The sequence below is a fragment of the Poecilia mexicana genome, unplaced genomic scaffold (assembly GCF_051168715.1).
Source record: "Poecilia mexicana isolate PSO_F unplaced genomic scaffold, ASM5116871v1 scaffold_14, whole genome shotgun sequence".
NCBI lineage: Eukaryota > Metazoa > Chordata > Actinopteri > Cyprinodontiformes > Poeciliidae > Poecilia > Poecilia mexicana.
Window position 1 is genome coordinate 22,226,813 of NW_028263383.1, and position 72,089 is coordinate 22,298,901.

At 39.0% G+C, this 72,089-nt stretch overlaps 2 protein-coding genes, 3 long non-coding RNA genes and 2 pseudogenes across 6 annotated transcripts; 4 read left to right on the forward strand and 3 right to left on the reverse strand.

The window, feature by feature from the left end:
• Window positions 1–2,337: 2,337 nt before the first annotated feature.
• LOC106909544 (uncharacterized) lies at window positions 2,338–9,575 on the reverse strand. 2 transcript variants are annotated; one of them, XM_088012357.1, is made up of 9 exons: window positions 9,426–9,575; window positions 6,793–6,894; window positions 6,521–6,688; window positions 6,289–6,405; window positions 5,870–6,151; window positions 5,579–5,680; window positions 5,304–5,471; window positions 3,677–3,793; window positions 2,338–3,413 (listed from the first exon to the last, which is right to left on the reverse strand). In XM_088012357.1, exons 1-9 carry the CDS (start codon window positions 9,472–9,474, stop codon window positions 3,406–3,408), a joined length of 1,113 nt encoding a protein of 370 aa, XP_087868483.1. In that variant the 5' UTR covers window positions 9,475–9,575; the 3' UTR covers window positions 2,338–3,405. The 2 variants fall into 2 exon arrangements, with proteins under 2 accessions (XP_087868483.1, XP_014831417.2); XM_014975931.2 differs by lacking the exon at window positions 5,579–5,680.
• A 16,021-nt stretch (window positions 9,576–25,596) lies between these two features.
• Window positions 25,597–29,161, reverse strand: LOC148155541 (uncharacterized). Its single transcript, XM_088012358.1, has 5 exons — window positions 29,072–29,161; window positions 27,847–27,948; window positions 27,575–27,742; window positions 27,339–27,455; window positions 25,597–27,201 (listed from the first exon to the last, which is right to left on the reverse strand). Exons 1-5 carry the CDS (start codon window positions 29,118–29,120, stop codon window positions 26,696–26,698), a joined length of 942 nt encoding a protein of 313 aa, XP_087868484.1. The 5' UTR covers window positions 29,121–29,161; the 3' UTR covers window positions 25,597–26,695.
• A 6,726-nt stretch (window positions 29,162–35,887) lies between these two features.
• Window positions 35,888–36,824, reverse strand: LOC106911524 (uncharacterized). The gene is made up of 4 exons (XR_015765218.1): window positions 36,686–36,824; window positions 36,383–36,513; window positions 36,169–36,274; window positions 35,888–36,079 (listed from the first exon to the last, which is right to left on the reverse strand). It is a non-coding gene; the product is annotated as an uncharacterized LOC106911524 (long non-coding RNA).
• Window positions 36,825–37,883: 1,059 nt separating this feature from the next.
• LOC148155542 (E3 SUMO-protein ligase ZBED1-like) lies at window positions 37,884–39,491 on the forward strand (annotated as a pseudogene).
• A 5-nt stretch (window positions 39,492–39,496) lies between these two features.
• Window positions 39,497–40,181, forward strand: LOC148155543 (zinc finger BED domain-containing protein 4-like; annotated as a pseudogene).
• A 7,973-nt stretch (window positions 40,182–48,154) lies between these two features.
• LOC148155544 (uncharacterized) lies at window positions 48,155–49,621 on the forward strand. The gene is made up of 2 exons (XR_015765221.1): window positions 48,155–48,226; window positions 48,568–49,621. It is a non-coding gene; the product is annotated as an uncharacterized LOC148155544 (long non-coding RNA).
• Window positions 49,622–51,525: 1,904 nt separating this feature from the next.
• Window positions 51,526–57,056, forward strand: LOC148155545 (uncharacterized). Its single transcript, XR_015765219.1, has 3 exons — window positions 51,526–55,829; window positions 55,899–55,970; window positions 56,544–57,056. It is a non-coding gene; the product is annotated as an uncharacterized LOC148155545 (long non-coding RNA).
• The last annotated feature ends 15,033 nt before the right edge of the window (window positions 57,057–72,089 follow it).

Sequence of the window (72,089 nt, forward strand, 5' to 3'; positions counted from 1 at the left end):
TTCAATTGAAGGGATGAGAAAACTGTCCAAAATGTCAATGTAAACATGCATTGATAGAAGAATTAATCACAGTCAATGGTCTTTTATTTAGGTGTGTTGTGTGTGTGTGTGTATTTATTTTGAGGTTTTTCTGTGTATTAGTCTGTTCCCCAGTGCCTTTGGCTGACATGCAGCCCCATATCATCAAGAACTGTGGAAATTTGGTTGTTTTCTTCAGGCAGGCCTCTTCATAAATCTCACTGGAACAGCACCAAACAAAAGTTCCAGCATCATCACCTTGTCCAATGCAGATTCTTGACTCATCACTGAAGATAACTTTCATCCAGTCATCCACAGTCCATAATTGCCTCTCCTTAGCCTATTGCAGTCTTGTTCTTTTATGTTTAGGTGTCAATGCTAGTTTTCATTTAGCTTTCCTGTATTGAAATCCCATATCCTTTAGGCGATGTTTTACGGTTCAGTCACATACATTGGCTCCAGCTTCCTCCCATTTATGCTTAATATGTTGTAATTTTTCGGTTTTCAAGACACATGGCCTCAAGTTGTTTGTTTTGACGCTTTGATGTCTTTCTTGGTCTACCAGTACGCTTGGCTTTAAGCCAATACATGCTGTTTGTATTTGGTCCATATCTTGGATACAGCTGACTGTGAACAGCCCATATCTTTAGCAACCATGTGTGAAGGGCTACCTTCTTCAAGAAGTTTCACAATCTTCTCTTTTGTTTCAAAGGACATTTCTCTTGTTGGAGCCATGGTTCTTGCCTCTCCACTTCATCCAGCAGCCCTCCAAGGTGTCATGACTGCAGGTGTTTTTAACTGCAGACTAACGGGCACATCTAATCTGGGGCAGGTGTCCATTTAGGGAAAGGAAATAGACTGGGTGTGTCCTTATTTTCTACCTCCAATTTGAGTGATTCCAAACTTTTTCCCTCAGAATTGAGTGACTCCATATTTATTTCCCTGTGCTTGGTCAATAAAAGTATCATTCATTGACTTCCACAATGTTTTCTCATTTCTTTGAGTGTTCCTAAATGCCAACAAGTTGGACTTTGGAATGACCTTATTGTTGTATCATGTTTTTGATCTGAGTTTGTTTTACAGCATGTCTGAATGAGTGCTCATTCAAGACTGGGGATTCCTTACCTTTTGCCAGGGGTTGTAGGATGGTTAGTGAAATAATAAACCTGGATATAAATATGCTATTCTTCAGCAAGAATGCTTTTATTAATTTGATTGATATTTTATATTGATTGGAAAATAGATTATCTCCTACCAAACTCATGTAAAACATGACTTGATCAAAGACATTAACTGATAACTGTAGTACATCTGTTTTGGTCACTACTTACACGTAACAGCTGGTTAGCTGGAGCTTCAGTTCCTTGGACTTTTTTGAAACGCACATCGTTACAAAATATACCAAGTATTTGAAAATATATTTACATTTCAATGAAAATATAGCTTTAACAGTTATATTAAAGAAATCCATGATTAGTTGTAAAAATAGACTTTGAGAAATATTTATTTTAGATGTAAAAACAAAACAGTAATACTCTACGCTGTTTAGTTTATCCAAATATAAAATATTGTCACACGAACATTGCCATGTTGTTCACACTGCAATGCGTTCTGGGTAAATTAGGTCTACTTGGTCCGACTGCACTAGTGCCATCCAGCCAAAACAGCGATGACTAACATCTTTAAACTTTTTTAAATTGAACCATTAAAATTGACGGGAACGTAGAAATCATTAGACATAATGAAAACGAGGAGAACCAAACAGAGGAAGAGGACAGACTTGGCTGAAGGAGGTTGCGTTTTGCTGCTGCTGCCACCTTCATAAAGGAAACAATGAATAACACATCTCTGGTTGGACTTTGTGATCCGGTAAGTACTTCTATAACTCTGTGTTCGATTCGGCAACAGCTGCAGAGCTCCATTAGCATTTAAAAGAGTTTGCACCGTTGTCTGTCTGATGTTTCTTCCACTCTGTCTGGTCCGATTACAGCTGTTTAGGGTCCAGTCTCGATCTAAGAAGTAAATGGGGTAGCAGTAGTGCTACTGGCACTCTCTGATGTTTCTCCCAGTGTTTTTCTCTCTCTAGCCAGTGGCAATCAGGTTTAGGTACTTTGTGGTTAAAAACTGTCAGCACAGCATTTGTTTTTTGTTTGTGAAGTTAGTAATCACCTGTTAGAGCCTGTCAGTTTTGCTCGTGACTTAAAGTCTTCTGGAGAAAAATGTTGATGGCACAATGTAGGTCCTTCAAAAGTTGTGTTCAGCTCCGGTTCTCTCCCACTGCACTCTTTTTTTCCATTTGGGAAGCAATCCAGACTCGCCTCACTGTTTTTTTTATTTTTTTTATTACAGTCAACAGTGATGCAGTGTGGCATTATCTAAAATTACACCAGTCAAGCACAATTTGATAAACAACTCAGGTACACTTAGTCTTCTTGTGGCTATGCTGAAGATTCCAGTACAGAACACACCCATCAACCCACAGGTGAAAATATGGTGACCTCCATGAGTGAAAAAAGCAACAAGAGCTATACATGTTTTTGAAGAAATTGACTTTTGGGATATCACAAACAGCAATTTTTAATTAATTACATTACAACATATTTAGGCAAACATGTTTAATTAATCTTGGATCCCTTTAAGATATTAGATTCACACGCTATAAAGCAACTAAAGCTCCAATTTGATCATTTCATGTTCACTAAACTTTGAGCAACAGTTTAGACTAAAAGCGTTTCTGTGCTCAGCAGCATCATAGAACATATTTGGATCTTCCACCTTTAATTAGTGAAAGGTGTTATTTAAATAAACCTTTATAGTTTAACCTCTGACAAGATGTTACAACATAAAACCATCTCAGAAACATCATATTAACAATAGTTGTCCCTAGTTCAAGTCATAAAATAAATTCTGTACTGCTTTGCATCTAACTTGACTTGAAGAAAGAGAGAGTTAAAGATTTAACTAGGCCCAAGTCAAAAACATTTATACTGGATACATTTCAACACAAGTTCCACATGGCTGATATCTGGGATATGTGTGAGTTCACCCTGGCCACACTGCCCCCGAAAAAGAAAAAAAAAAAAAAAAAAAACTCAAGTTGGTGTTTCCATTGTAGCTGAATCTGGAGTTGCATCTTTAGTTTGTGGTTGGTGCTGCTTTTGAAGCTGGAACTGTGTTTGTGGTGGTTGGTGTTGGGGTTAACTCATGCAGATCGAGACATAAATGAGTGTCATGGCAGGTTGTTTCCACTGGAAAGTTCAGCATGAAAGGTTGAGTAGCCAGGTTCACAGCAGTAGGCGTTTACAGCCAAACACCAGAGCTGCCGTTTTTTCCACCTGCTACTGTTAACGTCAAAGGATTTTTTTTGTCATTATAATTTCTCTTCTGCTATTGAGCTGTTGAACAAAAACAGAAATTTTAGAGAAAAACTTGAATATCTCTGGAATTTGAAAAGCTGAAGTGTACATTTTTAGAATTTTAACCTATTTGATTCTAGTCTTTTTTAGCAGATGCATTCAAATGTAAATTACATTTAGACATTACTGCATTTCCAATATTTAAAATTATATTTGGTACAATGTATAAAAAGTTTATTAAAATGAACATGTTTAGCATAAGTTAAAGAGGAAATGTTGAAATACTAAAGCTGGAAACTCACCAGTTATTGGCAAGCAGTTGCCCCCATCTCCTGAATATGCTGTTGGAGTGTTGCACTGAGAAGGGCTGGGGTCACAAGCAACACACTTCAGGCCATTTAGATACTCAGAACCAGGTACTGTCCATAACAGCATGATGGGACAAAACACAACAATAGCTTTTGTCATGGTTAATTAAAACCAGTCTCAAATGCAGCAGGCAAATACAACGTAAAATACAGTAGATGATTTCACAAAAATGCCAGGTAACAAAATAAAAAAAAAAAAAAACAAAGACAAAGACAACAGGTGGACTTAAATACACTAGGAGGGTAATCAGGAAACTAGACACAGCTAGGATCAATCAACAGGGAGGACAGGACAGAGACTCACAGGGAAACAGGACTAAACGCAGAAAATCTCAAAATAACTACACAGAAAAACACATCACAACAGTAGAAAGTGGAAACAATGGCTAAATGAGGTAACTGGTTGTAGGTGTGAGTTTTTGGAGCAGGAGTCAGGCTGAGGGGTGGGCAGATGGTGGAATTAGAAGCTGTGAAGATATACAGGGAAGCACAAAAGAGTGAGGGAGGAAAACTGAGTGAAGTTGCCCCCTTTCCCCACCTCCTTCAAATCAGACAAAAGTTTTTGTTTGCGCCACTGTTATTTTAAAGATATTAAGAAATGTTTCCAGAGATCATGAAAGGTCTGGTACGTTTGACACCAGAAAAACTTGGTGTTAATTGTAGCACTTTGGAGAAGTGCTACAGTTGTGCTGGTTTGTGCAACAATTTTTTTGTTTGTGCTGCTTTGGCTTTGAAGATATTAATGAAAGTTTAAAGGTAATGTTGGTTTAGTAAAGTTGGGGGGCTGGTTGATGTTTTGACCTTTAAACTTTCATTAATATTTTCAAAGCCAAAGCAGCACAAACATAAAATTTTGCTGCCAGCACAAACGTATTCGAGTTGCTAGACACTAATTTTGCCTGATTTGAAGAAGTGGGAGGGGTTTCTGGTTGACCTTTCATAACCTCTGAAAACATTTCTTAATATATTTAAAATTATAGCAGCACAAACAAAAAATGTTGCTGCAAAAATGCTTGACACCAATTTTGTCTGATTTGAAGAAGGTGGGGGGGGGGCAACTTCACTCAGGTGGGAGGAAACACAAGGGAGATGGAAATAATTCTAATATTGAAAAAACATTAAAACTAAAGAAAACATGATAAACTAGAAAGAGACAAAGACATGAAAGGGAAACAAAGAACCAAACAGAAACAAGGATGATATAAAAATAATAAGAACTAAGGAACACAGAGCTAGAATAACTAGAGGGACGAAACAAAGAAATAACTTAACTAGAATCACTAAAGAACATAGATGTAGATTCAGACATAAAAGAACACCTAAATATAGAGTAACAAGATAAGTAGAAACACTATGAGGGACTGAAATAAAAAAACATAAAAATGAGAAAGGTCTAACAAGAAATTGACAACAAATAAGAATAAATCAAAGAGTGAACTAAAACACAATTTATAAATAAAATAAACAGCAAAAACAAACCCAAAAATGTAGTCATGATACCTTAATGAAAAGAAGATTTCAGAATGTCCTTTTAATATTTTTTTTCTGTAATGAAACTTACAAGTCAGAGTCTGTGAGTTGCAGTTGTTGGTATTGCAACACTCAGCAGAGGCTACACCACTTTGGAAGCCCAGGTTCACTGAAAAAGTCTGACTGCCTGTTCTTAGACACAGAGAGGAAGCTGCACAGCCTTTGTAGATTTGTTGTTGTGTTGCTCCAGATGAATAAGCTGCAAAGTCAAAGAGCATTTGGTTCTTGTTAGAAAACAAATCAGACCTCACACCACCTGACCTGAATTTAGTTCTAAAGTAAAAGTCAACATGAAGAGAGTGACACCTAAGACAGAAGCTGTTATACACATCGTTTCTGAGCTGCATGTCACTGAAACTGTGCTTGAACATGTCGCATCTGTGCAGGTCAGACACCGCAGGGTTCTAGCTGGAATCAGAAGTAAATACTGATGTGAAAACTTACTGTTTTACATGTTTCAAGGATGCTTCAAGATGGTTGAAAGGTAAAATATCTGATTTCTGAGTTAAAATTTTAAACACAAATCATTTATAAAGTTTATTAATGCACTCTTCTTTTGTAATATGCCTTACAGTTTTCAGACTTTTAATTTGTTACCTCTTATTGTGGATGTGATGGTTGGAGATATTGTTGAAGTTGTTGCTGCAGCAGTTGTTCTGGTTGTAGTAGTTGGTGCAGGGGTAGTGGTTGTAGTAGTTGGTGCAGTTGTGGTGGTTGTTGCACTTGGAACATTGCACAAACTAGTTGTACAGCAGGTTGGTCCACTGGTGATTGAACCAACACTCTGCATGAATGGCAAACTTCCCAGACCTGAAGCAGCTGTACAGGTGTTTGGTGATGCACAACCCAGTGCAGGAATTGTGTTTGTTCCATTGTTCACTGTCGATGTAAAAAACAGTGTAAAGTTACATTATTTGTTTTAAATATAATATAGTTGTATTTTTCTAAGATGTAGTATTAATATAAAATTGGGATTTGTCTTCAGTTTGTCCCAGCTATTAAATATGAAAACTTACAAATTGCTGAGAAGCAGTTGATCTCATCTCCTGAACAGATTATTGGAGTGGTGCACTGAGAAGTTGTGGGGTCACAAACAAGGCATTGAAGGGATTTAGTAGGCTGAGGACTGGGGGCTGAAATAAAAAAGGATAATGGAAGAAACTGGTTAAATATTAAAGGAACAAAATGAAATCGTAAAGGAAAGTAGGATGGCCAGATTTTTTCTTTTTAACTCTTGTTGAAACCTACCAGGCAGAGTCTGTGAGTTGCAGTTGTCTGTGTTGCAGCACTGAGCAGATGCAATTGCACTTTGGGAACCCAAGTTGACTGAAAAAGTCGAGGTGCCTGTAGCCGGACACAGAGAAGACGCTGCACAGGCTTTGTAGAGCTGTGTTACTGAAATTCCAGATTGAGTAGCTGTAGAGTCAAGGAAAAGATTGGTGGTGTTAGGAAATATAGCAACCTCAATGGATGCAGTGTGTTCCATCATAAAGTAAAAGAAAACATAACCAGAACAATACCTAGGATGGTAGCTGTTATGCACATCGTCTCTGAGCCACATGTTAGTGGTATTGAGCTTGAACATGTCTGGTCTGTGCAGGTCAAACATGTCAGGGCTGCAGCTTTGCAGACAGACAGTGTTGTGTTCAAGACCACCCAACCCGAGACCAAGACAAGACCAAGACCAGAGTGTATTGAGACCGAGACAAGACCAAGACTTTTGGGGTCCGAGACCAAGTCAAGACCAAGACCGAGGGGAGTCGAGACCGAGTCAAGACCAAGACCAGCGGCCCGCGCTACATGACACAATAAAATGTAAAATATGATCGAAATTGCTTCTCAAAATAATCTGAAAGATCCATATTACCATAAAACACCTAGATATTAAATACTTAATACATTTTACCAATATTAAATATTCCATTTATGTGCTAAAAAGTGTGATGGTCTCGTGCCATCCCTAAAAACATAACGCCCTGGACATTTGCCCATATTGCTCATATAAGAAACCACCACTGTCGGCACCATTAAACATAGCAATTGAGGCAATGCGCTGATGGTAAATAACACTCAACTATGAACACTGACCAAGGAGCAACAAGCAAGAAGTAACCAAACAGAAGGCGCTCATCGTGACTGTTTTCACTCTCTATCACAGTACATGAAGCCAGGTAGTCTGACACCATGGCAGACATTACAGCTGCCACTTTGAACAAAAACAATCAAAGAGCAATGTGCATGCTCTGCGTGCTCTTTCGTTCTTGTGTTTTAGTTATTTGTTAATTTAAATATCAAGGTACATAATTAATAAAATAATTATGGAGTGTACACAGAGCATTACAAGAACAAAGAACGGGTGTTCTGTCAGGTCAGATCGTCATACGCTTAACACGAACTCACGGTGTTCTGTCACATCAGCATACGTTGTCAGATAGTCGTACGCTTAGCTCAGATATGCATACGCTGTCATTACCATATGATTTTATTTAATCAGCAACATAGAATCATGACGTAGATCATTATTAACAGTTATTAACAGTTGTATGGCATCCAGCTGCAGCCAGACCTACTTTAAATACACTTTGAAACCACGACAACGCATGTATATCTATCTAGTTATCATATTATGTCATATTATAAACAATTTAATGACTTATTTTCGTCATAACTTGTTGCATATACTGACAACTCCACTGACGGTCGGACTTAATGCGCATGCGCTGGCATGGTACTCACTGCATGTATGCTATCCTGACAGCGTATGGTAATCTGATAGAACACCGGCTATATCTGTCAGACACGTCATTACCATAAGATTTCATTTAATCAACAACATAGAATCATGACGTAGATCGTCATACATTTTGTTATTAACAGTTGTATGGCATCCTGACTTAGCGGTTAAGTGAGTTTTACACGGGCGTGTGTTGTAGCTGACTCCAGCAGCAGCCAGACCTGCTTTAAATACACTTTGAAACCATGACAACACATGTATATCTATATAGTTATCATTGACAACAATTTAATGACTTATTTTCGTCATAACTTGCTGCGTATAGTGAACTGACAACTCCTCTGACGGTCGGATTTATTAATGCTTAATGCATGTATGCTATCCTGACAGCGTATGGCTATCTGATAGAACAACGGCTCTCAGTGACACTCCAGTCCTATCTAATAAGTAAAGAGCCGTGGAGAAGAATCGACTGTTTCTGAATGTCACCTCGCTATATTGCAGACTTTTGGACATAGCGTTGTCCCATATATGCGACAAGTCAGTCAACACCTCCGCACAATAATTCAGCACAGTGAGTGATAACATTTTTCATCACAATGCTTATGTGTCTCTATACAGCTAGCTTTGCTAACATCACGTTAACGGAGCTTACCTTCTTTGAGCTACTTTTCTAAGTGACGAAAAAAGTTAGACGTTGTCTCCACCGTCTGTGAAAGCGAAGCGCTGCTGAGTTAGCTGTGGCCATTGGATTTCTTACTATTTATGCAGCGATATATTACTGACGATTAGACAAACATTTTCTGCCGCTTAGAGGAAACCACTGCGCGTGTCCTGGAGCGCCACGCACGAGTGAAAGGTGGGGAGGGGAGGGAGAGGGAAAGTAAAAGGAGGGGAGGGGGGAGTAACAGAAACACGTGGTTGCTTGGATTTTAATCGGTGCGTTTTGCATCCACTGAAAACAAAGATGTTAACAAATAAAGTGGACAGAATGCTGTACGTTTAGTGATATTTTCACAGTTGCGGTCTTGACTGGTCTTGAAATAAAATGCCGAGTCCTCAGCGCCCGAGACCGAGACAAGACCGAGACCAAATGCGGTCGAGTCCGAGACGAGACCGAGACCATCAGAAAACGGTCTTAAGACCGGTCTTAAGACCAAGACTAACTTCGAGTACCACAACACTGCAGACAGAATAAAATAAACAGCTCTATTTCTGTATGCTATAGATAATTTTTCTCTTACAAACTCAAACACACAAGAAAATGAGCAGAAGCCTTAACATCTACATATCAATCTTCAAAATTTTAACCGTTAAATATTCTCACAAATAATCTTCAACATCTCAACAGCAATTTACATTACGTAAGAAAACTGCTGAAAACTCATTTGTTGAAGAGGTGATACCTAACAGTGTTACCTGTGCTATAGAGTTCCCAGATGAGACTCAGTAAAAAGATTAGATTCATCTGGTTGATCCTGTAGATTAATTTCCTTCCCCAACTTCTAAAAAGCAGCAGTAGTACTAAAGTTTGTATTCAGTAAAGGTGATCTTGCTGGCTGGCCGTATTCACATTAAAAAGTTGCTTTATTATTTTGCTTCTGTTCTCTCACACCTAAACACACCTTTACACACCCTTGTAGGCACGTCAGCATTTGAATGGTTGGAGCAGTTCACACAAACAATAATTAAGTTATGTAATCCAAAAATGCAAAAAGAGACATCCCACAAATATCTTTCTCTTTTTGCTCTTCATTTATATCATACATTGTCGTAATTTTCTAAAGCAGTGGAGTTATACATATTTTCACTTTGGGCTACATCAAGATCAAATATAGACATATTGATAATATTAATTGTGAAAATAAAGAATAATAAATAGCTATTTCTGCATTCAATTAAATAATGAAGAAATCCTTCATTAATTAATGAAGAAATCCTACTGATGTGTATTTATGCTGCAATATTTTCATATTGAAATAATTAGGTGCAATATAAATTAAATGTATTTATTTTGATGAATAAAATAATATTTAAGCACACAGATGTGATATTAATGTTTTATGTGTCACTCTAGAGCAGGGGTCCCCAAACTTTTTCCTGCAAGGGCCACATAGCTGTTCCTTTCTCTGGTCGGGGGCCGGTCTTAGTTTTTGGAGAAAGAAACCTTAGAAAATTCTTGTCGACGGGGCGAGGGGGGGGGAGGGGGAGGGCTGTTCTATCTTTGAAACTGTCGAGGTGGGGGGGAGGGGGGCGATGACACATTCGCGCTTTTAGATAGATTTTTACCCAGAATGCAAATGGATAAAACCGTGAGTGAAACGGTGACTGGGACTGACTAGTATATATTCCATTGAGGGAAAGTTAGTTTCACATCTGCTCAAGCCACCTGGTGGTTGAAGAAAAATCCACATATAAACCCAAAAATACAATATATGAAAAAAAAAAACACTGAATGCTCTTTGGTATGAGGAGGCGGGCCAGATCCGGCATTGTTCAGGGGGCCAGACCAAATGACGTGGCAGGCCAGATCCGGCCCGCGGGCCGTAGCTTGGGGACCCCTGCTCTAGAGTCTATGGAGCCACATATATAATTATGGTGGCCCTGATTTGGTCTGTGAGCTCACCAATCCGATTCTAGTATAAACATGTTTAATAAGCAATAAATGTGTTTTAAAAGACTACTTTTTATACTGTAGCTTATGTTTCACTGCCTCTACAGTGAAACAGAAGAAGCAAACAACTTGCTAATAGCGTTTAAAGCAAGTTGTACTAACAACTGATCTGTGCATTTTAATCTTTTCCCGATTATTATCTTTGGGGGAATTTTTCTGCCATAATCCGAGAGCACACATTTTTAGTCTGGAAACAGGATTTCATGTCTTTTGTTCTCAAAACTGTTAATACTTTTGCTTACATTTTCATTTTGAAAGCCGGACTTCATGTCTTTTTGCTCAAAATTTGTAACGCTTGAACTCAAAACCTCTCCTCACACTTAGTCTCTGCTCAGACTCTGCTCGCTTTTGAAAACGCCTTTTGGCACAGTTGCCTGGCAACCTCTTAGCCAATAGAATGAAAGTGTAGTACTGGGTGCGTAAGTTGTTTGTAGTGGGTGTGCCTGTGTGGCTATTATCGATTGTAGCAACCTGAGCCACCCACTGGATGTAAGGAGTTGGTTGGGTGAACAAACTCCTGCCTAATATCAGTATCTGTTAGTGATCAAAGCACCCACTATTGGCTGATGTTTAGTGTACTACGGAGCAGAAAGCTGATGTCATTGTTTCTCTCTACATCAACGTTTTTGTGTGATAAATTACTCTATCTTCCCATTAGGCTGAATTGGAATAAATTACTTTAAATCTACACTCTAAGAAATAATCCTGTAAAGAACGGTAAACTACTGGCGTCTGTAGCTGCCAGTAGTTTACCGTTTTTTCACAGTATCTATATTGTTCTTGCTTTAACGGTAATCTTCTGTCAGAACAAATTACGGTACAGCTATTGTGCATTTACAGTAGAATACTGGCGTCTGTAGCTGCCAGTATTTTTCTGAAAATTTACATTTTCCAAACTACAGTGTCTGCACCCTTTCAAGCTTATTCTTTCAAAGGCTTGAGAAATGGCCTCGTCTAGCTGCCTAGCCTCCACCTCGACGTTATGTTGCTTAGCAACCATGATGCAACATGATTTTTACAATGTTTGTAGGCGAGAATGTAGATGTTAGAAGTCTCAAATTTCTGCTCGGTTCATCAGTACATCACATAATTGCAATATTGCTTTGACGTTTTCGGAGATGTCTGCTCCCGCTGCATTAACTCCCATCCCTAGCTGTCAGCTGGCAGGGTGGTCCAGGTTCAGTATACCGCAGGAGAACATCTGACTGATTTGGGCGTTCCCCAAATGACTGGGAGTTAAACACAGATATTAAGTCAGGTAACATCTAGTTGTACATTTTTTGGTTCACTAAAGTATTTCATTTATTCCTGAGCAAATCAGTTTGACTGATTAAAGTTAAGCCTTCAAACATAATAGTTTGATTAAGCTGTATTATCTTAGCTGAGATTCGGAGAGTATTATATTTGAAAAGGAATACTTTGCTTGCATTCCTTGTGTAAATGTGCTATACATGTTTGAACATTTTAGAATCAGACTAACAGATTTATTTTTTTTTAATATGCAACGGCCTTTATTACAAAAGGTGAAGAGTAATAGAGAAATCAGGAGTAAAATAACAAACTTTGAGTCCGTTTTTTCCCATCGCTGCTCTGTGCTTCATGTTGTCACGGTTGCTAAGCAACATAACGCTGGGGTAGAGGCTAAGCAGCTAGCTGAAAGCTACAGCTTCTCTCTTCTGGTCGTCGATATTTATGACCTTCGAAGGACCCGCCGTAGACTGGGCTGTTTCTCAAGGCCCTTGAAAGGATGCAAACCCTGATTTTGGACCCAGCTGTTCTCTGTTCGACTCCCCCTAGTGGTCTGGAGCACTTCTGTTTTCAGCATTTTTTGTTTGCATCTCTTTTTTGTTTGCTGCATTTTATTTGTGGTTGTAGTCTTTTTGTTTACATCTCTTCTTTGTTGCATTTGCTTTTCTTGTGTTTGCTGGGTATTTGTACCTGTCAGCCACTGTAAAATACAGTGTTGAAAGTAAATATACTTTCAAATACTGGCGTCTGTAGGTGCCAGTATTTTTACTGTAAATTTAGTTTTACTTCTGTATTAACTGTAACTGGACTGCAACATCTTAAAGTACAGTCTTAGTTTTACGATAGAACAGTAATACCTAACCTGTATGAGATGCCACTCAAACTCCATCAGGTTTTTGATGAGGGTGGAAACCTGCACATTCACTGTCTGCTTTTTCTTTTGAATGATCTTTCCTGTCTTTTTGGATATCATCTTCCAGTGACCATAAATGGGAAATCATAAATGGGAAAATTTTTGAGAATATAAATAGTGTAGCACTCTAAAGACAGCAGGTACAATATATAAAGCTTTCCTTACTTAATGTGGAAAAATTATCCTGTTTTTAATTATGTAAAGAGAAAACATCACCACCTTTGTCAAAAGTAATCAGAACTTGCTTTAAAACTTTAAAACCATGCCATTGTATTTTGCTCATTGTAAAAATATAGGAATGGTTTTTACCATTGAATGAACTTCAAAGTCTTGGCTGCCTCATGCTGATATTGGGGGTTGAAGATGTAGAAGATGGCAAACACTGTTGCCAGTCCTGTCTGGAATGTTGGCTGGACCCCATCAAAGACAATATGGCCTTCAATGATGACCATGCAGAAAACTGCTTGCCATAGGTACTGTAATAAACCAAGTCCTTTATTGGATGAACATAAAATGAATCCTCTTATTGATACAGTATGCATTTAAATGATCATCATAACAAAGAGTGTCCACTCTGCCAGGCAAAATAAAAGCAAGGATGTTCATATCCTCAATTGTCGTGCAAAAGTCACATCAATGTTGAAAACTGTAGGTTGGGTTAATGTACAGAAGTTGTAGAGGAATTCATGGTACTTTGCACAGAAGGTGAAGTGTGCTTTGAAAGTTCATCAAAAGCTACCATGGATGGTCTTGTGATCACTGATGAAGTGTCTTTGATGCTGCTCTTGTTTTCACCAACACGCAAGATGAAGGGCTGTCCTGGTTCCACACCAATGAGGAAGACTTCAACACTGGCTCCCATCTTTGACAAAATGCTAAGAAGACGAATAATAAAAATTATTAACTATATGTAGTACAGCTACATTCAAATAGCAAACTAAGCCAATGAGAAAGTGCTTCTACACAAATGTCAGTTCAAGCTACCTAAAATGACACTTTGACATTACAAAGAAGAATAGAGAGACAAGTGATTAGATTTTTCTCATATGAGGAGAGCAAGGGGGAGAGAACTAACAGTTAAAATCCCCCAAATCACTCTGAGGCTTCTCCGCCCGCTACACCTCTTTTATTAGAATTGGAGTTTTCCCTAGTTACAACGTTTGCAAACTGTTAAGGAAGGGACAAACACATGCTCATATATAATAAGATGCCCCCCCGCCCTCCTCTTTTCATAAGGCTTTAAGCGCTGGTCCTGCTTCTCTGGGTCACAACCTTTAGCCTTTATCTGTTTCTTCCATCAGGCATGCTCGCAGCTCACCTGCAATTCAGCTCCAAGGGTCTGGCTTCTTGTTTATTTTACCAGTGATTCTTGAGAATAGGGACAAAACAGGTCCTATGGATAAAGCACCAAATTTGAATAAAATATACACAAAATATATTTTTTCAAATATCTGACTAAACTAACCTGGGTCATGTGAGCACAACAATGTATATTTTTCTTGTATTTGCTGAATATTTTTTTATTTTAAACATTGTAGTCGGTGGATGATGCCTGTAAAATCCCTTGTCCAGGAGCAGAACTCAACACATTATAATAGTTTAAAACAAATGAAGCACTAGGCGAAAATTCAACCTGTAAGACTCTTCTGGCATCACCTATAACCACGCCTTCATCCCAGCCAATCAGGACGCACCACCTCTCTACCTCGATCCAATCAACTGGCAAGAGCCCCTTCAAAAAGGCGAAGCAACCACAGATCCACCCGCTTCAGCTGTGTTTCAACCCACCTCCTCCCCGTTTCCACCACCAGCCTCACAGACGCCTCCAGGTCCCCTCAAGACTCCTCTCTCCAAGCTCCGCTCCACCACCAGTGACTGAGTCCGGGGGAAGACCTACCTGAGCTTCATTCGAGCCGCTCATTCAAGCTCGCTGCGATTCTCAGCACGCACGTCTTCCGCCGGTGTCCGAGCGCCAAATTCTCGGTCCAATAAAATTGTCTAACTCCTGTTTCTCTCTCTGTGTGAGTCTCTACAGATTGAATTAAAGAAATACTAAATTTATATATTATGACAATTAAGTAAAAGTAGTCATATAAATAAATATAAAAGTATTGATAAATTGAATTAAAAATAATTTTTAGATATTTTTCAACTCCGTTGAAATTTGTCCCTAGCTTTTATCAACACCGTCAGACATGAAAAGAATGTAAAAAAATCAGGCATTATTGGGGGGCACCAGAACTTCTGAGGATCCCATGACGTTGTCTTTTCTCTTCCTTTGCTAAGAGAGCTAGTTAGCTCTGGTTAGCTTATGTTATTCTTCAGTTTTTTCTTCTGTTTTATTCCTAAGTTGCTTGTCACAACCATGAAGTGTCAACTCCATAACTGACAATTTTCAAAACTTTGATGAAATTTTGTGAAATAAAAGCTTAATTTTGGTATTGTTAAGGAAGAATATCTAAATTAGTTAATTTTGGAAAAAGTCTGGCTCTCTCTTCCTCTTGGATCCCAGGTCTTCCTGGCGGGCCACGTGTAGTCACTCAGAAGAAAACAGCAATGCGTGTTGACGTCACAGAATTTAATCCAATAGAAGACAACGCATAAAATTACAACAGAAACTGCAGAACAACAGAGACATACATTCATTTACCTCACAGACTTGGAAAAGAAGGAAAGAAAGCAAAGACCTGCAAAGACGTCTTTGGAGAATTGCAAGAGCAAATCTAATTTGTTACTTCTGTGTAGAAAGTTTTATAGTAAAAGACGTATTCTTATCTTTAATTTATTCAAATAAGGCGTATCTTTGCTCATCCAACCAGGAGCTATCTCTGACCCTTTATCTGAAGCCAGGAACTCCTGCCGTGTTTACGGCTTTTCACAGATGAGTGTGAAAAGCTACAACTTCTACTGTATTGTTTTCCCACACAGACAAAAGGCAGTTTAAACAATCCTAGCAAACCATCTGCTGTAACTACAGGTAACATAAAGGTCAAAAAGTCAGAATACATTACTGATTTTAAAACCACAATTAGGGTATTTGAATCAAGACATGTTAAGTTTTAAAACTAGCTTATTTTAAATTTATTTTCTTAACAGTATACTGTAAAGATTCCATGGACATGATGGGCTACAATATGGCCTCCTTCAGAATAACATCATATAAATTGAGGTAGTTTGGCTTTTTGTCAACTCCATCAGTTTTTGTGACTTTCAGTGAAATTGTTGTCAAATCTCACTTAATTGTGCAATTAATTCATTTTAATGTATTTTACATAAATTGCATTACTTCATATGTATCAAGTTTTTCATTTTACTCACTAGTTTGTCATGACCTTCAGTTCTATGTCAACTCCGTCATGCACTGTCAACTCTTTCAGATGGACTTTTTGTTGTTTTTTGTTTTCAATAATATTTATTTTGTTTCTTGGGAAGCACTTGTCTGTAAAATGAGTAAAAATATCACTAATGGGGTATTTTAAAAATCATTTTATATTTATTTTTGTCAGATGGTGATGACAAAGTTCTGGGTCAGGTCGATTAAAAATGTAATTTCTTTAAAAAATTTGCAACTGGGAGCCTGCACCTTAGCATCTTTACATTTCCTAAACATTATTTGTCATATTTTATAAGGTTGAGAAATAATAAAAAAAAAAATATGGGAAAATTAAAACCCATTTTGTCCCTATTCTCAAGAATCACTGTTACCTGTTTACGGGGACTAATACATTCCTTTCAAAGCACAAGTTAGAGGCACACAAGAAGAATGCTATAGACTTTAGACTTTAAAAACCATGACTGAATATATGTAATCCTCCTGAGAACCGAAGAAAAAAAGTGTCTTCCAATTTCTGTTTTTTTGTGATTTCCTACCTATTTAGGCCAAAATGAACACCTTAGCATTTTATTTTATATATATATATATTTATTAAAATTTTACAGCATATCCATTGTAGTGGACGTCAGGACTATTTCAGTCTAAATTATGACAGAATTTAAAAAATGGAAAAATGTACAGATTATTGTTTAATGAATCACATTAACCCAACAAGAGGTCATATTTGAAAAATACATTTAATAATCAGAAGTTATCCATTTCTGGTTGCAGTCTATTGCTTGTTACTTAAAATAAAAACCAAAAATGGCTGCAGGGTTTTTTTTTTGGGCAATAGAAAACTATTGCCCCAAAAATTAAGACTTTATTTATTTTTACTTAATTAATTGTTTTTATTTTTTTTTATTTTGAACATGATAGAAGTATAAAATTACACACATGAACAAGGACTTTCTTCAGAATATCAGTACACATGGTCTATCTTGCCTTTTCCAGAGTCAAAATCTTCTGGACTAAAAAATCAAAAGTGCCAGTTATTAGCAGGAATATGATGAGGAATAAGTTCTGCAAACTTCTCAAAGGGTCTTCCAGCAACTGGAACCAATATGATGAACCAAAGAATACCAAAGCCACACCAATTACCAGAAGATGGGAAGAAGGGAGCATCTTAGCTGACTGTCACAAAGTGGTTTGACGATAAACCTGTGGTGATGGCCTCCACCATTTATGGGAAAGATCTAAATGATATTTGCAGTCGATGGTCAAACAAAGAAAAAAACTTGTGTACATGATCTTTAGGACCAAATGTTGGTCACAGTGATCCAACATTTGGATCTTTATGACCAAATGTTGAGCTTTCATCGAATGTCGACCAGAACAAAAAAATGGACATTCCCATCACAGATGCCTGGCCTTAGACAAACATACAAATTAATCTTGGCCCACCTAGCATAGCGACTTTCCTGCTCTATATCTGGCTCTGATGGTGCATTCACACCAAACGTGTTTTGAACGTCAGGCCCATCTGGTTTACATTCAAAGTCTATGTGGAGGTGCGTTGAGGGCCATGGAGGAGTGTTCTGAGCACCTAACGTGGTGCGATTTGAACCGTTTGGACCATTTTTATGACGTTCCACATGGACTGTGAATGTAAACCAGACGCACCTGATGCTCAAAACGCTTTTGGTAGGAATGGACCAAAAGTGCACATGTGTCAAATTTGAAGTGTCAAGTGTGTTTTTGACATGTGTAACACGTTTGGTGAGAATGCACCATGAGTCTGTTTCTTCATCAGATTGTCCTGGATCTAATGAAGTTCCTTACAAGAAGCTGATATTTATTATCCTCATCTTCATCTGACAACTCCAGATCTGAATCTCCCTCTACTATCTTGTGGAGAATCCAGTTTCACATCTTTCTCCTACAACAATGTGGAGTCATTAAATACACTGAAATAGTCCTGATGTCCATTATAATTGACATTCAGAAAAGGTCTGAACAGAAATTATTAAATTGTTTTTACTGGTCAAAATATTATTATTGGTATTTAATTAACAAGAATATAAATAATTATCATGACAAAAATAAAAGAAAAAAAATATTTGACTCGTCTAACCTCTTTCCATAAAATGCGGTTTCTGGCAGGTCGGCCATTTTGATTTAGGAAAAAAAGGGACTTTCCGCTATGCAAACCTATCACATGACACATCCCTGGAAAGCCCACGATGTCCTCTAAACAGTACTGTAGGGCTAGAAAGGGTAACTCAAAGTATAAACAAAAAATAAGCTTCAACAAAATGTCCATTATAATGGACATAAGTCTATGGACCGGTTCTCAGGAGGATAATATGTAAAAATGTAAATGTATATACAAATGTAAAAAATATTATTCACAACCTAACAACAAGAAATAGGATCATTAGAATAACCATATACTGGCCCATATCTGACAACATGGGCAACAGTTTGACATGAGCTGTTTTGGATTCTTCTTGTGGCCTTAGGATATAGGAAGAAGTGCATGAACCAACAGAAGAATGCCTGGAGGAAAAACAGCAGAAACATCCATCCATTTTCTATACACCCTTGTCCCTAAGTGGGGTTGGGAGGAGCTGGTGCCTATCTCCAGCTAACGTTCTGGGCGAGAGGCGGGGTACACCCTGGACAGGTTGCCAGTCTGTCACAGGGCAACACAGAGACAGGCAGGACAAACAGCCATCCACACACACACCTAAGGATAATTTAAAGAGACCAATTAACCTGACAGTCATGTCAGGACTGTGGGAGGAAGCCAGAATGCCTGGAGAGAACCCACGCATGCACAGGGAGAACATGCAAACTCCATGCAGAAAGACCCCAGGCCAGGAATTGAACCCAGGACCTTGTTGCTGCAAGGCAACAGCTCTACCAACTGTGCCACTGTGTAGCCTGCTGAAACATTCTAATAATAAATATTTTTTTAAAAAAGTGTGAGCAAAACTAACCAGACCTACTGTGTGTGTAACTATCATATTCATTCAAATTACTCTGCCCACTCGGTTTAGCCTGGAGAGCATTTTTCACCACCTACAAGAAAAAGCATAAAAAAGTCAGAAATAATTACCATGAACACAACTCAGTCATTAAGTATCAGATAATCATTAGGTATTATAGAAATTAGTCAGCTTACAGAAACACTCTGGACAACATTTCTTCTGCCAACCTGTCAGAAGAAATGTGTTGAAGTCATCATAACAGGCATCAGTCACCAACATGACGTATTAATGAAGAAAAAAAAGGCAGCCAATATGTAATTATTTATTGTATGTATAGAGACAAAAACATTTTGGCTTAGCTTTGATCGCATAGATCAAGCCACCGGTCCAGCACAGCCACTTTCCCCATTATGCCGTCTAAAGCCAAAAACTTCAAGAAAACGACTCCACAGCTAAATAATGTTATCTCAAATGGCCTTTCTGACAGTTTTAATGTTCGGTTAACCACCTGACACCTCGTGCTACACCTGCTTTGCTTGCTTAAGCTGCTAACAAAAATAATAAACCAAGGGTGCTCACGACCAGTTCTCGAGAGCTACCGTCCTGAAACTTTTAGATGCATCTTTACTCCAACAGACCAGGATCAGCTCTGAACAGACCTGCTAACCAGCCATTCATTTGAGTCAGGTGTGTTGCAGGATGACAGCTCTCGAGGACTGGACTTGAGCACCCCTGTATTAAACAGTCATATACACCGTGATATCCAAACAAATAAACTTACATTAAGCATAAGTCAATACTCTTGAGCAAACAGAAAATTAATGCATTCATAAAAGAAAATCAAAAACATAATAATCTTAACATGGAACTTAACTTGTTATGATAAGCTCCAGACAGGACCCTATACTGCTGTCCCCGCTCCTCAGCCCAACACGTGATGTCACAGATACCTTGCATTTGTGGAAGCAACTCTGTCTGGTGCTGATTTCAAAATCAACACCAGACAGAGTTGCTAAAATTTTACTCTCCGGAATAACACCAACTCTTTAGGGAAACTAACACTCCTATCTTTGAATTAGACTAAACAAGAGTTGAATTAACACTGTATTTTTAACATACCACACCAACACTAGAAATCTAACACTTTTGATTTTGCTCTGTCGATTTCAATTCATTCCCTAAAAGATTTATTACAGAAATTATTTTTTTCTGTCCATTTAATATTGACTTTAAATGCTGATTCTCTAAGATGCAAATACAAGTAAAATGTCTGGCCAAGGAAAAATACTGTATTGTACAATTTTTTTGCGTTAGTTTACTGCCAGTCGTCAGTCTTGATTGTAACAACAGAAGAAGACATCAAATTTAACAATATTCTACCGTATTTTATAACAGTGTGAGGGACCAGACTCAAACAAGGACAAAAAATGTTCAAAGTAGAAAAAGGCTTCAATTTAATTCTTCAAAAAATCATCAACAAAGCATAAAAATTTAAAGCAAGAATAAATCAAAAGATAAATAACAAATTTGGATCCAAATTAACTGAGGTCAACTGAACTCTAACTAAACACAAACAAACTGACCTACCAAACAAAGAACAAAGGCTGCTTAAATAGGGGTGGAGTAACCCAAATCTACCACAGGAGGGATGTCTGACCAAACAAAAGAACAAATAAATACAAAATTAACTAAAGCATTCTATAAACAAATAAAGCAAAATAACTTTAACTTAGCACAAACAATAAGTGAATATTTTAAGTGACAAAATTAAATAATAATCTTGGCATCTCCCCCTTCAGTCTCAGTAGTTTGTGGATGGTTTGCCCCAGGATCCTCCACCAGCTGGTTCCTATGAGCAGCACCTCAAAACACAAATATAAATAAACCATTCAGACAGACATTAACTAAAGTGTGCACCCATTAGAATATATGTCTAAATGAAATATCTTAAACTATACTAATAAAGAAATAAATACTAACACTATGTGGTGGTGGTAAGGGCATCCACCACACACTCCCCCTCCTCTGAAGGCTCGCTGGCACAGCGGGACAAGTAGTCAGCAGTGATGTTCTGTCTGCCAGGGATGTGATGTACTTCAAACTTGTAGGGCTGCATGGCCAGGTACCAGCGGGTTATTCGGTTATTGGTGTCCTTCATCTTCTGTAGCCATTTTAAAGCTTTGTGGTCAGTTTCCAAAATGAATTGTCTCCCCAAGAGATAATAGCGGAGCGAATCCAAAGCCCACTTTATAGCCAGACATTCCTTCTCTATTGTGGAATAACGGGTTTCTCTAGGATACAGCTTACGGCTGATGAAGGCGATTGGATGCCGATCATTTGGAGAACCCTGAAGCAGCACAGCGCCAAGGCCCTTATCTGATGCATCCGTTTGTAAAATAAACTCCTGCTGGAAGTCAGGGCAATGGAGGACAGGATCTTTACTTAAGGCCTGCTGAATATCTCTGAATGCTTGCTTAGCTTCTTCAGACCACTGTAGAATATTTGGGCCCCGAAGACTGGTCATGTCTGTGAGAAGAGAAGCTCTAGCAGAGTAATTAGGGATAAATTTGTGATACCAACCAGACATACCCAAGAAGGATTTAAGCCGTTTTCTCGTCTGGGGAAGGGGGCAGGACTGGATGGCTTCAATTTTTTTAATTTGTGGCTTCACCAATCCTCCTCCGATGACAAAACCCAGGTACTCCGTTTCCTTCTTTGCTATGGCACACTTGGTTGGGTTCACTGTCAATCCTGCTTTCTGGAGACACCCAAAGACCACTTGTAGATGTTGCATGTGTTCATCCCAGGAGCTGCTGTAAACAATGATGTCATCTAGATATGCAGAGGCAAAATGAGAGAGGTCATTGAGTACCTTATCCATTAGGCGTTGAAATGTGGCAGGAGCCCCATGCAGTCCAAACGGCATCACTCTAAAGTGGTAAAGGCCCCATGGTGTTCTGAAGGCCGTCAGCTCTTTGGACCTGGGAGAGAGTGGTACTTGCCAATATCCTTTGGAAAGGTCAATGGTGGTGAGATACTTTGCCTTGCCTAGTTTTCCAATAAGATCGTCGATTCGTGGTGTTGGATAAAAATCAAACTTTGAGACTGAATTTAGATAGCGGAAATCAATGCAAAACCTTATTGTTCCATCTTTCTTAGGGACAAGAACAATTGGATTGCACCACTCGCTCTGTGATGCCTCAATGATCCCAAGGGAAAGCATTAACTCAACTTCTCTTTTTAATGGTTCAAGAAGTCTCTCAGGTATACGATAACTAAGTCGTCTTGGAACAACATCCGCTTTTAAGATAATGTCATGAGTTATCACCTCAGTATAACCTGGATTCTCCTGGAACACAGTCGACGGACAAACAGTCCTCACTTCCGACTGTTGTTTTTCTGACAGATGAGCCAAACTGGGCTTAGAGGCTGATGGAACAGGCAAATATTGCTCCTCAGATTCTTCATCATCCACGCTCCGGATGTAAAAGGAGGCAGGTTTCTCTTGGCCCCGGGACACCCATTGTTTCAGCAGGTTCACATGGAGAATGCGAGTAGAGCTCCTTTTACCTGGAACAGAGATTTTATATGTTGTTGGTCCCATTTTCTCCAGTACCTCATAAGGTCCTTGCCACTTGGCCAGTAGCTTGCTGTCCTCTGAAGGGAGCATAATCAGCACTTTCTGGCCTGGCTCGAACCCTCTCTCCCATGCTGCAGAGTCATACCAGGTCTTCTGTTTGTGCTGAGAAGTCTTCATGTGCTCCTGAGCCAGGTTGGTCATCTTCTCCAGCTTCTCCCTCATCTGGAGCACATAAGACACAACATTTAAAGGTTCTTTGTTAGTTCGTCCCCCCTCCCACAGCTCCTTTAGAACCGTCAGGGGTCCCCTCACTTCATGGCCAAACAGCTCAAAGGGAGAAAACCCAGTGGAGGCCTGGGGAACTTCTCTGTATGCAAACAGAATATATGGAAGCCATTGGTGCCAGTCAGAGCCCGTTTCACTCACAAATTTCCGTAACATTTGTTTAAGTGTTTGATTAAACCGCTCGGTGAGACCATCTGTTTGTGGATGATAAGGTGTTGTTCTCAGACCTTTAATTCCTAGCAACTGGTACACATCTTTGAGCAGCTTGGACATAAAATTGGTGCCCTGGTCAGTCAGTATTTCCTGAGGAAAGCCAACTCTAGAAAAAAATTGCACCAAACAGAATGCAACACTCTTTGCTTTGACAACTTTCAAAGGGAAAACTTCTGGATATTTAGTTGCATAATCCACAAGCACCAGCATAAACCGGTTACCGGCTTTACTCCTTTCAACCGGGCCCACTATGTCCATACCCAATCGTTGGAATGGTGTACTCAGAATTGGAAGAGGTTGGAGAGGAGCTTTATTAGGGAATCTAGCAGATGTCATTTGGCATTCTGGACAGCTCCTGCAAAACTGCACCACGTCTTTATGCAAGCCAGGCCAAAAAAAACAGCGCTTTATGCGGGCTAAGGTCTTATGCTTCCCCAGGTGGCCAGCCCAGGGAATTGAATGGCCCAGTTTCAAAACAGTTTCTCTAACTGCTTTGGGAACCACAAGCTGTTGAATTGGCCCATTTTGCCTGTAAAGAAGGTCATTTTGAATGGCAAAACCATTTTTATTGACTTTGGCTTCTTTAAAGTATCTCACAAGACCTGAATCCTGGTGCTGCAGCTCTAATATATTACCAGGGATTTTGAAATCTTTGAGTACCTCAGGATCTGGTGCATCAGAAGGAACCACCACCGTCCCTTGAAACTTCTCTCTTCTCCGTAGTCTTTTGGACTTCCTGTCCTTAGTTTCCTCTGTGAAAACCTCCACATTGTGAAATGGTAACGTACTGAGGTCTGAAACAATTTCCTCAGTCTGCTTTGCTTGGGCCCGAGTTAGAGCCACATTACACTTAGGAGACTTCAACAGGTCAATAAGCACTGGCAGGTCATTGCCAAGAATAATTGGGAATGGCAAGTTATCCACAACCCCAGCATTAAGCAGGTAAGTTTGTCCTTTTATAGTCACATAAACATCTGCTGTTGGATACTCCATTTTATCACCATGGACACAGCAGATTGAAATGGTCTCATTGGTGCAAACAAGCTGGGGTGAGACATACCTGCGCTGGACCAAAGTCTGTGTACTCCCTGTATCAATCAGGGCCTTCAGTGCATGACCGTTGAGCTCCACAGAAACCTCCATTAATTGGTTCAGTGTTCCAGCATTTGGAGTCTCTTTCCTAGGCACAAAACACATCTGGGACAACTTCACAACATTTTGGGGGCACATTGGTTTAGTATGACCCTCTTGTCCACATAAGTAACAAATGGGCTTTTTCCCTTGAAATTTTGAACCAAATCTCTCTTTAACAGGTAGCTTACCCACAGCTGAAACTGGTTGGGCTGGAGATTGATGGCAGCCATCCTTTTTCCAGCTTTGAAAAGCCCAAGAGTTCCTCCTCCTTGCAGCCACAAACACATCAGCCAGTTCAGCAGCCTCCATTGCAGTCTTGGGATTATGTTCTTTTATCCACACCTGAAGTTCTGGTGACAACATTCTTAGATACTGTTCAAGAATAATTATTTCATTGATTTGTCCAACTGTTTTGCCCTTAGGTTGCACCCATTTGACATATAACTCCTTCAGTCTGATGTAGAGCTCTTTGGGAGTTTCTTCTAGCTCCACCTGAAGCGAGCGGAATCTTTGCCTGTAGGTTTCACTGTTAATGTCATACTTCTGCAAAACAGCTAGTTTAACTTGATCATAATTCATTGACAAATCAACATCCATGTGCACAAAGGCACTTCTGGCTTTGCCTGTTAGCAGTGGTATTAAATGAAAAGCCCAGTCAGTCCTTGGCCACCTGCAGGCAGAGGCTATTCTTTCAAAAGTAATGAGAAAATGTTCAATATCATCTTCTTCACTCAATTTTTGCAATTTAGGTGCATAGGAAACAGACGACTGTACATGAAGGTCACCTGATTGACTGTGCTGAGGCGAAGCTGCTACTCCAGGGTCTGGTGGTTGTGTAGGCCGCACTGGTGATGTCTGAAGAGAAGAGGGCGTAGTCTGGGACTGGCTCTCCCTTTTAAACAATCTGAACTGCTGTTGTAGTTCCTCAAATTTCTCTTGTTGCTTCAAAGTTTCTCTGGTCCAGTAGTCCTCTGTGGCCTTCTGATGTCCTATATGGGCTCGGAGAAGGTTAGCCAAGTCTGTAAGTGTTGGTTCACTCCCCTTCTCATCCATGTCAGGCACTCCACCAACTGCTCCTTGTTCCTCCACAGCATCTCTTTCATCACGTTCAAAACTGGGTTCTCCTTTTGTTCGTCCTCTTCCCCTTCCAGGCATTTTGGCAACCTTTCTCAGCAGCAAATCACCCCACTTCTGACACCAACTGTGAGGGACCAGACTCAAACAAGGACAAAAAATGTTCAAAGTAGAAAAAGGCTTCAATTTAATTCTTCAAAAAATCATCAACAAAGCATAAAAATTTAAAGCAAGAATAAATCAAAAGATAAATAACAAATTTGGATCCAAATTAACTGAGGTCAACTGAACTCTAACTAAACACAAACAAACTGACCTACCAAACAAAGAACAAAGGCTGCTTAAATAGGGGTGGAGTAACCCAAATCTACCACAGGAGGGATGTCTGACCAAACAAAAGAACAAATAAATACAAAATTAACTAAAGCATTCTATAAACAAATAAAGCAAAATAACTTTAACTTAGCACAAACAATAAGTGAATATTTTAAGTGACAAAATTAAATAATAATCTTGGCATCTCCCCCTTCAGTCTCAGTAGTTTGTGGATGGTTTGCCCCAGGATCCTCCACCAGCTGGTTCCTATGAGCAGCACCTCAAAACACAAATATAAATAAACCATTCAGACAGACATTAACTAAAGTGTGCACCCATTAGAATATATGTCTAAATGAAATATCTTAAACTATACTAATAAAGAAATAAATACTAACACTATGTGGTGGTGGTAAGGGCATCCACCACAAACAGTATGTTACTGTTAGAATTCCGCTGTAAATTTACAGAAATTTTAAACAGTGTACCTTTTAACTGTATACTTTGTATATTTCAGTTGGGTCAGGGGTTTGTTGACTGGATGGTTTTAAATTAACTGAACTGAATGAAATATAGTAAGTACCAAACATAATTGTTAAATAGCATAATATCTTATCTAATTCAAGTAAAAGCAAATTTTCACATGCAAAGTTTTGAAAACGAACCAAATGGAACATACTTAAAATGCCTATTTAGTTAAAAATTAAATTTTTATTATAGAAGAAACCAATGACACAAAAAGAAAATAGTTCACAAATAAATTATTTATTTAATATAATATATATTAAATTAGACCGTTTTATTAAATAGTAATTTAAATGTAAAATAAAGTTACACCGTTTGTTTCATTTCTTCAATGGTAAATAGCAAGTCTTCAAAAAACATTGGCTTTACTTTTTTTTTTTACTTTGGTTCAGATAGGATAACAATGATTTATCTTGAAGTTACTAAATGATAAAGATGAAAAATCCAAGTATCAGATGGAGAAGACCAAGTCTGAAGCTAGATGCATCACTGGTGGTAGATGTGGTGGTGGCTGCAACAGTTGCAGTTGCAGTGGTTATAGTAGTTGTACTGACTGGTGTGGTTGTAGTGGTGGTAGTAGTTTGTGCTAGGGTAGTGGTTGTAGTGGCTGGGGCAGATGTAGTGGTTGTAGTTGTTGGGGCAGGTGTAGTGGTTGTAGTAGTTGGTGCTGAGGTAGTGGTTGTAGTAGTAGTTGGTGCAGGGGTAGTGGTTGTAGTAGTTGGTGCAGGAGTAGTGGTTGTAGTAGTTGGTGCAGTTGTGGTGGTTGTTGCACTTGGAACATTGCACAAACTAGTTGTACAGCAGGTTGGTCCACTGGTGATTGAACCAACACTCTGCATGAATGGCAAACTTCCCAGGCCTGAAGCAGCTGTACAGGTGTTTGGTGATGCACAACCCAGTGCAGGAATTGTGTTTGTTCCATTGTTCACTGTCGATGTAAAAAACAGTGTAAAGTTACATTATTTGTTTTAAATATAATATAGTTGTATTTTTCTAAGATGTAGTATTAATATAAAATTGGGATTTGTCTTCAGTTTGTCCCAGCTATTAAATATGAAAACTTACAAATTGCTGAGAAGCAGTTGATCTCATCTCCTGAACAGATTATTGGAGTGGTGCACTGAGAAGTTGTGGGGTCACAAACAAGGCATTGAAGGGATTTAGTAGGCTGAGGACTGGGGGCTGAAATAAAAAAGGATAATGGAAGAAACTGGTTAAATATTAAAGGAGCAAAATGAAATCGTAAAGGAAAGAAGGATGGCCAGATTTTTTCTTTGTTGAAAACTCTTGTTGAAACCTACCAGGCAGAGTCTGTGAGTTGCAGTTGTCTGTGTTGCAGCACTGAGCAGATGCAATTGCACTTTGGGAACCCAAGTTGACTGAAAAAGTCGAGGTGCCTGTAGCCGGACACAGAGAAGACGCTGCACAGGCTTTGTAGAGCTGTGTTACTGAAATTCCAGATTGAGTAGCTGTAGAGTCAAGGAAAAGTTTGGTGGCGTTAGAAAATACAGCAACTTCAATGCATACAGTGTGTTCCATCATAAAGTAAAAGAAAACATAACCGGAACAATACCTTGGATGGTAGCTATTATGCACATCGTCTCTGAGCCACATGTTAGTGGTATTGAGCTTGAACATGTCTGGTCTGTGCAGGTCAAACATGTCAGGGCTTCAGCTGCATCCAGGGGAAAGAAGACTTATTAATTTCTCAGAAAGTTTGAACTAAAAGTTTTTTCAGTACAATTAAATATTTTAAGCAGATTTTTGAGAGGTAAAATGCGAAACCAAAAGTTTAAACAAAAACAAAGTTCCACTAGTTTGCAAGTGTTAGAGATATGCAATACTTCATATTTTGGTATCAATCTCATACCAAATAAATACATGTCCGTCTTGCAGATACCGATAATGATACTTTTTATTATTTAAGCTTGATATTTGTCCTACATTTGTGGATGTTTGGGTGGCATTTCACCACATTATATTGGTACAACCATATAATTTAAAAAACTACTACTTTAATAATATATTAAGATAACCAGAAACAATAAAACAACACAACAAACTTGTGTGCATCTTTTTCTTTAAAAGGTGCAGAATATTTGAGAGAAAATGAAAACTACAACATAAAAATGCAATAACATTTTGTAAGGGTATTAATCAATATTATAAATATTTTGGATCATTTTACATACCTCTACTAAGTACAAGTCTTGATTTTATGTTTATTCATAGTTAATGTAATGTTTAAAGGAGTCAACTATTTTACTACATTTTCATTGTGCAATGTTGACAGAATTTAAGACATAAGATATTGCAGCAGGACAAAAAAATCTGATGCAGACATAACTGTCAGCCATTCCTCTGCCTTCTTCTCCCCCCTTAAAAAAACAATAACATCAATAGAACCTAATATACAAAAAGTGAAGTACCTAAAATTGTAATGGTAGTTCAACATTATTACTCATCAGTGCAAAAGAATAGCATTGTTAATGATGATAGGGAGAGCACATTGTTTTCAATGATGCATAGAGAACCAATTTAAACTCCAAACATTAGACAACACATAACAACCTTGACTTGCATGATAATTAGTCTGTTGGTGGAAAAAAATAACTGTTTGGATCCAATTTCTGTAAATTTAAATACACTAATAAAATAAAGAAATATCTGTAAACTCTTTTGTCTGCTTCTTGAACAACAATGTTTAACAATTACAGCTGAAAAAAAAGATAAAAAATTTAATTTGGATGGCTTCTAATTAATGAATAAATAACAAATTACATAATAGATAATGTTACCTGTACTGTACAGTGCCCAGATAAACGCTAGGGAAACGATCAGCTTCATGGTGATGTTCAGGTGGATCCTATAGTTTAGTTCCTCTGGATTCTGATACTAAGCATTCGGAGTTCTTCTGAACTTTATATGCTGAACAGATGACCTCACTGATTGGGTGTGTTTCCATTTTCATGGCGCCACAACCCAAAAACACATCTTTGCATTCGTCAAAGCATCCTGAAAGCATGTCAGCACACCTTAACACACCTAACATACCTTTTAAGACAGGGCAGTATGAAATTGAAAATGTCAATTCATTACAATGAAACATATCATTAAATTACTCACACACAGCACCACCACCAAATAAGGTGTTCCAAAAATAAGTCCTGAACATTTTGTGCTTTTGTGTCCATTGTTGTGGCCATTAAGTTGCCCTTGCTGTTTGACCAGGTATGAAACCAGCCTGGTTAAGTTTAAACTTATGTAACTTATTTACTAAATTTAACCAAGTAAAAACCTTAATACTTAAAAAAATAGTCAAAACTAAGTTTCAAAATGTGATTTGTTTTATTTTAGTATATGCAGGAAAGCCCCAAGTAAATAATACTGGTAGATTTTAATTTCAGCATACTCTTACCAAACCAATACATTCTTTTCTAAGGTTTTATCAGCTCTAATGGCCTTGATAGTTAGTTGACAGGAAAGTGGGTAATGAGAGAAGGGGAAGACATGCAGCAAAGGTCACCAGGCTGGGAATCGAACCTGCAACAGCCAAGGACTGAGGCCTCCATATGTGGACTGTGCTTAACCCCTGCGCCACCACAACACACCCAACCAATATATTCTTGTTAGAAAACAAGACATGCAAAAGGAAAGTAAAATTTTTAAAAATGGCTGTTTATGCTTACTCTTTACTAAATAATATTCCATCAAGCCACCACATGGCTCGTATGGTAGACCAGGTGCATGATGTCCAAAACCATAACAGTCTTCAACACAGTTGTCCCTGGTTCAGTTCCCAGACCAGACTCTTTGCTCTATATATATATTTATTTCTGAACTCTTCCTGAGTTAAAACATTAGTATTGTTGTTTCACATTTAAAACATTAGTATTGTTGTTTCTAAATCAATGTGAACTTGTTTTCTTTGCATTATTTGAGGTCTGAAAGCATTGCATCTTTTTTGTTGTTTTGACCATTTAATTTTCTTGAAATAAATACATTTTTGCTTGGAATTTCAGAGACATGTTGTCAGTAGTTCATAGAATAAAAGAACAATGTTCATTTTACTCAAACACAGTTCAATCAGAGAACTGACAATTTTGCAGGGGTCTCTCCATTTTTTTCCAGAGCTGTATATGAATTATACCAAAAATGATTTTTTGGTATAAAAAATCATTTTTGATTTTTTATACCAAATAAGGATCACAGCAATCAAATAGTTCTTAGAATTCATGTTTCCAGTGATATTTCATACAACTTATTTCTGGTGATCTCCAATTTTGAAGACCTTTTTTGCAAATAGCCTATTCTTTAGCTCTGTATGTATGTATGTATGTATGTATGTATGTATGTATGTATGTATGTATGTATGTATGTAGCTCTGCATATGATTCAAGTCAAGACTCCATATTCTACCTACAATAAAATAGAACAATATTTCTTATATTAACATAATACTTTCAATGTAAATCTGCAAGGAACTCAAGGAGTTTAAGTAACTTCCAGTTCATAGTCAGAGTGGGAGAAATGTTAACATATTACCTTAAAACCAACAAAAAAACTATTTGGTAGGTCATGTGAGTGGTGCCAATATTTTTGTTGAGAAATCATTCAAGTGAAAATAAATATTTCAGGAGATCCTTTTGTTTTATAATCTTAAAATATTTTTTAAGATCATAAATGTGTGACAGTAGTCTAAAATCCCAAATCAAGCCATGTGTTTCTTGTCAAGATTTAAAAAATTTTATCAATGAAAATAAGAGCTATGAAGTTAAAAGTTTCCATAGATGTATGATAATGTAAGAGACAACTGGTATAGCAAGCAATAAAAAGCAGTGCCTTAACAAATGACGCATGTCTACGCATGATTAGTGGCTAAAATATTTGATGAGCTAAAGCAGGTTGTTAGTCATTCTAGGGAACAATGAGGCAGTTTCATCAGAGCCACACAATTTAATTAAATCAGAGTGAAGAATATGCCTTTGAATTATAAAAACATATTTTATTTCTCCTGCTCTTTTTTTTCTTATTCTTGATGCCATCTTTTTAGGCAATTTTGTCTAAAAGCAGTAGGTGCCTGCCATGCATTACATAGGGAAGAGAAGTGACTGCCTTAATTCACAAGGCAGTCACTGCTCTTCCCTATGTAATGCTATGGGCAGGCCCCAATAATATCCAGACATTCTATTGGGTGTAGAACAATAGGTTCCTACCATGCATTGCATAGCAGGCCCCAATAATAATAATAATAATGCATTTTATTATTCAGCGCCTTTCAAAACACCCAAGGACACTTTACAACATTAAAAACACAAATTAAACAATAAAAAATGGCTATAAAAACACAAAGCCACAAAATAACTTAAAAATTACAAAGAGTAGGCTAACTTGAGCAGATGAGCTTTGAGTTGTGCTTTGAAGGTCAGAAGAGAGTCAATATTGTGAATGTCAGGGGGAAGAGTGTTCCAGAGTCTCGGAGAAGAGTAAGAGAAGGCTCTTTTCTGCATGGTGCTGAGATGGACAAAGAGGCACACCAAGGTGGAAGGGAACATGAGTGGGTGGCGATATGCAGAAGATTCAGTAAGTCATTTTAAGGTCTATTCTCTGAGCTACAGTGGGCCAGTGTAATGATTTTAGAACTGGGGTGATGTGTTCTATCTTCATGGCTTTAGTGAGAATGAGAGCAGCAGCATTCTGCTGTCTGATTCCAGCTGTCTGATTTCAGATTTTTTTAGGCGGACCTGTGAAGACCCGCTTGCAGGAATCATGGATGAGTTTCTCTACACCAGGGGTCTCCAAGCTACGGCCCGCGGGCCGGATCCGGCCCGCCACGTCATTTGGTCCGGCCCCCTGAACAATGCCGGATCCGGCCCGCCTCCTCATACCAGAGAGCATTCCATGTTTTTTTTCATACAGGTGCTGGTTATAAAATTAGAATATTGTGATAAAGTTCATTATTTTCCATAATGTCATGATAAAAATTAAATTGTCATATATTTTAGATTCATTGCACACCAACTGAAATATTTCAGGTCTTTTATTGTTTTAATTTTGATGATTTTGGCAAACAGCTCATGAAAACCCAAAATCCCTGTCTCAAAAAATTAGAATATTATGAAAAGGTTCTCTGAACGAGCAATAAAAATAATCATCTGAATCAACAAAGTAACTCTAAACACCTGAAAAAGATTCCTGAGGCCTTTAAAAACTCCCAGCCTGGTTCGTTACTCAAAACCGCAATCATGGGTCAGATTGCTGACCTGACTGCTGTCCAGAAGGCCATCACTGACATCCTCAAGCAAGAAGGTGAGAAACGGAAAGAAATTTCTGAACGAATCGGCTGTTTGCAGAGTGTTATATCAAGGCACCTCAGTGGGAAGTCAGTAGGAAGGAAAAAGTGTGGCAGAAAACGCTACACAACGAGAAGAGGTGACCGGACCCTGAGGAAGATTGTGGAGAAGGGCCGATTCCAGACCAAATTAAATTTTCATCTCCATAAAACTTTTCAGCAGATGGAAGCATGAAGTGCTCCAAAATCTTCTGATAGCTGCTGCATTGACCCTGCCCTTGATAAAACCCAGTGGACCAACACCAGCAGCTGACATGGCACCCAGACCATCACTGACTGTGGGTACTTGACACTGGACTTCTGGCATTTTGGCATTTCCTTCTCCCCAGTCTTCCTCCAGAGTCTGGCACTTTGATTTCCGAATGACATGCAAAGTTTGCTTTCATCCGAAAAAAGTACTTTGGACCACTGAACAACAGTGGTCCAAAGTGCTGCTTCTCTGTAGCCCAGATCAGGCGCTTCTGCAGCTGTTTCTGGTTCAAAAGTGGCTTGACCTTTGACCTGGGGAATGCGGCACCTGTAGCCCATTTCCTGCACACGCCTGTGCACAGTGGCTCTAGATGTTTCTACTCCAGACTCAGTCCACTGCTTCCCCCAAGGTCTGGAATCGGCCCTTCTCCACAATCTTCCTCAGGGTCCGGTCACCTCTTCTCGTTGTGCAGCGTTTTCTGCCACACTTTTTCCTTCCTACTGACTTCCCACTGAGGTGCCTTGATATAACACTCTGCAAACAGCCGATTCGTTCAGAAATTTCTTTCCGTTTCTCACCCTCTTGCTTGAGGATGTCAGTGATGGCCTTCTGGACAGCAGTCAGGTCAGCAATCTGACCCATGATTGCGGTTTTGAGTAACGAACCAGGCTGGGAGTTTTTAAAGGCCTCAGGAATCTTTTTCAGGTGTTTAGAGTTACTTTGTTGATTCAGATGATTATTTTTATTGCTCGTTCAGAGAACCTTTTCATAATATTCTAATTTTTTGAGACAGGGATTTTGGGTTTTCATGAGCTGTTTGCCAAAATCATCAAAATTAAAACAATAAAAGACCTGAAATATTTCAGTTGGTGTGCAATGAATCTAAAATATATGACAATTTAATTTTTATCATGACATTATGGAAAATAATGAACTTTATCACAATATTCTAATTTTATGACCAGCACCTGTACTATACCTAAAAGAAGAAGCCCGTATTTATAGACGATAAGATCAAATATGTCCTAATCTATGATCTGGAGTATTTAATAGAAACAAAAGCAAAAACAATAAAGGTCTACAAGAGTGCAGGCTATCTCACAGCATTATTTTTTAACTACTATGGAGGAATTTTGTGTGTTTGTTTCCCGCTAGAAGGAAACAAATGCACCCAGTACAACACTTTCATTCTATTGGCTGAGAGGTTTTCAGGCGACGATGCATTTTTGTTCCAAAAGCAAGCAGAAAACATTTCGTAAGCAAGCGTGCGAGGAGAAAGGTTTGAGTACGAACATTACAAGTTTTGAGAAGAAAGACATGAAGTCCTGCTTTCAAAACGAAAATGTAAGCAAAAGTATTAAAAGTAGAGGTATGCTGATCGATCGGCCACTGATCATAATTGGCCGATTTCTGTGAAAAAGTGCATGATCAGTGATCGCCGATCATGGTCTCTTGTTGCCGATCACCTGCTTCTCACTTCGTAGCCTGCCCGTACAGCTCATCTCCTCCTTCACACTGCATATGTGCGCAGCAACAAAGCCTAAGTGACGTGGTGAGGAACTTTAATGCTCTGAGAGTGAATGCGGATGTTTGCGTGTTCCGCCGAAGAAATACCTCGGAGGTGAAGCACGTCAAAATACATCAACACAATGAATCTAATAAGACGTTTTAAAAACGAACACTTGAGGGAGTTTGGATACAACAAGGCTCACTGCAGGAAAAAAACGGACATCCGGAGCAGCCAGATAGCAGGTAAAGCAGCGCACAGCTACCAATATTCACCCGGAAGAGCGTAATGGTCAGAAAGGTAAACAAATAACCAGAAAAAATAATTAATGTCAAAGAGCTAGCGGTGTAAGACGCAGGTTCTGTTCCCGTTGTTGGACAGCCGCTAAGCGCTACTGGTAGTAATATTTCACAGACGAAGCTTGGTTTCTGCTCCACCCATAGTGAACTCTCACACCGAACGTCTGCTTAAAGGTGCAGCACATAACTTAAATATACAAACAAAAAAGATTTTACATATTAAAACTTTCGCTATGTAATAATAACATGAAATAAATCATCTCTGAAAAAAGAAACATTAATGCCTCCTCATGTTCTGCAGAATTACGCCGCTCAGTCAGATCAGGTTTTTTGTTGCCGATTCTGATACCGATCACCCATGAGGCCGATCTCTGCCGATCACCGATCTTTGTCGATCACCTGGATTGGCTGTTAATTTTTCTTTTTAGGTTCAAACGCTGCTATATAACCTGACAAAATGGAAAAATGATCTGGCAACAAATTCAGATTTAGACAAACATGCAGGCACAATACAGCAGCTATTCAGTCAAAAGGACAACTGAAAAACCTACAATCAGTAAAACAATACATATACAACAGTAAGGTTCTCTGTACCATAAATTATACATGAGTCAAATAAATCTTACAACACTGCCTATATCAAATAAAAAGAAATATTAATTCAGAGTCAAATGCAGGTTGCATCAAAATAAACAATACTGAGTTAGTGAATCAAAACTTCCTAAGAGCTGGTTCTGATTGACTGCCCTGGTAAAAAAAAAAAGTATACTTTAGTATACTAAATTTTAACATACTTTAGTATACGTTTATCGATGTACTTCAACTGTACTATTTTGGAACAACTTATTTTGTACTTGGTATACTTTAGTAGTATTTAAATTGTTTAAAATTACAATTAATAGAATACTTTAGTATACTACACATACTTTTTTGGAACAACTTCAAGTATACTTAGTGTACTTAAAGTATACTTTTTAAATTTCATATTTCAGAGCTTTATTATTACATTTTGATATAATTATTATATTTTGAGTGTTAATTATATAATTGTCTCAAATTATATTAAATATATATATATTAAATATACTTCAAATATAATAATGTATTTAAATTACACTTCATTTTTATTTTGGATTTGCTGCTATTGATAATAAACTACTATTTCGTCTTTATTCCTACGTAACTATTTTGTAAATGACATGCATAACTACACTACTGTTTTAGGCTAAAATTACATGGAAAGATTAATTACACAAGATGCCCATGGTAATTCAAATATTTTTTATTACAGACATTTTAAAATTGTCCAATTTTACTCACAACTTTATGAACTTTACATAAATTATCAGTTTACACATCAAAAGTGAACACATGAACATGGAAATTTAAGTGTGACAATAAAACATGAAAGTGAGGATCAACGACAGAACATTCCAGTTCACTGCACCTTACAGAATCCTACAAAAAAGAACAATAGAGCAATTAAACAGAGAAAGCATTTGTATTTAAAGAGAACAGAAAAATGGCAAATAAAAAATAATACTTACAATTTCAAGACGTTGTGGACTCGCTATGTATGTGACATCATAAGAACTGATGATGATTGGGACCGGATGCCTGGGGTGGAAAAACATTTCTGGGTGTCTTCTTTGCCTGTTTATGTTAGAAGTAGAAAAAAATTGTCAGCAATGTCATAGAATCAGTTGATGTTGGCATTAACTATGAAGCTGTTTTAAGTGTGGACTTAAGGAGACAAACTACCTTAAAATCTTTCCATCCATGATCTGAACACACTGATCCTTGCAGGGTGGTGAGGGGGGCTGGTGGTGCCCATCTCCAGCAGCCATCAGATGAGAGGCAGGGCTCATCCTGGACAGGTCACTTACAGGGCCCTGAAAGTCAACAACAAATAAAAAAAGAAAGATAAATGTTAGATTAACAAGAAGAGAAAAATTCTTTCCAGTTACCTTTAAATCAAATCATGTTTATTAAGCACTTACTGTTGGTAACAGCAGATTTTGTTGTTGAAAATGTAGCTAGCTCCTCATTGAAAAACAAACTTACATCATGAAGACGATGTGGAGGTTCATCCTTAGAGCTGGTTGGTGATCTGGTGGAGTCAGAGCTTCTTCTGAGAGAGAAAGTCTTTAGGTTTCTAACACCCGATTTCTCTGGCTTCCTCTTTCATCTTCATTTGCTTAGTTAGACTGCAAACATATGTTTAAGATAAAAACATTGATGAACGAGTTAGAACAACCTCACAATATCAAAGTCTCTCTGTCATATGGAGCTTAATTAAAACCAGGTAAGTTTATGAATTAAAGTATAAGTCGCAACAAACAGCCTCCATGCAGTTATAACATGAAGCTGAATGATTACTATAGTAATAATCATACAAGTCACAATAAAATTGATAAAATAATTATTTAAGAAACCAACGTAAGTTATATATCTTTACTGCACTGTTTATAATTAAATGAAGATAATTAATAAGCAAACTTGCCATCAGCTAGCAACACTTGGCAGCCTTCGTCCCCCCGGGCTCTCTTTGTGACACACATTTCATTACCATCGGTTGTTGTCCCGTTGTGTTGTCGTCCAACTCGGATTAGGACGTCACCAGCTTGAATTTACCAAAATTAGTAACTATTGTCAAGGCCCTCTCTACTTTTAAGGTAATATTATGCGAGTAAAAATGGCGAATTTGAACAGCGTCTGTTTTCTTCCCTGCGTTCAAGTTTTTTCTTCTCTTTGTGGCGTTTTTTAAATAAATGAAAGTGTGCAATACCGCCACCATCTCGTCTGGAGTATGAACTGGAGCTAATGCCGTTGATTATAAGGTTTTACATCACACACCAGAAAATTGATTGGGCACTTTCTTAAAAATTACATCATGATTATCCTTTTTTTTTATTGTATGCAATTTTAATAAATAGTAAAAGATTAAGGCACTTAAAAGTTCATACATATTCATTCATATTTTGTTCACTTAAAGTATACTTTTATTTAATATATTAAAAGTATATATATTGTATTTTGGTACAATTATGTTTAAGTGTGTTTAAAGTACTAATTTCGAAATTGGTACAAGTGTATTGTTCGTATACTTCAGATATACTTATAGGAAGTACACTTAATAATTAGTATACTTAAAGTGTACTTTCACAATTTTAAGTATGTTTGAAGCAAAAGTATTAAAAGTTTTGAGAACAAAAGACGTAATTCTGCTTTCAAAATAAAAATGTAAGCAAAAGTATTAGTGATGGGCTATCTGTAGCGAGGGTTCGAGGCGTGTATCGAGTAAAAAGGGGCCGTGTCCGATGAAGCCCCGCTTCGGAGCTTCTGTCACATTGAGCAAAATCACGTGATCAGGAACAAACGAGGGCTTGCATTACAACTGCCACGTCATTGCTTCATTTTGCGTATCATTTTTAAAAATAAAAGCGCTATGAACTCTGTTGCTTCGTGGGTTGTAGTAGGTAGTTTGGTAGCGCATCAGCAGCGCCGTTTTCATCAGCACTGGTTGAAACAGAGCCGTCAAAAAAGAGAAAAACCTCTCATATCTGGGAGTATTTTGAGATGACAGATCACAATAAGGTTTGTATAATGTTTGCACAAGATCTGACTACATTTGCATCATTAATAGTAACTTTGTGTGAACTTCACCATCCTTTTATTTCAGGTGAAATGTTTGCTGTGTGGGCAGGGTGTTGGTCTACAACAAATCATCAATGATTAGGCATTACAGGGCCCTACATGAAAATAAGTACACTTTAAACACAGGAGACACCAGCCAGAGTATGACATTGTTTTATGTGTTTAAAATGATTTCATTCATATATCTATCAGTATAATATTGTTTCATTTCAATTGTTTTATATTTATGCATCTTACAGATTCCAGGAAGCAAGTGCTAGATGAGGCTGTGGTAAACTTGATTGTAAAGGATTCCCCACCCTTTTCAGTAGTGGAGGATGAGGGGTTCAGGGAGCTCATTCATTTGCTGGATCCAACCTATGTTCTTCCTACCAGAAAGGTTTATGTGTCAAACATACCAGCTAATGTGGTAAATGGAAATCATTTCAGTTATTTAAATGAATTATTTTGCTTTTCATTTCAGGCATTAAAAAGGATGGTGGAAGAGAAATACTACAAAACAAAAGAAAAAGCCAAAGAAGACATCCAAAAGGTGTCTGCCGTCAGCCTGACCGCAGATATGTGGACGTCCATCAATATGGATGCTTACCTGGCCATAACATGCCACTTCATTGATCCCAATGACAAACTGGGCATTGTATTAATTGGAGTGGAGCATTACCCTTCCACTCACACATCTGAGAATCTGGCCAGGGTGGTGCATAATCACATGGCGGAGTGGGGAATTACTGATAAGGTGAACTGTCTGGTGACTGATGCCGCAGCTAACATGATTGCATGTGCTAAGGTATTAAAGATCAGGCACTCCATTTGCATTGCTCATGGATTGAATTTATTAGTCCGAAAATCATTTGACCAGATCTCTGACCTCTGTGACATCCACGCAAAGGCTAAAAGAATTGTGGCATATTTCCACTCAAGCACCACAGGTAAATAAAAGCTAGAAGGGATTCAAATACAGATGGGAAGACAGTCGCAAAAGCTCATAATCGATGTGGACACATCCTGGAACAGCACTTACCTTATGTTGGAACGTCTGTTTCAACAAAAAGAACCTGTGGCTGCAGCCCTCACAACACTCAAAACTGATATAATCCCTCTGATATCTCAGGATAATGAGGTAATTGAGGAATCGTTACCGGTGTTGTTCCCATTTTTCCAAGCAACTTCAGAGCTCTCTGAAGAGAAAAGGGTGTCAATATTCAAGCTTTAATAAACATGCTACACCATGCAGTGCTTACAAAGATGGCAAATATAAAAAATGATGTTGCAAGACTTCTGTCTGAAAACCTATTGAGGCGTGTCAAAGAACAAATTGCAAATATTGAATCATTAAGTGTCATGACAATGGCCACATTGCTGGACCCTAGGTTCAAAACTCTTGGTTTTGTCAGTCAAAGCAAGGCACAAGACGCAGTACGGCGGCTGAAAGCAGAATGTTCTGTACTAATTCCAAGCAATGAAGGTGACCAGCTGCAGGATTCAGCAGATGCAGGAGAAGGCACCAGCAAATCTTGTGAGTTTTCTTTTTTTCTTTTCTTGTGACATTTGTACTACTGTGTTTCAGTTGTTGGTGTGTATTATCTGTAATAATTTTTTTTGTTATTTATAGGTGAACTGTGGTCTCTGTTAGATTCTACAGTGGACCAAAAGAGGCGTTGCTCCAATGCCACAGCAGATGCCATTGTTGAAGTGGAGCGATACCTCGCCGAAATGAACCTAAGGAGACATAAAGATCCATTGGAGTACTGGCATACACAGGAACATGTGCATCCCCATTTGTACTGTATGGCACTGAAGTTCCTTTGTTCACCTGCATCATAAGTGCCCTGTGAACGAGTTTTTTCCAAGGCGGGGGAGGCCATCTGCCGACGAAGAAACCGTCTACAACCTGAAACAGTGAAAAAAGTCCTGTTCCTAAATTAAAACAATTAAACCTAAAATCCAAACAGTTCTTAATTATTTTTGTTTGATCAGGAGATACATCAGATTCACACATCAAAAACAGACAAAAAAAACATTGGAAGAGGCAAACTTTATTTGTACTGTTAAAAACCAGAACTAGAACTCCCAAGAAGAGATTATTTTAAACAAATTCTGTTTTTCAGGAAACAAGTTTTTCACTCAAAGTATTCAGTCTGCCTCAACAATCACTCAATTCCCAATACAGTAAAGTACAACATATCTTCATTGTCAAATAAGTCCATGACATAAAAGAAAACCCTACACAACCACTGACAGTCAAGGATTAGATTGGCTACAAATTATTTTAATAATTAAAACATAACAAATATGATTTAATTGATTCTCCTGTTACTAAATATGAGCTTGAAGAAAACTTTGTGACAATATTGCATTTACAAATTTTTGAAAGTATGATCCAACTGAGTGACAAGGCTGTTACAGTTTCACCAGCAGATGTCACTAGTGAATGATGAACCTTTTTGCAAAGCAAAGGGCTGGAAAGCTTCATTGCTTCATGAGGCTTTATTTGCCCATCACTAAAAAGTAGTAAAAGTTTTGAGAACAAAAGACATGTAATCCTGCTTTCAAAATGAAAATGTGTGCTGTTGAATTATGACTGAAAAATTCCCCCATACTCTTCATCACAAAGGGGTGCAGTGCAATGACTGGTGGTAATTTTCTGATCCACATGCAGAAAGGACACAAATAAAGGTTTAGGAGGTTTATTAACAAGGATTAATTTTGAGATGTGGATTCTGGAGGATGGCATCTGGGACAGGAGAGGAAACGTTAGAAGGTGTGAGGTATTATTTTGAATAGAGTAGTCCTGAATACAATAGGCATGGGAGTGGCTCACATTGGTCCTCAGGCCTGAGTGGCTGGATGATCTGGATTGAGATAAAGAAAATTTGTCACCAAGGTCTGTGAGAGTGGGTAAACAATGACTGAACAGAGAAACTTCATCTGAAGGCAAGGCAAGTAGAAAAGGTGAGTCTGATCATAGATGAACAGAGAAAACAAACAAATCTGGAAGTATGAAATTGAAGGAGAGAACAGGAACTCTAAGGATTGTGGGAGATTCTGGCTTGACTTTAGCAAAAATATTGGACAATCAGGTGGAGAGGAGTTGTCTGGAAACACCCAAGTGCTATGACTATAGCAGGAGTGAACCACACAAACAAGCACACAGAGCCTCATGAGTCACAAAGGGATGAATAATCTAAGTAGAACCTGTTATACATGTCCTTAATACAACATGTCCTTTTGTTGTGTCTGCTAATCTTTACAGATCAAACACTGCAGGGCTCCATTCAGCTGCAATTACAAATTAATTGCTATATACCAATTTAAAGTGTTTTATGACTCCTGAAAGCAACTTTTCCCCGAATATTCTTGTAGTTTTACATGCCCTTGAAACAGAATTGGTCGCAGGTTGGAATGAAATTGACCAACTATGGCATAAGGACACAAGGCCCTGGACACAAATAGGAAACCAACACACATGCAGGAAGTGTGGAAAGTCTCATCATCCAAACCAGTGTCCTGCATATCAAGTTTCATGCTATAGATGTGGAAAGATGAACCATTATACAAATATCTGAGCCAAGTAAAATGCCACACAAGAGAACCAAGAAATTAATTCACTTTTCACAGGAACACTGTCGGTATCTGAACACTAAAACTGACAATGTCTGGCATAATACCATACACGCAGGATACATGTCTGTTGAGGTTAAGCTTGATATAGGGGCAGAAGCTGATATTCTACTAAGGCTAAAGTTCAAAGCCCCGCAAAGGTCAGAAATGAAAAGAAATTGAACTAGAAACTACAACTAACAAACATTGTGTTAACTACCTATGGAGAAATAGTCATTTTTGGCATCAGCCTGACTAGGCTGCATAATTACTTTAGTTCATATTGTAATTTAAACATACTAAAATATGACATGTTTTTTGTGCCTTTTCAAGATAGATTTTTTTTAAACAATATGCTATTAAGACAGTGCAAATTCCTCATGAGATAACAGGATGGTTTCACAAGTGATGTAATAGATTCTTAATTAATATGTTGATGTGTTTTCTAAGATGTTGTATTTGCAGGGTCAATATTTAGATGGTAAAGGAGTTATTGACCTTTAATTACCAAAAAAAGTAACAGTGATTTAAATAAGGCAAGAGAGGTAAAGAAAACTGCAAAACAAGGGATTGAGAACAAAAGGAATTTGGAGAAATGTATACTATGGATCTAAAAATGTTTAAAATTCTACCATCTGTACAAACATTGATTATATTGCTGTTTTCTTCTTACAATTAAATTAGCATGAAAACGCAGAGTGATCCAGAAATACTGAAACTTCCAGTTTACATTCCAAATGCTAAAGATATATTAAACAGCATAACACAATTGCAAAATATCCATACAATGATAAAGAAGGGAAAGTACATCATCAAACAGGAAAATTAAAAGTTTCCCTGCTACAGTTATGGACTTACAACATGGATTAAAGGTTAAAAAAAAGGATAAAACAATTTATAATAGGTAATCTCAAGACAATTTACCAAAAAAAAGTAATTTCTATTCTACGTATTACATAGTACAACAATTTAACCCTTGTGTCCAGAAATGGGATCCAGTAAAAAAAAAAAAGAAATGCAGATTGCATCATGTCATTGACTTTCAATTGTCTTGTTGATATGCTTCCCCCTCTTCAAATTACTTGGACTCTGTAATGATCAATTTTATCCATATTTTCAGCAAATGTACATGTGGAACCAACATGTACATTTGCTACCTTCCTTTTTTATTTCTTTCTTTCTGAGACTAGGCCTGCCACAAAATTAATAACCTAATTGAACTTATAAAGATGCTTTATAAGTTATTCTATATAAATTGAGTCTGCAACAACTAGAATAAAATAAAAAGTGAACTATTTGATAGTAGTGAGGATTTTGGGTGGTAAATGTTTAACATTTTAACATACACAGACATTACTCCATTTTTACTCAAGCAAACCGAAAGGTACAACTATGTCAAGTAATGACACAATGTATCTTTATTTTATGTAGTAAATACATTGCTGCTGCTGTAAAAAGAAAATATAATACATTTTCCAGAGAATAATATTTTGGATGAGTTTAAGAATATTGCTTGCCAAAATCGCACAAGGTAACTACACTTGTCTTTTACATGTTGCAGTAATTGAATCTTTTGGGGCAATTGGTTTGCATAAATTTAAGTAACTACAGCCTATTTTCCTGCTCCACATACTTGGCTAGCAATTTGCCAGTTAGCTTCCTAGTCTGAACTTCTGGACAATGTCTTGATTCAGTCAAATCTTCTATCCTGTGTCTCCTGTACTCTGATATTCTACTACATCCACTCTGTGAATGCTTTCTTTGCTGGTCTTCAGCATGCTTTGAATGCAATATCTGGTTTCTCTTACTTTAACCCGCCCAAGTTGCACCTGATTGGCATGTTAGCCTTTCGATTCCCTCCCAGTGAGGCGGTGCTTCACAAAGCAAACGATGGCTGACTGGTACTTCAGCCAGTCCTGTGTGGATATGGGTTGGATTAGCTGATATTTGAGACCACATTGAGATCAATAGGTACACTCTATTTCGACTTATCAACAGCACACATGAGATTGCCAATGGAACCATGAGAGAGCTGACTGAACTGAGAAATATGGTTTTGCAAAACCATGTTGTACTGGACTTCCTCACAGCCTCTCAGGGAGTGTTTGCAAAATCATTGGCTCGATGTGCTGCATGTTCATTCCTGATGAAACAGGAACTGGTAGAACTATTTCTGACGCTCTACATGAGCTGGAGGACATTCAACTTTACGTGGACAGTGAGACGCATAGATCATATTCTTTTGACTTTCTTAGTTCACTTCTGGAACTTGGTGGAATGGTGGAACCTACTGTTAAAAATTAGAACACCTATTCTGGGTATTCTGATCCTTTTTTGCCTGTTCACAAGTTGGATCATTCCATGCCTTCATAGCATGATGCTAAAGACATTTAACACTGCTGTGATCAGCTATCAGCTGTTCAGACCAACCTCTGACACACATGAGGTTGACTTGTTCCATATGGATGAAGACACGCTAAAAAAGTGGATTTTATGACGATGTCCTGTAATCAATCAACAGATTAAATCATTTGCTGAATGATTCCTACACTGAAAATGTGAAAACAAGTGGTGTTAGTGATTTAAAAAAACTGCATTTGGTTTTCTGCTGTTTCCTTTATACATTATATTTTTTATCATGTGTTTTTATTTCTTAGACTAGAAATATATATATATATATATTGCATTTTTATTGTTTCTTTTCTTTCCTTTCTTTCCTTTTCTTAGATTTTGAATAGTTCACAGATGAGTAAAAATGAGAAAGAGGAGGGAGTGTTTGAAATATTATGTGTTATCATTCTTACATGTGTATAGATTATTGATCTTACTAGGAGCCTTATATTACAATATGATTATTGTGATTTTCATTTTAGAAGTATTGGCTTTTTACTGTCTGTGTTAAAACTTTTGACTGGTGTGCTGAAGACTTGACCCAATCTCACAGAATGTCTCTGCTGCAAGATAAATGGAGTCTTGACAAAGGTTCAGTCTGGAAGACTCTCTAGTCTCACCTGCCTCATCAATCAGCGTCTTTCTCTCTGCAACCTGGACCTATCAGCGCCAGCCCAAGCCTCACTCCAGCCAATCATCGTGCGGGCTCCAGTTCAAAAGGACCTTCTCCCACGGCCTCCTCTGCTCGCCAGCTACAATCAACCCACCTCCGCCCCATCTCCACCTTCTGTTCCCGGCTCCCAGGCCTCATCCTCCTCCAACTGCCGCCACCAGTACAGGCCCTGGGGATCTACATTCCTATGCTGCATCAGGAATGTTCATCGAGCTTATCGAAGTCCAGCTCGATGTCCCCGGCCGGGGCCTGAACGCCAAAGGACTTTGTGTTTATTTTCATGTTAATTTCGTCAAACTCTTTAATTGGTTTCTTTCTCCGTCTGAGTCTCTCCAGATTGAACTGATTGTTCCCTCCACCCTTGAGAGAAATCGCCCCCAAGGGAAAGGACTAGATGACTTGTGTGTAGAACTCAGTGTTGTGTTCAAGACCACCTAACCCGAGACCAAGACAAGACCAAGACCAGAGTGTATCGAGACCGAGACAAGACCAAGACCTTTGGGGTCCGAGACCAAGTCAAGACCAAGGACCGAGGGGAGTCGAGACCGAGTCAAGACCAAGACCAGCGGCCTGTGCTACATGACACAATAAAATGTAAAATATGATCGAAATTGCTTCTCAAAATAATCTGAAAGATCCATATTCCCATAAGAACACCTAGATATTAAATACTTAATAAATTTTACCAATATTAAAAATTCCATTTCTGTGCTAAAATGTGTGATGGTCTCGTGCCATCCCTAAAAACATAACGCCCTGGGCATTTGCCCATATTGCTCATATAAGAAACCACCACTGTCTGCACCATTAAACATAGCAATTGAGGCAATGCCCTGAGGGTAAATAACACTCAACTATGAACACTGACCAAGGAGCAACAAGCAAGAAGTAACCAAACAGAAGGTGCTCACCGTGACTGTTTTCACTCTCTATCCCAGTACATGGATCCAGGTAGTCTGACACCATGGCAGACATTACAGCTGCCACTTTGAACAAAAACAATCAAAGAGCAATGTGCATGCTCTGCGTGCTCTTTCATTCTTGTGTTTTAGTTATTTGTTAATTTAAATATCAACGTACATAATTAAATTAAATAATGATGCAGTGTACACAGAGCATTACAAGAACAAAGAACAGGTGTTCTGTCAGGTCAGATCGTCATACGCTTAACACAAACTCACAGTGTAAGAGCCAAAAATGTCAGTTTGTAACATTATTGATTATTGAGTATGCTGTTTGCATATTTAGATATTTGATAATAAGATTCCATTTCCTTATGTTTGTTATAGAAAAGCGCCACCTAATGGACGTAATTGAAATTGTGTAAAAGTGCCTTGACATGTTTTGTTTTATGAAAAGAAGTTGAATGTGGCGCATTCAATTAAGCTCTATACAGTTTTTTGACCGTTACGTTACTTTACATGTGGAATGCTGTGCAAGATTAAAGAATCATCTGTAACATCTGTTCAAAGAAAAGTAAAGTTCGTCAGACTTGTATGGATGTTGTAAGTATTTCTTTAGCTTACTGAAAGATGCACAAAGGCATATCGTGGGACAGAAACGCGTCAACTGAGAGCTAAGCTAATGAAGGTCAATGAAGAAAAACGGAAGCTTGTTAAATAATTGTGGCTTACACTGAACGAATAAGCAGCCACAACATAAGTCAAAAAACTGTACATTCGGGTGAAAAGACGGATGACATTGTGTTGCCGAAGAGCAACGTAATAACGACTTTTTAAAAGTGAAAAGGTCATAATGGCGGAGGATTCAGACTTGAACGTTGTAGTGACCGAAGATGACCAAAAGAGGGCGCCAAAGCTCACAGAAAAGGCTCTGGATTCTAAACTCCACAAACTGATCAATGTAAGAAGATACAAACTTGGTCAGCTGACAGCTAAATCTAAGGAGATTGAAAGTTTACTGCAAAATGATGGAAGTTTGATCCAGATTGAAGAAGAGCATTTATCATTATTTCAAACACTTCTTGAAGAGTTTAGTAAATCTAATCATGCAGTTTTGGAGATTCTTCATGAAGATGAACAACATGTTGACCAAGAATATTGGTTTCAACCAAAATATGATCAGTTTAAGTCTATTTTGGAAAAAACTGAAACATGGATTAAAGAACAGAAAAGGAAAACTACAGATGACCATCGGTTAGATGAAGAAGTAAGTCCTATGGACAGTGTATCTGTTGCTTCAGTGTCAAATAAAAGATCAAAAGAGACTGGATCTAAAGTAAAATCAGTTAGTGGCAGTTCCTGCGCTTCTTCATCCACGTCAACTGCATCTTCTGCTCGCTTGAAGGAGGAAGCGAAAAGAGCTGCACTTTTTGCAAAGGCTGCTGCTCTTAAAAGGAAGCAGTTGTTGGAATTAGAAGAGGCTAAATTAAAAGCTAAGAAAGAACAGTTAGATATTGAAACTGCAATAGCAGAAGCTACTGCCAAGATAAAGGTTTATGAAGACTATGAAGCTCCAGTTAGCAAAGATGGAACATTTGAAAGCAAAACCTTCACACACAAAAAGGAAGGTGAAAACATGCATCATCCTCGCATGCCAAGAGATTTGCAACAACCAACTTCTCATGACGCTGTTTTTCAGTCCAAAGTCCAGATTTCTGAAGAAATCTGGACTTTGTTTCAGCTGTTTGATCAGAGGACATCTTAGTAAAGACTGTAAACGAAAGATGTCATGTCAGTTTTGTGCTCAAAAACATCCAAGCCTGCTTCATGTTTTAAGACTTGAAGAAATTAAACCTGAATCAACCAGTGATGAAAATGAACCACAGGTCTCATCAAGTGCTCTTGCCTCAGTGCTTAAGGAAAATGATTTGACTGGGGACAAAGATGGTATTCTTGCAATAGTACCTGTAAGAATCAAATCAAAGAAAAGTCCAAAAATGGTTGAAACTTATGTGTAACCCAAGTGAAATGTTGAGTTCCATTTTCTGGTTCACTACTATTGCCCTCCAAAATCTCGCGATAGTTTGATTATATAACTGCAATTCTCATGAGATTTACTAAGCAGCCAATCATTGTTGAGCGTCTGAGTCACATGTACCACCGTCAGCTCATTTGTTGGGTATATTAGCTGGAGCAAAAAGCATGGAGGATTAGAACAAGTTTGGGAGAGCAGAGCTGCAGGTCGGTTAAGCGCAACATTCTGTTTTTCTTTAATCTTGTATGATGCTGATAAAATTGTACTAACTTTACGAGTCTCCGGTCGTGAGCTGAGGGATAATAGAAACACAAAACCGCTTGTATGCCTTATGAACTCCGGAATTGGTGAGTCATTTTATGAAGACTTGGCGTTAGTTGATATCAATTCGGATGCTCTATTGCGACTCTGAACAAATAAATTGGAGAACAATGAGATGCCTTAAATATTAAAAGTATTTGCTTATCTTGATGATTTTTGCATTGTTTGTTGTTTGTATGGAGCATATTTATTGACTTTTTATGAATAAGATTTATCTAGAAAATTTGTACTTGGAAATGCATTGATTAGGATTATTCATAGTGCAATGAGTGCCGATCATATTTTTTTTGTGTGCACACTGGAATGTTTGATTATATATATATATATATATATATATATTTGAGACTGGTCCTGCTTTATTGTACAGGCCAGGTTCGATGGCGAGCTGAAGAATCAGGTCCAAGAGCCTAAAGGATTTCACCTGTGGTGTTGAGATTTGGTTTCCCCACCAGGCTGGTGGGAGGCTTCCTGCAGCTCATGAACAAAATTGTTCCCACTCTGATCTGACTTTTGTCAGCATATGAACTGCAGCTCATGAACAAAATTGTTCCCACTCTGATCTGATTTTTGTCAGCATATGAACTGCAGCCCATGAACAAAATCGTTCCCACTCTGATCTGACTTTTGTCAGCATATGAACTGTAACAGGCGCTCTAAACTCACCTGATCCTGTTGAACCGCCTCAGTTCAGGGGGGTTTTATGAACTGTGGCTTGTTACTGGAACTGTGGAACTGATTTGTTTTTATTTTATTTTGTTAATTTAATTTGCTTTCTTTGTGTATTATTTCCTTTTTAATATGGCCATTTAAATGTTTTTTTTCCTTTCTTATTGTAATGTAAATAATTAATCACTGTGAATACAAGGCACTCACATCTGCAACTTCTAGTCCGTCTACTCCTTCCTGAGCCGTATCTAGACTTCTAAGAACTAGCCCATTGACTTTGTTGGTCATGATCTATTTTTAATTATCTAGAAATGTAGTATACTGGTTACACAGATATGCTACATTAATCCTGGCGAGCTAGCCAGGAGAGAGTTTGAACAGACCTGAAGTATTGCAGTTGTTCTTTTCTTTGCTAATATGGATGTTTTGATGAAATATGGGGTTAAAATACCTAATGCAGTGTTGGTTAGATATGCAACAAACACAGAAGCTGATAATGAAGTAGCTGACTTTCTGACTGGTTACGGGTCAATGGAAAAGTTTGAATCTATAACTGATTCTGACTCAGATTTTCATAACTGTATAATTTTTGAGTTTGTGTCATGGAGTGCGTTGGAGAGGTTGCGTAAAATTTTGCCGTACTCGTATACTTGCCAAACTGTAAAGATTACTTATCAAATTGAAGAACTTTCAGTGGTTTGCTCTGAGTTAGAAACTAAAATAAAAACTCAAACTTACCTGAGTGAGATGGAAAATGTGGCTAAGCTTACAGGTCAAAATTACACTGATGTCCTTAAGAGTGTAATGTCTCTACTGGGCCAGTCCATCACTGAATTCTGTCCAGTCCAATCTTCCTTGAAGATTCCTTCAGATGAAGAGGATTCAACCATGGTTGCCCCCAGTACAACAGCACAGAGTGTTCATCTCAAGCCAGAAGATGCCATTACAGATGATGGGGAGTTGCCACATGTCCAATCTGATCCTACAGCACACTACGCATCACGACCTTCAGGACCTTTGCCAGCCATGTCCTTCTCAGATATTAACCCACCTGGAGTGCAGAGGTATGTGGTTGAGCACATCATGAAAAACGACGATAATGCAATGCACATGTCCTCTTTAAAACTTAGATCATTTTCTGGTCGAACCCCAAGACCACAACATGAAATAGACTATGAAACTTGGCGATCTGGTGTTGACCTTCTGTTAAAGGATCCTGCTGTGTCAGACCTACAGCGCTCTAGAAAGATATTTGACAGTTTATTACCACCAGCTGCAGATATGGTTAAACATCTTCAACCAGATGCACCTCCTTTGATTTATCTTAAAATCCTTGATTCTGCTTATGGAACAGTCCAAGATGGTGATGAGTTGTATGCCAAATTTATAGAGCAGTTCCAAGATGCAGGTGAAAAACCATCAGTTTATTTACAACGCTTGCAAGTGACTTTGAACCACGCTGTGAGGAGGGGTGGTGTATTGGCTGCTGATTTTGAAAAACATCTGCTGAATCAATTCTGTTGTGGTTGTTGGGATGACACCTTAATCTCTGAGCTCCAACTTAAGCAGCGCAAGTCAAAACCACCATCTTTTGCAGAACTGTTATTATTGTTGAGAACAGAAGAAGACAGGGAAGCTGCTAAAGCTCAGCGCATGAAACAGCACCTTGGCTCTAGTAAACCCAGAGCTAGTGTGCATTCGCATCATGCTTATGCATCAGTTGAAGAAAAGAGCGCTTATGATAACTTGACTACCATCACCCAACAACTTGCTAAGCAGTTAGCTGATGTACAGAAGCACTTGACTGTTCTTACAGCTGCTCAGTCTGGTCAGAAACAGTTTGATTTGCCAAAATCTATGCATGTTGCCAAGCTCAAGCAGCCTCCACAGATTAGTAAAAGTTCATCTCAATCTTCTCATAAAAACGTAGCTTTACCACCCAAGCCAGGTTACTGCTATAATTGTGGGGAAGATGGACATGTAAGACCAAAATGTGATAATCCACCTAATCCTTCACTTGTTGCTGCCAAAAAGAAGCAGTTTGTGGAAAAACAGAAAAAATGGCAGAAAATGAACTCTCATAGTGCTCTGTTGTTAAACTAAACCCGGTTCTTGTTGAGGGACAAACAGGAACTGCAGAGGACCAGAAAAGTCCCACCAAGCAGTCTATAAGATGCACAAATCTGTCTCATATAACTTCTGAGGCTACAGAATTGCCACGAGGGTTGATTGGCTCAAAATGTACTGGTGAAGTAACAATGGCTGGTCAACGAGTTCAATGCCTGTTAGATACTGGATCACAAGTGACCACAATGCCAGTTTCATTCTACAATCAGTATTTTTCTCATCAACCGGTGAAACCATTAAATGAGTTGTTACAAGTAGAAGGAGCTGCAGGCCAAGCTGTCCCATACTTAGGTTACATAGAAATGTCAGTCGTTTTTCCTAAAGAGTTTGTTGGCACAGATTTGGATGTTTGTACTTTGGCGCTCGTGGTTCCAGATGTTAAAAGTGGAACTCAGTCCCAAGTTCTGATTGGCATGAACACCCTTGATTCATTATATGACAAACACCTGAAAGACCAAAATATTAGCTTTAGCCCAGCTAAGTATGGCTACAAAGTAGTTCTTCAGCTGCTTCAGTTGCGTCATCAGCCAACCCAAGAACCCAGTGTGTGTGATGTAGAACTAGATGGTGAGTCACCTGTTATTTTTCCAGCAGGCCATACCATCATTCTAGAAGGCTATGCCTGTACCAGCTTGCTGCCCGTTAGCAGTTGGGCATTAGTTGAGCAGCCTTCTACCCCCTTACCAGGGGGACTGTGTGTGAAAAGTTGTCTGGTGTCATTGCCCAAACATACACCTCCCAAGATTCCAGTGGTTATCACAAATGAATCAAACCACAGCATAACGTTGTCACCACCTGCTTCTATTGCAGAAATCACAGTATCACCACAGCTTCTGTCTGAGGTTTCCTGCTGTAATGTACAGCTCAAGAACGCTAACAAAGTGGATCTCAAATTTGAATTTGGAAATTCTCCTATTCCTCCAGATTGGAAAGAACGAGTTATTGCTAAACTCGGAGAAATCCCAGAAGTGTTTTCCCATCATGACCTCGACTTTGGATGTACCGATCGGGTGAAGCATCACATCCATCTTCATGATGAGACTCCATTTAAACATCGGGCTCGCCCTATCCATCCAAATGACATTGAGGCTGTTCGCAATCATTTGCGAGATCTTCTGGAGGCAGGAGTAATAAGAGAATCGGAGTCACCATTTTCTTCACCGATCGTAGTCGTTCGGAAGAAGAATGGGGATGTTCGGCTTTGTATAGATTATAGAAAGTTGAACCTCCAGACTGTAAAGGATGCTTATGCATTACCAAATTTGGAAGAGTCATTTTCAGCTCTCACTGGTTCACGATGGTTCAGTGTTCTTGACTTGAAGTCAGGATATTATCAGATAGAAATGGAAGAGGGTGATAAACCTAAAACTGCATTTGTGACTCCACTTGGGTTCTGGGAATTCAATAGAATGCCCCAAGGCGTGACTAATGCACCCAGTACTTTCCAGCGCCTTATGGAGAAGTGCATGGGTGATTTGAACTTAAAAGAAGTTTTAGTCTTCTTGGATGATTTGATCATCTTCTCTGACACCCTAGAAGAGCATGAGAGTAGGTTGATAAGAGTGTTACATCGGCTCAGAAATTATGGTCTTAAATTATCACCACAAAAATGTAAGTTTTTTCAAACATCTGTGCGTTATTTAGGTCATGTAGTTTCTGAACATGGCGTTGAAACGGATCCAGAAAAGATCAGTGCTTTAAAATCCTGGCCAGTTCCGCAAACTTTAAAAGAACTGCGATCGTTTCTTGGTTTTGCAGGCTATTACCGCAGGTTCATTAATGGCTACGCTGCTATTGCTAAACCTTTAAATGACCTGACAAAAGGGTACCCCTCTACCCGCAAACGAGGCTGCAAAGCAAACGTCCTAAATAACAGCCATGATGTAAAACAACCTTTTAATGAAAGGTGGACTGCACAGTGTCAATCCGCTTTTGACACATTGATTGACAGATTGACGACAGCCCCAGTACTTGGCTTTGCCAACCCAAGTCAACCCTACATCTTGCATGCAGATGCTAGTACCATTGGGCTTGGAGCTGCACTTTATCAAGAACAAGAGGGAAAGCTACGAGTTATTGCATATGCTAGCCGTGGGTTGTCTGCCAGTGAAGCCAGATATCCAGCCCATAAATTGGAATTTCTAGCTTTAAAATGGAGCGTAACTGAAAAATTTCAGGACTATCTTTATGGCTCCAGTTTCACTGTCATTACCGATAACAATCCATTAACATATGTCTTGACCTCTGCTAAACTTGACGCTGCTAGTCATCGATGGCTTGCTGCACTGTCTACATATGATTTTAAATTGCAGTACCGTGCAGGCAGCCAAAACGGAGATGCTGATGCCCTCTCCAGGAGACCACACCCCCAAACATCTGATCCACAGAGAGAATGGGCTATGGTGCAACAGTTCATCACAGCACATATGGATGAAGCAGAGGATGCTGTAGAACTCACCCCTGATGTGGTTGGAGCCATTTGTCACAGCTGTCTGCTGAGAGGCCAAAGTCCTGATGGTCTTTTGGAAGGAAACATTACTCTGGTGGAAACGATGAGTATGACCCCTACAGTTCTTCCTGATTTGTATGTTGATGAGTTTCAAGGGTTGTCAGTCCTTCCATCACTGTCCCTTCTTGACATCAGGGAGAAACAGAGAGCTGATCCTGTTTTGAGAGAAGTTATTCATCAGCTTGAAACAGGAGAAAAGATCCCTCCAACTGCTAAGGCTGAGCTTCCTGACCTCCCTCTGGTGATGAGAGAATGGAATCGCCTTGAAATAAAAAATGACCTTCTATATAGAAGAAGGCAGGATGGTGAGGTTTTAACGTTTCAGCTTGTGCTGCCAGAAGAATGTCGTCCTGATGTCCTTTCAAGTCTTCATGATGATATGGGTCACATGGGGATTGAAAGAACACTTGATCTGGTAAGATCTCGATTTTTCTGGCCACGCATGGCTGCAGATGTTGAAAACGATTAAAACCTGCAATCGCTGCATTCGCCGGAAGGCTTTGCCAGAACGAGCTGCACCATTAGTGAGCATCCAGACCAGCCGGCCACTTGAGCTCCTGTGCATGGATTTTCTATTGATTGAACCTGATAAAAGCAACACTAAAAACATTCTTGTCCTCACAGACCATTTTACTAAGTATGCTATGGCTTTTCCAACAGCCAATCAAAAAGCAAAGACTGTTGCAAAATGTCTATGGGAGAATTTTGTTGTGCATTATGGGTTTCCTGAACGCCTGCACACAGACCAAGGGCCTGATTTCGAGTCTCACCTCATTGAAGAGCTCTGCAACATTGCTGGCATTAAAAAGTCACACACCACGCCATACCATCCTCGTGGGAACCCTGTTGAAAGGTTCAATAGAACTTTGCTCAGCATGTTGGGTACATTGGAGCCAGAGCAGAAAACTAGGTGGAAAGAGTATGTCAAACCACTCGTTCATGCATATAATTGCACCCGAAATGAGGTTACAGGCTTTACTCCATATGAGTTGATGTTCGGTCGCTGTCCAAGGCTTCCTGTCGACATAGCCTTCAACTTACCTGTCAGAAGTCCATCATCTCAATCACATTCTCAATATGAGCAGAATCTGCGTTCTTGGCTGAAAGAGAGTTTTCAACTAGCTTCTAAAAATGCAGAGAAGATGGCAAGAAAAAACAAGACTCGTTTTGATCAAAGAGTGAAACCAGCCAGTCTTGAAGAAGGTGATCAAGTATTGGTCAGAAATGTGAGGCTCAGAGGAAAACATAAACTGGAGGATAAGTGGGAGACGAATATCTATGTGGTGGTTGGTCGTATGGGTGAGCTTCCTGTGTATATTGTAAGACCAGAAGCGGATCCCTCTGGAGGGACTCGAACTCTGCACCGCGACCTTCTTCTCCCTTGTGGATTTCTTCCCCAGATTGAAGAAGTTGACCAGCCAATTTCTACACCTGCCCGTAGACCTCATACCCGCAGTTTCCAGGTACCAATAGAGGACCTAGAGGAGAACCTGGATGAGGAAGATGAGGAGTGGAGTGTGCCTCGGTTCTCAGTTTTGTCACCTGTGAAGGTCAGTGTTGAGGGAACAATCCCTACCCAGTCCATGAGCAGGGTTCCAGAAGCTGACACAGAGAGGCGGATTCCCTCATCTGATATTGACAAGTCGTCTCTACTGTTGGATACCGTGGATCCACTTCCGGCCCTGGAGAAAGTTCCTCCAGAAGATCAGATGGACCCAGGAAGTTCAGTTAAGCCCGTACAGGTTCCGGAGCTGAGATCATCTGAAGTGTTGGAGTCCCGTGGCCCAGTAGAGACATTACCAAAGCCAATTATGTTATCACCACATTCCCCTGAATCACCTATAGCTATTCCTGAAACCAATAATGGGTTAGAAGTTGAACAGCCAATTCGTCGAACTAGTCGACAACCAAAACCAATTAAGCGCTTTCAGTATGCTTCTTTGGGCAATCCATTAATTTCGGTAGTGCAAACTCTTTTGCATAGCTTAGCTACTGCTTATGGGGAGACCTTTGCTGAACCTGTCTCTGATGCTCCTGTATGTTCTAATGTTCAGATAATTTAACATGCATCGGTGTTGCATGGATTTAAGGGGGGAGGGTGTAACCCAAGTGAAATGTTGAGTTCCATTTTCTGGTTCACTACTATTGCCCTCCAAAATCTCGCGATAGTTTGATTATATAACTGCAATTCTCGTGAGATTTACTAAGCAGCCAATCATTGTTGAGCGTCTGAGTCACATGTACCACCGTCAGCTCATTTGTTGGGTATATTAGCTGGAGCAAAAAGCATGGAGGATTAGAACAAGTTTGGGAGAGCAGAGCTGCAGGTCGGTTAAGCGCAACATTCTGTTTTTCTTTAATCTTGTATGATGCTGATAAAATTGTACTAACTTTAGGAGTCTCCGGTCGTGAGCTGAGGGATAATAGAAACACAAAACCGCTTGTATGCCTTATGAACTCCGGAATTGGTGAGTCATTTTATGAAGACTTGGTGTTAGTTGATATCAATTCGGATGCTCTATTGCGAATCTGAACAAATAAATTGGAGAACAATGAGATGCCTTAAATATTAAAAGTATTTGCTTATCTTGATGATTTTTGCATTGTTTGTTGTTTGTATGGAGCATATTTATTGACTTTTTATGAATAAGATTTATCTAGAAAATTTATACTTGGAAATGCATTGATTAGGATTATTCATAGTGCAATGAGTGCCGATCATATTTTTTTTGTGTGCACACTGGAATGTTTGATTATATATATATATATATATATATATATATATATATATATATATATATATATATATATATATATATATATATATATATATATATATATATATACACATCTCAGTCCAGAAATGTGCAGTTCTAGGCACAGCCAAGATACTGCGCAGAACCCTCAAGCTCCCAGGCCTCTGGTAGAGGACCCGAGCTCAGAGGATGAAAGAGACCACCCGCGGAGGGTGAGAAGGGAATTTTTTTATTTTTTATTTTATATGTATATATATTTGAGACTGGTCCTGCTTTATTGTACAGGCCAGGTTCGATGGCGAGCTGAAGAATCAGGTCCAAGAGCCTAAAGGATTTCACCTGTGGTGTTGAGATTTGGTTTCCCCACCAGGCTGGTGGGAGGCTTCCTGCAGCTCATGAACAAAATTGTTCCCACTCTGATCTGACTTTTGTCAGCATATGAACTGCAGCTCATGAACAAAATTGTTCCCACTCTGATCTGATTTTTGTCAGCATATGAACTGCAGCCCATGAACAAAATCGTTCCCACTCTGATCTGACTTTTGTCAGCATATGAACTGTAACAGGCGCTCTAAACTCACCTGATCCTGTTGAACCGCCTCAGTTCAGGGGGGTTTTATGAACTGTGGCTTGTTACTGGAACTGTGGAACTGATTTGTTTTTTTTTATTTTGTTAATTTAATTTGCTTTCTTTGTGTATTATTTCCTTTTTAATATGGCCATTTAAATGTTTTTTTTCCTTTCTTATTGTAATGTAAATAATTAATCACTGTGAATACAAGGCACTCACATCTGCAACTTCTAGTCCGTCTACTCCTTCCTGAGCCGTATCTAGACTTCTAAGAACTAGCCCATTGACTTTGTTGGTCATGATCTATTTTTAATTATCTAGAAATGTAGTATACTGGTTACACAGATATGCTACATATGCCTTTATTGACCCAGGGAGTTCTGGTACTTTTTGTACTGAAGATTTAGCAAGACAGCTCAATCTCACAGGCAGAAAAACAAAGATTTTTCTTACAAACCAGCTGATTGAGTACTATTCCGACTGGTACAAGTTAAAAAAGGCTGTAGCATGGATGCTAAGATTAAAAAAAAAATCTTGTTACAACTCAGCCAGCAAAGATAACTCATCCAAAAAACAACCAGCAAAACAGATACTGTCAAAAGGATGGATGAGTACAAGACTAAAATGAAAATGAATCCAATGTCAGTAGAAGACCTACAAGATGCAGAAAGGACAGTTGTTCAGTATAGCCAATCCCAACGATTTCCAGAAGAAATCTCATCTCTGCAAAGAGGCGTTTGCGTGAAAAGGAACAGTCAGATCTATAAATTAGATCCTCTCATTTTTGATAACACGCTGATAGTTGGTGGGAGACTCTGCAATGCAGCCATGCCCGAAGAGGCTGTACATCCTGCCATTCTCTCAAAAGACATGCACATATCAAAACTCATTCTCAGGAATATTCATGAACGATCAGGACATAGTGGAAGAAACTATGTGCTTTCTCAACTACGACAGAAATATTGGATTCCCAAGGCACATTCATCAGTAAGAAAATTGCTTTCAAACTGTGCTATATGTCGAAAGCTTCATGGAAAACCTGGAGAACAAAAAATGTCTGACTTACCACAAGATCGAGTTTTGCCTGATTCACCACCTTTCACTAATACAGGTGTTGATTTTTTTGGACCAATCGAAATAAAGAGAGGACGGAGTAATGTTAAAAGATACGGTGTCCTATTTACATGCCTTGCAATCAGAGCTGTGCATATAGAAGTGGCTCATTCACTGGACACAGACTCTTGTATAAATGCTATACGGAGATTTATGTGTCGAAGAGGACAAGTCCTGGTGCTTCGCTCAGACAACGGCGCTAACTTTGTTGGTTCTGAAAAACAGTTGCGCAAGTCTATTCAGCAGTGGAACCAATCAAAAATTGAAGATACACTGAGACAAAATGGAATTCAGTGGATATTTAATCCACCAACCGGTTCTCATCATGGTGGAGTTTGGGAGAGGCAGGTACGATCTGTGAAAAGAGTCCTGAGCTCTGTGCTGCAACAGCAGATGCTTGATGATGAAGGTCTCCAAACAGTGCTCTGTGAGGTTGAAGCTATCATTAATGCAAGACCTATAACAAGTGTTTCTGATGATCCTAGTGACATTGAACCATTGACTCCTAATCATTTGTTATTACTGAAAAAACAACCTCTGTTACCAGCTGGACTATTCCAACAGGCAGATCTCTATGCTCGCAGAAGATGGAGGCAGTCTCAGTACATTGCTGACCTATTTTGGAAACGGTGGACAAAAGAGTATCTTCCCACACTTCAAGAACGTCAAAAGTGGTTTCAAATTAAAGAAAACGGATGTGGTCCTAATCATGGATGAAACCGCTCCTAGGAATGCATGGATCATGGGAAGAGTCCTGAAAACTTTGCCAGATAAGAAGGGTCTTGTTCATAAAGTTCTTGTGAAAATGATGACCAACACATTGGAAAGACCCATTGACAAGCTGTGCTTGATTCACAAAAAGGACATTGTATAAAGACATTCATGGCAGCCCTGTTTTGAATATATATATATATAATTTTTTTTTTTTTTTTTTTTTTTTGCTCTTGCTAAAGTTATGTTATATAATTGATATGTTTTCCTCCATATGCAATTATGGGGCCGGAAATGTAAGAGCCAAAAATGTCAGTTTGTAACATTATTGATTATTGAGTATGCTGTTTGCATATTTAGATATTTGATAATAAGATTCCATTTCCTTATGTTTGTTGTAGAAAAGCTCCACCTAATGGACGTTATTGAAATTGTGTAAAAGTGCCTTGACATGTTTTGTTTTATGAAAAGAAGTTGAATGTGGCGCATTCAATTAAGCTCTATACAGTTTTTTGACCGTTACGTTACTTTACATGTGGAATGCTGTGCAAGATTAAAGAATCATCTGTAACATCTGTTCAAAGAAAAGTAAAGTTCGTCAGACTTGTATGGATGTTGTAGGTATTTCTTTAGCTTACTGAAAGATGTACAAAGGCATATCGTGGGACAGAAACGCGTCAACTGAGAGCTAAGCTAATGAAGGTCAATGAAGAAAAATGGAAACTTGTTAAATAATTGTGGCTTACACTGAACGAATAAGCAGCCACAACACACAGTGTTATGTCAGATCAGCATACGTTGTCAGATATGCTATTCTGACAGCGTAAGGCTATCTGATAGAACAACGGCTCTCAGTGAGTGACACTCCAGTCCTATCTAATACGTAAAGAGCCGTGGAGAAGAATCGACTTTCTGAATGTCACCTCACTATATTGCAGACGTTTGGACATAGCGTTGTCCCATATTGCGACAAGTCAGTCTACACCTCTGCACAATAATTCAGTGCAGTGAGCGAACATTTTTCATCACAATGCATGTGTCTCTGTACACATGCAGAGACACATGCATTGTGTCTCTGCAATGCATGTGTCACATGCATTGCATGTGTCACATGCATTAACGTGATGTTAACGTTAACATCACGTTAACGGAGCTTACCTTCTTTGAGCTACTTTTCTAAGTGACGAAAAAAGTTAGACGTTGTCTCCACCGTCTGTGAAAGCGAAGCGATGTTGAGTTAGCTGTGGCCATCGGATTTCTTACTATTTATGCAGCGATATTCCATTACTGACGATTAGACAAACATTTTCTGCCGCTGAGAGAAAACCACGGCGCATGTCCTGGAGCGCCGCGCGCGAGTGAAAGGTGGGGTGGGATGGAGAGGGGAGGGGAAGGGGGAAGAAACACGTAGTTGCTTGGATTTTAATCGGTGCATTTTGCATCCACTGAAAACAAAGATGGTGTGGAGGCCAAGTTAATGTATAAAGTATTCAGTTACTGTTAAAATGTATTTGCTTAATTAGAAATGTACTAAGTGTTTTTGTTGAAATTTTAGGTAGAATTATTAATATTGCATGTAACTAATTTCATGATGTTTTACTGTGAATAAGTGTTACTAGAAGTATATTTTATAGCTTAATTGGCCACCTGGCAATTTTATGCAAATGAGGTGGGCCGTGTAGCCAAGGGAGACGGCAGATAGAAGGGAAGGCGCTGCTAAGGGAGCCACTGAGCCACACGGTTTTTCAACCGTAGTTTGTTTGTAGAGGTTAGTGAAGGACTTTATTGCTCTTGTAAAGACTTACTCAAAAACTGTGGAATAAATTTTTGTTTATATTTTTACATCGGAGCGCTATGGACATTTTATTTTTTCCTCTTCAAACACACGAGTGCATCGGAAATTAACCTTGTGGCAGCCCAAATATTCGTTGAAAAACCTGCTCTATGGATTGATTATCATCTGTGGACGGATTTCAAGCAGCAGCAGCAGCAACAACAACAACAAAAAACAAGCTAGAAGAAACGTGACTAGTGGAAATATTTTATCGAGGAAAATGCTGAGTCATGCTTTCGGATGAGCCAGGTGATTTTCTGTTGTTGCTATTTGGAAATTTTGTGTCGTGAACGTTGAAAAGGAAGATACCGTGGTTACTATGGAAACTAGAGTAGTAAAAGTCACACCTAAAGCTATGGAACAAAAGTTGCAGCATGCAATTGCTTTACGAAGAGCCACGTCGGCAAAGTTAACAGGCACAGTGAATCAGGTGCGACGGCTGATAGAAACTGAAGATGATATCAGCTTAACTGAGGCAAACCAGTTAATGAAAGAATTTAATAGACTGTTTGGAGAGTTTTGTGGTTTGAACACAAATGTAAAGGAGCTGCTCCAACAAATGTCAGAAGAGGATTTAAAATCAGATCAAGAAAACTGGTTTGAACCTAAGGCTAATTCTTTCAAGGCTTTTGCTGAGACAGCTTTGGCTTGGATTGATGACAAGGCTAAGTGCACAACAGAGGCTGAAAAATGCAATGACGAGATTAATCCATGCGACAGCGTATCTAACGCATCTTTGTCGAAACGAAGTCATAAAAGCTCTTCTGAACATGGTTCTTGTGCATCATCGTCAGCATCCTCCACACGAATGAAAGCAGAGTTGGAACGAGCTAAGCTGTTGGTTCAGGCATCAACTTTGAAACAGAGACGCCTACTTGAGGAAAGAGAGGCAAAACTTAAAGCTGAAAAGGAGGAGCTAGAAATACAAGCAGCTCTAGCAGCAAATGAGGCAAAGATCAAGATTCTATCAGAATACGAAGGTTGTGCATCTAAGGCATCTAGTCGTGCATCCAAGATGTCCAGTCGTGCAACCAAACAGAATGGAATGAACTCCTATGTGATGTCGCACAGAGCTGAAGATTTGTTTGCTCAACAGCAGTCAAATAGTCCTTTCCAAACACAAGAGAGTCAAGTACGGAATGATAACGTTGTTCAAAACATGCATCAAACACATGTTGTTACCTCTCAGCCATCACAGTCACCAACTGCTCTGCAGGATGTAGTCGAAGTGCTAGCAAAGCAGCAGAAGTTGGCAGCATTGCCCCCTCAGAACATTTCCGTTTTTAATGGGGACCCATTAGAGTATCGACTATTCATTCGGGCATTTGAACACAGTGTGGAGGATAAAACAGAAAGTGACAAAGATCGGCTGTACTACATGGAACAGTACACAAGTGGACAGCCTCGAGAATTGATAAGGAGTTGTCTTCATATGGAACCTACACGTGGTTATAATGAAGCTAAGAGACTTTTGGAAGAGCACTTTGGAAACGCCTACAAGATATCGGTGGCATACATTAACAAGGCTATTAGTTGGCCAACCATCAAGTCTGACGACGGAGAGGCTCTTCATGCGTTCGGACTCTATCTCACTGGATGTCGTAATGCAATGGCAGATGTAGAGTACATGGAGGAGTTGGATAATACAGCCAACATGCGTGCCATCATTTCCAAGCTTCCATACAAAATGAGAGAAAGGTGGAGAACACATGCCTGTAGAATCTTGGACAAAGAAAAACGCAGAGTCAAGTTTGCCGATCTGGTGGATTTCGTCAATAAACAGGCCAGAGAAGTTTTACATCCACTGTTTGGTGACATAAAGGATAGTACCTTAAAGCTCCAAGTTAAAGGACAAGTGGATGAGAAGTTACAAAGAAGAAGTGGCATCAAAAAAGGATTCACCGCAGCCGCAACTATTACCACTACACAGGACACACCTACCAAGGCAAAGAAAAAGGTCAGCGGAAATCAGATGTGTGCATTTTCCAAACCTTGTCTCTTCTGTCATGGTGAGGAGCATACTATGGAACAATGCAAGAAGATGAGGAAGTTACTTCACAAAGAAAAGATTGATTTCTTGCGAACCAAAGGATTGTGTTTTAGCTGCCTTAAAAAGGGACACATGAGTAATTTGTGCAAAGAAAAGGCAAGCTGTCAGGTTTGTGCACAATCACATCCCACAGTACTACACATGAAGATAAAGTCCAGTGGTGTTAACGAGGCAGGGCCTGAAGTGGGAACTAGTGAGGGAGAGGAACAACCGACAGAGTCAGTTGTAAATGGATTTGTGGGAATGAATGCACCCAGCCATGGTACAGAGAAACCAGAGCACACGTTGGCGATAGTTCCAGTCAAAGTCAAAGTCAAAAGAGGTCAAAAGGTGGCATACACATATGCTTTTCTGGACCCAGGCAGTACAGCTTGTTTTTGCACTGAAGAGCTGATGCATGAGCTGAACGTTTCAGGCAGGAAATCAAAGATTTTGCTGAAAACAATGGGAAAAGAAAATGTCGTCAGTAGTCACATGGTTTCTGGGTTGGAAATAAGCAGCTTAGACAGTAATGATTTTTTTGAGCTGCCAGAAACGTACAGTCACAGCAACATTCCTGCTTCTGCTGACAACGTTCCTTCACAAGACTATGTGAAGAGGTGGCCCTACCTTCAGCAGGTGTCTATATCCAAGATTGAAGCAAAGGTTGGACTTCTGATTGGTAATAACGCTCCTAAAGCTATCGAACCGTGGCAGGTCATAGCAAGTGAAAATGGCGGTCCATACGCTGTGAGAACGAGGCTTGGTTGGACCATCAGTGAACCCCTCCAAGGGCACATTTCACAAGGTGCAACACAAGGGTTGATTCAAGTCTCAGCAAATCGCATATCAGTAAGCACATTGGACGAACTCTGGAGACGGCAGTTTGAAAGTGACTTTCCTGAGTGTGACAGAAACGAGAAACAAGAAATGTCAAGGGAAGATTTGCAGTTTTTGGTGACTACAACACAGTCAGCTACCATTGTTGATGGACATTACAGTATTGCCTTGCCATTACGGAACAAACATATTCAGATGCCTAACAACCGTAAAGTGGCTGAGCAACGTGCTTTAAACCTAAGGAGGAAATTGGAGAAGAACTCTTCATTCCACACTGAATACTCAGGTTTCATGAGTAACATCATAGACAAAGGTTATGCAGTGAAGGTACCAGAAAAGGATCTGGATCGTGACGATGGGAAGGTTTGGTACCTGCCACATCACGGAGTTTACCATCTGAAGAAACACAAACTTAGAGTGGTTTTTGATTGTGGAGCATCGTACAAAGGCACTGCTCTAAACAACCAGCTATTACAAGGACCAAATCTTACGAGTACTCTTCTTGGAGTAATTATTAGATTCAGACAAGAAGAGGTGGCCATTATGGCAGATGTGGAAGCTATGTTTCACCAAGTAAGGGTGCCCGATGATGATTCTGACCTTCTACGGTTCCTGTGGTGGGAATCTGGCGATATTACTCAGGAAATGGTGGAGTACAAGATGGTGGTTCACATTTTCGGTGCAACTTCGTCACCAAGCTGCGCTAATTTCGCTCTCCGCAAATGTGCCGAAGACAACCAACACCAGGCCAACAATCAAGCAGTTGACACAGTGCTTCACAACTTCTATGTAGACGATTGTTTAAAGTCTGTGAGCTCAGAAGATGAAGCCATCCAGTTGTACCACACTTTGAGAGCAGTATGTCAAAGAGGCGGATTCAGACTCACCAAATGGATTAGCAATAGCAGAGCAGTGCTGTCAGCTATTCCAGAAGAAGAGAGGACAACAGAAGTTAAAGATCTGGACCTGGATCAGGATATGCTTCCTGTAGAGAGAGCTTTGGGAGTCCAATGGTGTATTCAGTCTGACAGCTTCCGATTCAAGATCATAATGCCAGACAAAGCTCCCACTCGGAGGAACATCCTTTCCATCGTGAGTTCTGTCTACGACCCATTGGGTATCCTGTCACCAGTCATGCTTCAAGCGAAGAAGATTCTGCAAGAGCTTTGCAGGCGGAAGATTGGCTGGGACGTTGTCATACCTGAAGACTTGGCTCATAAGTGGCTTGAGTGGAAGACCCAGCTCCACCAGCTGGAGAACATAAATGTCCCAAGATGTTTTAAACCTGTAGGATTTGGACAGTCAGTATACAACCAGCTGCAACATTTTGCCGATGCCAGTGAAGAGGGCTACGGTACAGTTAGCTACTTGCTACAGAAAAACAGTAGTAACAAAGTTCATTGTGCATTCATGTTGGGGAAGGCAAGAGTGGCCCCACTTAAGCCTGTAACAATTCCCCGTATGGAACTTACTGCAGCAACCATGGCAGCACGCATGGACAAAGTTCTAACATCAGAACTGCAGCTTCCACTCCAACCATCTGTGTTTTGGTCAGATAGTACCACAGTACTAAAATATATCAGCAATCAAACGAGTAGGTTCCGCACGTTCGTTGCTAATCGTGTGGATGCCATCCTGAAGTGCTCCAATCCACAGCAATGGCGGTATATCAACACCTCATTGAATCCTGCTGACTGTGCATCCAGGGGACTCAAGGCAGAAAGCTTCATTCACCACCATGTATGGTTACAGGGGCCGGACTTTCTTGTTAAACACATGGACAAATGGCCAGAGAGTGTGCATACCATTGGAGACCTGACTACAGAAGACCCAGAGGTGAAGAGTACACTGATTTGTGCTCACACTGTTGAGGAATGTAAAGATGAAGTGCAGGAATTCCTGCAGTACTTCTCATCCTGGTTTAGACTAAAAAGGGCAGTTGCCTGGATGCTTAAAGTTAAGAGTATCCTATTGCAACTGTGTCGCAAAAGGAAAGAGCTAAACGTTGTTAAAGCTCAATCTGAAGTTGAAAAGGAAATGAGAAGTTTCAAGGAAAGCCTGCTTCAAGAGGACATCAAGAAACTAACTATGGAGAACCTTGCAGAAGCTGAAGAAGCAATTGTTCACTATTGCCAAGCTAAGGCATTTTCCGAAGAGATCACCACACTTTCTAAAGATCAGGGAGTGAAGAAAACCAGTTCTCTTTTCAAACTGAATCCAGTACTGGAACAAGGCATTCTAAGGGTTGGAGGACGACTTAGGAAAGCTGCACTACCGGAGGAATCAAGGCATCCAGCAATCCTAAGTAAGGATCAACACGTCACAAAGCTTATTCTCAGAGAGATTCATGAGAACTTGGCACATTGTGGTCGTAATCATGTAATCTCCAAGCTGAGGACAAAGTTTTGGGTTCCCGGTGCCAACACCGCAGTAAGACAGATACTCTCTAAGTGTATTGTCTGTCGACGTGCGCATGGAGTTGTAGGAAAGCAACAAATGGCAGACCTTCCTCAAGACAGAGTTCTGCCAGACGATCCACCGTTTACTAACTCAGGAGTGGACTACTTTGGTCCGTTTGAGGTTAAACGTGGACGAAGTGTAGTGAAAAGGTACGGTGTCATTTTTACCTGCTTAACTACCCGTGCAGTACACTTAGAAACAGCAGCCTCACTGGACACAGATTCCTTTATCCACGCCCTTCGTCGCTTCATAGCTAGACGAGGCCAGGTAAAGATTCTTCGTTCTGATAATGGAACAAATTTCATTGGTGCACAGCGTGAACTTAAGAGAGCCATTAATGAATGGAACATGTCCAAGATTGAAGGCCACCTTCAACAACAAGGCATTCAATGGACGTTCAATCCTCCCACAGGATCCCACCATGGTGGAGTCTGGGAGAGATTAATAAAGTCAGTGAAGAACATCTTAAATGCCACATTAAGACTGCAGACACTGGACGAAGAGGGCCTACATACACTTCTGTGTGAGGCGGAAGCTATTATTAATAGTCGGCCGATAACTAAGGTGTCCAGTGATCCTAAAGACTTGGAGGTACTCACTCCCAATCACCTCTTGCTTCTAAAAACTAAACCATCTTTTCCTCCTGGACTGTTTGACAAGCAAGATCTCTATGCAAGAAGGCGATGGAAGCAAGTACAATATATGTCAGAAATATTCTGGAAACGATGGACAAGAGAATATTTGCCACTGCTTCAGGAAAGGCAAAAGTGGACCCGTCCATCTTGCAACTTTGCAGTTGGAGACATCGTGCTGGTTGTTGATGATACAGCTCCACGCAACTCTTGGGTTACAGGGAAAGTAATCCAAACCATCTCTGACAAGACAGGAATGGTGCGTCAAGTGAGAATCAAAACAAAGACAAACACGATGGACAGACCCATAACAAAGATTTGTCTTTTGCAGGAATCGGACTGAAGCAGTCATTCTTAAATACTGATAAATTTGTTTTATCTTTTTATGTTGTTTATTTTGAAGGACATTTGAGTACCTTGGCTCCACAAGTTTTAGTTGGTAATTGTGTAGTGTAATAGGGTCACAATTAGGGGCCGGAATGTGGAGGCCAAGTTAATGTATAAAGTATTCAGTTACTGTTAAAATGTATTTGCTTAATTAGAAATGTACTAAGTGTTTTTGTTGAAATTTTAGGTAGAATTATTAATATTGCATGTAACTAATTTCATGATGTTTTACTGTGAATAAGTGTTACTAGAAGTATATTTTATAGCTTAATTGGCCACCTGGCAATTTTATGCAAATGAGGTGGGCCGTGTAGCCAAGGGAGACGGCAGATAGAAGGGAAGGCGCTGCTAAGGGAGCGACTGAGCCACACGGTTTTTCAACCGTAGTTTGTTTGTAGAGGTTAGTGAAGGACTTTATTGCTCTTGTAAAGACTTACTCAAAAACTGTGGAATAAATTTTTGTTTATATTTTTACATCGGAGCGCTATGGACATTTTATTTTTTCCTCTTCAAACACACGAGTGCATCGGAAATTAACCTTGTGGCAGCCCAAATAGATGGTAACAAATAAACTGGACAGTATGCTGTACGTTTAGTGATATTTTCACAGTTGCGGTCTCGACTGGTCTTGAAATAAAATGCAGAGTCCTCAGAGCCCGAGACTGAGACAAGACAGAGACCATCAAAAAATGGTCTTAAGACCGGTCTCGAGACCAAGACCAATTTCGAGTACCACAACACTGGTAGAACTTGTAGACAAAACTTACTTGCCTTTCTCCTCTTCTCTTTGTCACTCCCTTCTCAGAAAAATAAAAGACAAGCTCTAACTGGAAGTTATCAGAACACGCGGTGGGCAGCTTGCTGGAGCTGTCCGCTGAGTCTCCTCCTTTCATGAAAGCTTGGTAAAAACTCACATAAGTTGTCTGTGGTTCTTTATTTTTTTATGTAGGTTCAGAAAATACCTATCAACAAATATGTTAAAAAATATATATTTTTGTAAAAGTTACATAGTGCAGCTTTAAACTTTTTTACCTGATGTTTATTTACCCCTATGTTTGAAGGGCTCTACTGCAGGGTGTGACTGGACCGCCAGAGCTAGTGATCCTGCAGGGTTGTGCTCAGAAGGTGAGCTTTTGTGCAAATGTTCCTATCAGACTCATCACTTGGGGCCTCTTATCTATAAAAAAAAAGTGCCAGTTTGGCGGACAAATTTAGAAAAGGGCGGCACACACACAAAAATCTGATGTATAAAGCAGTGCATACACATATACCTGTGCACCTTTCCTTTATACATCCCAATTAGCAGGAAATAGAGCACAGCTTCTGGTCCGCCCTGTCGTCACCCATAAATACAAATGGAAATTAGCATAAATACTTGGAAGACTGCCACCATGTTAAATACTAACCATGGCAACGGTCCTTGCAGTGTAAGTATTTATGTTAATAATTCTTACATATTTTATTCAAAAGGTGCTTTCAGGATATTTAAGGTCACCTCACAAAAATAAAAATAATGCATTTTAAAGAAAAATTTCAAATAAATAAATAAAGAGATCCAAGTGCAAATGCTTGTTTGAACAGCAGCACATTCATTCGGGATTTAAAGAAAGATCGTGCTAGTGTTTTTCAACCTTTTTTGAGCCAAGGTACACTGTTTTAATTGAAAAAATCTCAAGGCACACCACCAACCAAAAATGTAAACAAAGATACTCTGTAGTCGCCTGTATTATATATATAGTCATTCTTATCAAAGTGTCTTGAATAGGAATTAAATAAATACAAATGCATTTTTATCACATTTTACATTTCTTATTTCAAATTGCACGTAACATGTCCACTTCAAAAATACACCTGAACAGTGCCACAACAATGTGATCTTAAATTTAACCCTATAACGCCAAACGTATCATATGTGATACATGAATTTTTGAGACCTCCAAATGAGCAGTGTGACATTTTTTTCCCTAAAAAACCCGATGTATACAATTAGACACATGTAGTGCACTGATAATCCAACAGAGGGTAGTAACTTTCTCACCAGAGGCCTTTCCACTGATACTACTAGACTGCCATGGAAAAGGACTGGGACACATGCGGTTTCAGTAGGAAAACTTTGCCAATTTTAGAAGGCTAAGATAAGAAAAAAAATTGTTTTGGGGTGAACTATCAATAGGAACACTTACTGAGTTGATGCAATGTAAAATTACTTAGTATTTTATCATAATTTTTTTGTAAAACCGTGTTGAAAAGTGATGTATCAAATTTGATACAGTGGGTCAGTTAACTCAAAAAATCAGTCAATTGTCTTTTTTATTGTACTTCATGTATTTTACATCACATCAAGCAATGTACAGTCTTTTTTTCATATAAACTAATGACATGTTTCCATGTTCATAATTTGGTATATCTATAGCTTAAAAATAGATATGCAACTTGCACCTTTTGTTTATTTTCATTGAAAACTGACCAATTCAAAGATAAAATAAACACTCTATTTTTTGTGCCTGTGTGTTTTTTTAGATGGCAAAAACATACACTGTTGAAGATATTCTGAATATGATTATGGATGGGAATTCAAGTGACATCGAGCAGCTAGGGGAGGATGAGGATGAGGAATGGACTCCTGCAAGGATTGAGGAACACCTAGATAGCGGAGATGATGAAGAAGAGGAAAACCTTTCTTTGCATACCATCTGAAGAATGTCACGCTGTCGACGAAATCATGGTGCCTTTCAAAGGAAAATCACATCTACGCTGCTACATGCCAGGAAAACCTCACAAGTGGGGGTTCAAGATGTGGGGACGTGGTGGGCAAAGTGGTTATATGACTTTGATGTGTGCCAAGGGGGAGGAAATCTTGACCAAGAGAAATCTGATGTTGGTGCTACAGGAGATGTTGTCCTGAAAATGACCTCAACCCTTCCAGCAGGAAAGAATCACAAAGTTTTTGCTGACAATTTCTTTACGCCAGTTCCAATGGTAGAGCACTTGAAACAAAGAGGAATCTACTACATAGCACAGTCTGAATGAACAGGGTGAAGAATTGCCAAACGATGGATGAGAAAGAACTGAAGAAAAAGGGATTACTGGATTTCAGAGTAAACCAGGAAAACAACATCATTGTGAGATGGTATGAGAACAAAGCTGTGAACCTGCTCTCTTCTTTTGTTGGTGTTGAACCACTGGGCAGTGTGAAGCGTTGGGATTGAAAAGCCAAAACCCACATAATGGTTCCCAGACCGGCCATTGTTGACACTTACAACAGGTTCATGGGAGGCATTGACCTTCTTGATATGCTTTCTGCACTGTACAAGTTCAGCTTCAGATCCCAAAGATGGTACATCTACATTTGGTGGCACACCTTCACAGTGGCAGTAATCAATGCATGTATCCGCTACAGAAGAGACCTGGAGAAACTGCATCCCAGGCAGAAACACCTGCCCCTGCGAAAGTTTCAGGCCTCTGTTGCCACTGCCCTCACAAGTGCACGAAAGGTCAAAAATTGTGGCAGACCTTTGTCCTGGCAACGCCAACCCCTCCTAGGAGGAGGAAAACCACTGAGTTGCCCCCTGATGTGAGAAAGGATGGCCTCAATCATTTCCCAACATGGGAAACCCAACAGAGATGCAAGCCCTGTGTGGGCCACTTTGCCCATGTGTTCTGTGAGAAATGCAGAGTGCATCTTTGTCTGAACAAGGACATAAACTGTTTTCAAGCCTATCATAATGCAAAATAAAAAGGTTGTGAGCCACAATATGTGTAGAAAATAACTGAAATGTTATGTTCTCGAGACTGCCACCCTGCCAGTTCCATTGGTGGATTTGTTATTGCTGCATTGCTGTAGCACTTTTTATGTTTGGAAGTAACAATTTAAGTTATTTTATTATGTTTTTGTTTGTTCAAGAAAAAATTATTTTTGAGCATTGTGACCCGATGTATCAAATATGATACAAAATGAAACTCATATATGGAAAATGATATTTGAAAAAAAAAAAATTGTTTGTTCAGAGGGACCAATAAAAGCTCCAGTTTCAAAGAATTGGAATTTTCTGTCAGTTATTTCATGGTGTGGGCTTTACAGGATTAAAGAAGTTGTAAAAAACTTCAAAGTGTTTTACAAACTAATCCACAAGCATTCTTTTATCCGGAATACAGAAAATAATTCTTATTCTGAAAGAAGCAATAATATTTGGGAAAGATTTCACTGTTACAATATGAAGATTTGCATACAAAATCTGCAAATCTGTATATTTTACCCATCTAGTGTGAAACCTGTGCATATTTGGATGGAAACAGCTGATTTCCTGACAGAAATTGAAGAAAGACAAATCTCTTCCTCAACAGCTCTCAGATTCTCTCTATTTTTAGTTTTTATAGTAGCCAAGCTTGAGAAGCTCACTTCACACAGACATGTTGTGGGAAATGGACCCATGTTCTTTCCAACTACTGCTGAGCTTCACTGTCTTTTCCATCACTGTCGTCAGTCTTGCTAGATACGATGCTCTCACCACCATAGACATAATATAAGGATAGACGCCTCATGGACCACTCTTGCCTATTGTCGCTGACGAGATTTAGGGCGGCCATCTTGGAGCGGTACGCCACTCCACTCAGTGTTATGTGTTTAGCAGGCACAATGACGTATCAGCGCATTTAATCGATCATAACACGCTTTTTTGTTACTGGAAACCATATTCAAACATCTATCAAAGCAACATTTATAAACAATTGTATTTTTTAAGTATGTTTTTAATACATAATTCATCATATTTAAATATGCTTAGTGGCTATAACAATAGAATAGGAATGGAATATTCTGATATCGATGTATGAAGAGCATATTACAAAGCACACAGCCGTTCATAATTTATTTAATAAATTATTTAGTAATATCAATATATATTTATATAACTATACAAACACTAATAAATAAAGATTAATAATGGCACAAATAAATAATGATTAATACTGAATAATATATATATAATGTTTTCAGCTGACGAGTCCAAAATCTGATGCGAGATTCATCCGTGATGCAGTGAATCCGTCTCTCTTTATAGATATCTCCCTCTTCTTCCTCACATCGTCTTTAGGAAACTTTCAAAACAAAAACGGAAGATTAGGATGTATCTTACTTTTGACAGAGTGAAAGAATATAAATAATAGTCTTTATCACCTGTGTAAACTTTGCCGGTGAATGTTATAACACATGATATAAGTTTTATAATATGTGTTATATTGTTTCATTTCTAAT

Bases quoted from the DNA above. Each gene is read 5' to 3' on its own strand.
- LOC106909544 (XM_088012357.1), bottom strand. From the start codon at position 9,474: ATGAATCTAATCTTTTTACTGAGTCTCATCTGGGAACTCTATAGCACA. The intron at 6,406-6,520 runs GTAGGTTTCAAC...TTTTTATTTCAG, and splicing joins CAACTCACAGACTCTGCCTG to CCCCCAGTCCTCAGCCTACT. The intron at 3,794-5,303 runs GTAAGTTTCATT...TGTTATGGACAG, and splicing joins CAACTCACAGACTCTGACTT to TACCTGGTTCTGAGTATCTA.
- LOC148155541 (XM_088012358.1), bottom strand. From the start codon at position 29,120: ATGAAGCTGATCGTTTCCCTAGCGTTTATCTGGGCACTGTACAGTACA. The intron at 27,949-29,071 runs GTAACATTATCT...CCCTGGATGCAG, and splicing joins CTGGGCACTGTACAGTACAG to CTGAAGCCCTGACATGTTTG. The intron at 27,456-27,574 runs GTAGGTTTCAAC...TTTTTATTTCAG, and splicing joins CAACTCACAGACTCTGCCTG to CCCCCAGTCCTCAGCCTACT.